Genomic DNA, 59222 nt, shown 5'->3' with positions numbered 1-59222 from the left:
CAATGAGGAGAGGGCATGTCCTGGGTGATGGAGGTCCTTAGAAATGAATGCCACCTTTTTGAAACATTGCATTTTAAAGATGTCCTTGATGCCAGGGAAGCGAGTGCCCATGATAGAGCTGGCTGAGTTTGCCACTTCCTGCAGTTTTTTTCTGATCCTGTTAGTGGCCCCTCCACACCAGACCATGATGCAACTAGTGAGAGTGCTGTCCAGGGCACATCTGCAAAAATTTGCAAGGTCTTTGGTAACAGACCAACTCTCCTCAAATTCCTAGCCACTGCCATGCCTCTTTTGCAATTGCATCAATATGTTGGGCCCAGGACGGATCCTCAGAAATGAATTTGAAATCACTCACCCTTTCCACTTCTATTCCCTCAGTGAGGACTGGTGTGTGTACCCTCTACCTCCCCTTCCTGAAGTCCACAATCAATTCCAGGTACTACTGATGTTGAGAGCAAGATGATTGTTTAGATACCACTCAACTAGCCCATCTGTCCCACTCTTGTATGCCTCCTCATCTCCATCTGAAATTCTGCCACTACAAATTTATAGATGGCGATTAAGCTCTGTCTTGCCACCTAGTTGTGGGTCTAGAGAGAGTTGGCAGTGGGCTAAGCACATATCCTTGAGGTGAGCCAATGTTGATTATCATCGAGGAGGAGATGTTATTTCCAACCGACACTGACTGTGGTCTCCCAATGAGGAAGTCAAGGATCCAGTTGCAGAGGGGAGGTACAGAGACCCAAGTTTTGAAGCTGTGAGTATGATGGTGTTTAACACTGAGCTGTAATCAATAAACAGCAACCCAGCATACTGTTGTCCATGTAATCCAAGGCCAAGTAGTGCCAGTGAGATTGCATCAGCTATAAACATACTGTGTCAATGCAGTATAGGAACAACTATGCAAAGGTATACAATATAACAAAAATTACTGACAAGCCAAGGGATTGGGAAGATTTTAAAAACTAACAGAAGGCAACCAAAAATGCAATAAGGAAAGAACAGATGAAATATGAAGGTAAATTAGCCAATAATAAAAAGGAGGATACCAACGTTTTTACAGACATATAAAAAATAAAATAGGGGTAAGAATGGATATCGGACTTCTGGAGAATGACACTGGAGATGCAGCATGGGGGAACAAAGAAATGGCAGATGAACTAAATAACACACACAAAATGCCGGAGGAACTCAGCAGGCCAGGCAGCATTGGACTAAGGAGCTGGTGGTGGACCTGAGGAGGGCTAAGGTACCGGTGACCCCTGTTTCCATCCAAGGGGTCAGTGTGGACATGGTGGAGGATTACAAATACCTGGGGTTATGAATTGACAATAAACTGGACTGGTCAAAGAACACTGAGGCTATCTACAAGAAGGGTCAGAGCCGGCTCTACTTCCTGAGGAGACTGAGGTCTAACATCTGCCGGACGATGTTGAGGATGTTCTACGAGTCTGTGGTGGCCAGTGCTATCATGTTTGCTGTTGTGTACTGGGGCAGCAGGCTGAGGGTAGCAGACACCAACAGAATCAAACTCATTCGTTAGGCCAGTGATTTTGTGGGGGTGGAACTGGACTCTCTGACGATGGTGTCTGAAAAGAGGATGCTGTCCAAGTTCAGATTCAGATTCAGTTTATTGTCATTTAGAAACCACAAATGCAATGCAGTTAAAAAATGAGACAATGTTCCTCCAGAATGATATCACAAAAGCATATGACAAAACAGACTACACCAGAAAATCCACATAATGTTTGGCAATCCCCAATCCAGAGTCCGGAGAGGCTGCAGTGTATTAATATCACGCTACCATCTTAGCGCGTTCCCCGGAAAGGAGCTCCAAATCCACCAGACAAAACAAAACCAAAAACTAAAGCTACAAGACCTGCACAAAACCACATAGTTATAACATATAGTTACAACAGTGCAAACAATAGCATAATTGATTAAAAAAAAACAGACCATGGGCACAGTAAAAATAGTCCAAAGATGTTAAAAGACTATAAGTTTGAAAGAAACCATCACACAGTTTCCACAAGTCCTCAGGGTCCTGATTGACTCATCATCCCACGCCAGCGGCAGAAGGGAATACCCCTGCTATGGACCTCCACGGCACCGCCCGACTCAGCCTCGCAGACGCAGCACACAGTGAAAGCGACCTGACTGCAGCAGACTCCAAGTCTGTCAAACCTCCGAGCCTCTGACCATCCCCTCCGGCACAGCATCTCTGAGCACCATCCTCTGCTGAGCGTATTAAGATGCTCCCGCCAACAGCCATCGGCAACGCGACCCTGAGGACTGGGGGCCTGTTCTTCCCAGCAGAGACCTGGACCTCACAGCAGCAGCAGCAATGAAGAAGGTCTTCCTGGAGATTTCTAGATGTTCCTCCATGCTCCCGCATCCGTTTTCAATCAATTATGATTGCACACATCTCCCCGCTTCACAAATAACAGATAATCAGCTCCGGAGTGGCCCCTGCAAGCTGCGTCATGCCGCAATCTTGGATCGTATTCAATCTTGGACAATGTCTCCCATCCACTCCATGATGTACTGGTTAGGCACAGGAGTACATTCAGCCAGAGACTCATTCCACCAAGATGCAACACTGAGCGTCACAGGAAGTCATTCCTGCCTGTGGCCATCAAACTTTACAACTCCTCCCTCGGAGTGTCAGACACCCTGAGCCAATAGGCTGGTCCTGGACTTATTTCCACTTGGAATAATTTAATTATTTATGGTTTTTTAATATTGCTATATTTCTACACTATTCTTGGTTGGTGCGACTGTAACAAAACCCAATTTCCCTCGGGATCAATAAAGTATGTCTGTCTGTCTGTCTGTCATTGACGGAAAAATGTACAGTCGATGTTTGGGGCCAAGACTGGAGAAAAACAGATGAGGTGTAGATTTAAAAGGTGGGTAAAGAGAAGCAAAAGGTAATAGGTGAGATCTGAAGGGGAAGGCTGAAGTTGATCGGTGAGACAGATACAGGGCTGGAGATGGGGCAGCCTAATAGGTGGGGATAGAAGGCATGGAAGAAAGAAAAGGGGGAGGAACACAATAGGGAGGTGATGAGCAGGCAAAAAGATAAGGTGAGAGAGGGAAAAGGTGATAGGGACTGGTGGAGGAGAGGGCGGGGAATGGGGGGCGATTACCAGAAGTTTGAGATATCGATGTTCATGCCATCGGGTTGAAGGCTACCCAGAGAGAATGTAAGGTGTTGATCCTCCAATGTGAGTGTGGTCTCATCACGACAGTGGAGGAGGCCATGGATTGACATATCAGAATGGGAATGGGAAGTGGAATTAAAATGGGTGGGGTGGCCACTTGGAGATCCTGCTTCTTTTGACGGATGGAGCGTAGGAGCTCGGCAAAACGATTTCCCAATCTATGTTGGGTCTCACCGATATGCAAGAGGCCACACCAGGAGCACCGGACACACTATATGACCCCAACAGACTCACAGGTGAAGTATCGCCTCAGCTGGATGGACTGTTTGGGGTCATGAATGGTAGTGAGAGAGGAGGTGTAGAAACAGGTGTAGTAATTGTTCTGATTGCAAGGATAAGTGCCAGGAGGGAGATCAGTGGGGAGGGATGAATGGACAAGGGAGTCACGTAGGGAGCGATCCCTGCGGAAGCATGAAGTGGGGAAGAGGGAAAGATATCAGAATCAGAATCAGAATCAGACTTTAATCGCCAAGTACCTATGCACATACAAGGAATTTACTTCCGGCAGATGTTGTCTCTCTGCTCATAACAATAATAATGATAAATATAAATGCTTAGTGGCAGGATCCCACTGGAGGTGGCAGAAGTTCTGGAGAATTATGTGCTGGTTGTGGAGGCTGGTGGGATGTAGGCAAGAACAAGAGGAACCCTATCCCTGGTAGGGTGATAAGAGAATGGGGTTAGAACTGATGTGTATGAATTGGAAGTGATGTGGTTGAGAGCAGTGTTGATGGTGGAGGAAGGGAAGCCCTTTTCTTTGAAAAAGGAAGACATCTCCTTCATTCTGGAATGAAAAGCCTCATCCTAAGAGTAGATGCAATGGAGATGGAGCAATTGAGAAAGGGGGATGGCATTTTTACATGTAACAGGGTGGGAAGAGGTATAGTTCAAGTAGCTGTGAGAGTGTGTGGGTTTGTAATAGACATCAGTGGATAGGCTGTCCCCAGGGATAGAGACAGTGAGATGGAAAAAGGGGAGGGAGGAGTCAGAAATGGACCAAGTAACTTTGAGGGCAGGGTGAAAGATGGAGGGAAAGTTAAAATTGACAAGCTCAGCATGGGTGCAGGAAGCAGCACCAATGCAGTCAATGGTGTAGCATAAGAAAAGTATGGGACAGACACCAGTGTAGGCTTGGAACATGGACTGTTCCACGTAGCCTCCAAAAAGACAGACATAACTGGGACCTATGCAAGTGCCTGTGGCTACACCTTTTATTTGAAGGAAGTAGGAGAAGCCAAAGGAGAGATTAGTAAGTGTGAGGACAAGTTCTGCTGGATGGAGGAGAGTGGAGGTGGAGGGGAACTGGTTGGGTCTGGTGTCCAGAAAGAAACAGAGAGCTTTGAGGCCTTCCTGGTTGGGGACGAAGGTGTATAGGGATGAACTAAATAAACACTTTGCATTAGTCTTCACTGTGGAGAGTGTCAGGGGGCAAAAGTGAGTATAGATACTATTATTAAGAAGAAGGTGCTTGGGAAGCTGAAATGTCTGAAGGTCAGCAAGTCATCTGGACTACGCACCAGGATTCTGAAAGATAGCTGAAGAGAATGTTCAGACACCAGTAGTGATCTTTTAAGAATCATTAGATTCTGGAGTGGTTCTGGGGGACTAGAAAATTGCAAATATCAATCACCCTTCAAGAAGGAAGGGAGGTAAAAGACAAGAAAAGATGGGCTACTTTTGCATATGATACAAAGATAGGTGGAGGGACATACAGGGTTGAGGAAGCAGGGAGTCTGCAAACAGACTTAAGACAAATTAGAATGGACAAAGAAGTGGCAGATGGTATACAGTGTACGGCCATTCATTTTGATAGAAGGAATAAAGGCATAGACTACTAAACATAGAACAAATTCAGAAACTGGAAGTGCAAAGGCCTAGTGCAGTATTTCCTAAAGGTTAACTTGCAGGTTGAGTCAGTAATAAGGAAGGTAAATGGAATATTAACATTCATTTTGAAAGGACTAGAATATAAAAGCAAGGATATAATGCTGATGTTTTAAGGCATTTGTCATACTACATTTGGAGTATTGAGAGCAATCTGGGCCCCATATTAAAGAAAGAATGTGCAAGCATTGATGAGGGTCCGGAGGAGGCTTACAAGAATCATTTGGGAATGAAACCTTTAACATTAGAGGAAAATTTGTCAACTCTGGGCCTGTACTCACCAGACTTTAGAAGAATGAAGGGGAAATATCATGGAAGAAAGCGATCAAAAACTGCAGCAGAATCTGAATCAGCTAGAAGCATGGGCTGATAAATGGCAGATGGAATTTAATGTGGAAATTGTGAAGTGGTGCAATTTGGGAAGACAAACCAGGCACTGAGGAGTGTGGTAGAATGAAGGGTCTGGGAATACAGATCCATAATTCCAGATCAGCTTGGCTTAAATGGGAAAAGGGCTTTTTTTCTGTGCTGTAGAGCTCCATGAATCTAAGACAATATAACATAGGAGCAAAATTAGGTCATTCTGCCCATTGAGTCTACTCTGCTAGTCGATCATGGCTGATTTATTTTCCTCTCAACTCCATTCTCCTGCCGTCTTATGAAAGTTCCATTGCTATTAGATGATATTTGAAAACTATCCTTGGCTGAGATTATGAAAAATAAACATTACTGGCCAGGGAAAACTGCTGGTAGCAAGAAATGCTTACTCAACTTCACTATCCAATTAATATACTGAATGCTCAGAAACACAGGGTTATACATTTCAGATGGGAGAACTATCTTAAAGGCCACAAATGAAAAAATATGAATAATACAATGAGGTCAAATGAAGTGAATGAACTGTAGGGAATACATTTTAAATGACCTACTTCTGTTCCTGTAACAAGGTCACAATAGAGGAAAAAATCTTTCACAACAATACACAAAGGTGTCATCATTTCCCTTATGCAAGTCCAGTTTTTTAGAAAGTGCAGTCCAGTTTAATATGACTCTCAAATCAACTTATCCCTTTTGTTCTTTGTTTTTTAAATTATTGCCATGCTTTCTAATGAACAGTTTATTTCAGCCCACTATATTATTTACCATTTCAACTTATTTCTTAAAATTCTTCACCTTTTTCTGCACTGAAGAAAAATCCCAGCCTCTCCAATCTCTTCCCATAACTCCCTTTTTCCTCCTAGGACTTGATATCTTGTGCAGTGGCCAAAATTGGACATAAAGCTCCAGCTGTGGTCCGATTAACAATTTATTAAGGCTTAGCATAACTTATTTGTTTCACAATGCCATCTCTCAATTTATAGAGCCAAAGATCTACATGGTAAGATCATCTTGCCCTTCAACCTTTAAAGTTTGATATGCAAGAACCTCAATATTCTGTTCCTGGAAGAATTTTGTTTCTATAATTGTTGTTGCTAGACTTTGATGTCATATGAAAAAAAGTAAATGTGTCAGTACAAAGCCAAAAAAAACATTTTCAAACTTAACCTCATAATACAGCAGTCGGAAAAATACATTTTAAATTACAAATGCTGTCAATTTCTGTCCCGCTGATGCATGTAGATGAGTAAGAATATGTCAAAGCTTTCAAAATTAGAACCAAATGATTTTGTTCAGAAGTTTGCTGGAAAATCTCAGACTGTACAATTTTATCATTATGTCAGTGAATTGAACCGTTCTGAAGGACAGACAAATTTAAAGGCCATGTTCTTCAAATGATCATTTCACAAAATGGATGGCACAGCAGCATCAAGATAAGATGAAAGGAAATTTTCCTTTTCTGTCCCAACCGGCTCTTGGGTCAAACTAATGGAAAATACAGAACTTCAATCAACACAAACTTTATCTGGCATATATAAAATACTAACCAATTTTAGTAAATTACAAAGGAATTATTAAAAATGATAGCAAGAAATACATAGACCATGGAACAGAAGGTTTTAAAAAGTACTTATAGAACTAGAGAAATACTTTTTAGAACAGAATCTGAATTTAGGATTGGTACAGTGAAGGCCTGACTACCAATCGCTGAATGACTGAAATGAATGATGAGGCAAAGTAGTTTATCTCGGAATTTAAACTCAGTTAAAGCACCAATCCAAAAAAGAATGATTTTCAGTACTTATTTTCTTTGGTTAGAATTTCATTTCCCCTAATTTTTAAAAGTGTTTAGGCAACAAGGATTTCCATACCAACTCCAATTAAAAGGACATTAAAAACAATAATTCAGCAGAGTCCTAATTTTCAATTCTGATTACCTCTTGTAGTTGCTGAAAGTGGAAATAGCGATTTAATCTTTAATCTGATAAAATCAGTGGATTTTACAAAGCGCGGAAACACTGAATAAGATGCACTTGCTGAAGGTATTTGATAAAGAATAAATTAATAAATAATTGACTGGTATGGTACTTTAGAAGTAATCAGCACCATTGACATACTTTGAGAATGGAATTGATTCCATTGTTATAAAAATTGCCTCGTTCCCAACTACTTAATTTTAGTAGATGATTGGTATTTATATAGTCCTATTATACATTACCTGGTTTGTTTACTACTTATCTTTGTAATACCTTTCATTAGATCAACTATATTTTTAAAAACTGCAAATTGACAATGATCACCTTTAAAAAATATTTTATTTGAACATAATTCAAGGTTCAGAATTGTAAGATGATATACAGATTTCAAGATACTTGGCCTTCTTGGCCTTCAAGATACAATAGTAATTCAAATAAAAACATTTTTCAATACATTATGTAAATTTTAAATATTGTTACATGCAATATTATAAATTGTGGATTTGTTTTAATAAATATGTACATTAAATAAACACCAATATGCACAATTCCTTCACTAGTTACATACTTGAAGCCACATTTACAAGATACCATATGTGGAAAAAGTTATTTTCTACCTCATTGTTTTGTGCAAATAAATTCTCCTGGATTTTAAAAACTAGCTTCAATAATTTTGTTTAAAATGAGTAAAGTTCTTCAAAATCCTCAATTATTCAGAAATTCTACTTAACGCACATCTTATTCAGAAGTATAAAACAATTGCACTGTATCAACAGTGCTTCTGAAATACGCAGGCAAAGAATTGCGAGAACTATTGGTTCAGCAATCATCAGTTCAGCTCTAACTTGAAGAGTTTCACAGTACATCCATGCAACCTCAAAAAAAAACAGATGTGCAAAATACATGATAAAATTTCAGACAATACATTTCAACATGTTTATAATGATAAATAAAATGCTTAATATGACAATGGTTTCAGCAAAGAAAATACCAAGAATTCACAAGTTATTAATTTATGCGGGTAGTGTAAAGCGTTGGGTAGTGATTTGATCACGAAGTAAGTCCCCACCACCCCAAAAGTGAACTATTTAGGTTAATCCATCTTTTCAGCTATAAGCCCTTTGTCATGGATCCTAAAGCATTTCAAGTGCTGATCCAATGACATTTTACAACTGAAGGTGCAGGCACAGAACTAGATGCATTATTTAAAAATATCCAGATTTACTGCAAGGTGATGAATATAATTTACCAGAACAATAAAATTCTGCTAAAAACAAAAACTATGATGGATGACGGAACAATAAATATTAAAGGATATTGATGGACATGCTCAGAGGTTAGGTAGCATCTACAGAGAAACAGTCACTATTTCAAGTCGCTATCCTTCCATCAGTTCTGTTTATAGTATATCTTCATTTAAGACTGTAGCTACCAAACCTTAATGTAACTTAGCAACAATACTATGTTATGGCTTCTCCTTCAAAACTATGATTGATAATACTTTGCAAAATGCATTCAAGTTTAGGAAACTAGTATGTTTAGCTCTGGAACATGATGCAATGATTTTGGAACTTTGCTAATTTTAATGCAGTATTATGTGAATCTGGAACTGCGGTCACCCTTTCCTCTGAAGTTCAATAAGCTTGGTCAGCTTTTCACAATTCTCTGCCTTAATAGATTCAGCCTTCTGCTTCAGACGTTCGTCCCTGTACAATGTTGCCAAATTCAGCAGATCAGTTTCTGTAAACCAAAAAAAATCTTTATTCAAATGAATAGTACTTATTGCATACATAGACAAAGAACAATCCAAACATGACCAAAATTTTTTACGGAGGAATAGAAATATGATTTGCTGGAAAGTATCATCAATACACTCAAATATAGAAATATATTTTGGCATGAATTAGAAGCTGTGCTTGAGCCCAAGGTCACATCAGAACAATCTGATTTTGCTAATAACAGTCGTAGAATCATTGAAACTGAGCAGGTCTGCCACAAGTAATTTCTTATTCCTTCCCCCCCCCCACCCCCCCCAGTAGCCCCATAAATCTCATTACCCTGTCTGGCATCGCTGACATTACGCTTATTCGGTGCACATGCCAGGCCAAAGCACAGCATGGACCCTTTAGTTTGTACTTGCACACTCCAGGACAGTGGCATTCTTTGAAGAGTCCTGCTTGTTGTTGCTTTCAGTTTCAGGGAGGGTACCTTGAGTCCAATTTGAAGGTGCATTATCACTATCAACTGGACTGGAGTGTGGTGTAGAGAATTGGAAATTAAAATCCCTTCTACTTCTTTTTTCAAATGAAAGCTAAATTACCCCAAAAGGCCCTATAGATTGTAAATAATGAAAGACAATACTGTGAATTAAGGTCACTCTCATTTTTTTTTACATGAAAACTATCACCCCCCCCCCCCCCCCCAAGATAGTAATGAAGCCTGGAACACACAAAATGCTGGTGGAACACAGCAGGCCAGGCAGCATCTATAGGGAGAAGCACTGTCGATGTTTCGGGCCAAGACCTTTCGTCAGGAATGAAGCCTGCATTTGATTTCTTTCAACCTTGTATGCTTCACACTGTAATAGTATGCATTCAACCGTTTCATAATGACAACACCTACACAACCCATAATGCTTTCCAAAAAGAAGCAATTAAGCATCATATGCCCAATTCTAAATCTTGTCACTATAATTCATTCCCTTCTCTCATAAGCCCAGCAGTTTTATGTATTCTGTAAAGGTGTCTCCCCTTATGCCCATTATCCAACAAGTCTTGCCAAAACTTTCTAATTTTTGCTAAGTGGAAGGTCTATATCTACTGTTAAATTGTTAACAGCTTTGTTAGCTAAACAATCATCCCACTCATTCCCCTGACCATCTCTACATTCAGGGACCCATAAGAAGCAAATGCATAAACCAGTACTCTGGATATGAAATAATATTTGATGATTCTGACCTACTGCTGGAATGACCTGTTTTCAGCAAAACTGAAAAAGAAGCTTAACAAATTACAACTTGGTAAGGACAAATATCCTCCACCCACTAAAATGATAGCAACCAATTCTGCATATATACTGATAAAGGGTCAAAAAGTTGTTTCTTTATCGTCCCCAAAACAGCCACACCAACATTCCCAGTTAAATTATTTTTTGATCCACCTATAAAAATGGTTAACATATAATAATTTTAATTAATATATTGCTGAACCAACAGATTCTCAGGCATAACAGAATCCTTAGACTATATTAAGCCGTGTAATCTAAAATCAACTAAAGTCATTGGACAAAACCAAGATGGAGTTACGGAGAAAGCTACAGTGGGACATATTGCATAATCCAACAAACCCATGTTCCTAGTGTGATAAGAAACCAGCCACTCAAAACCAAAAACATTCTTCTTATGATGTTCCCAACAGACCTCCAACACACCTTTAATAGGATGAACATTTCAAATTAATCCAGAATGTTACCATCAAATTCAACCTCAGGTGACCCAACTGATGGGTGTGGTGTTTTAAAAAGTGCTTGTTTGTGGTGGCGCTGGCTCAGTGGAAGAATTCAGTCTACAGGATGGGGAAGAGTGTTGGCTCCTGGAAAATGGTTAATTATTGATTGGTTATGCAATGAAATTGTGGTCTTATTGTGATTAATGTATTTATGGACATTTGCGATCGTGAAGAAGGATGTGAAGTCCTGTGTTTTTGCTTTTGTGCAATTGTTCAGGCTCATGGTAACAACTCCCCCACATTCCAAAGAATGGACAACCCCTTTTCTCCTCAAGTAAGGAAATCCTTGATGCCACTTTCATTGAATTATGGATCTGTATTTCCAGATCATGTGCTTCCACACACCTCAGAGTCCTACCAATCGCTATGTAAGTCCTATCCTGGTTTGTCCTCCCAAAGTGTAACACCTCACATTTATCTGCATTAAATTTCATCTGCCATTTTTCAGCCCCTTTCTTCAGCTGGTCTAGAATCCACTGCAAGCTTTAATTGCCTTCATCACTATCCAGTACATCCACAATCTTGGTGTTACTTGTAAATCTGTTGATTCATTATACCACATTATCATCCAAATCATTAATATAGATGACAAATAACAACAGAGCTAGCACACCACTAGTCAATGGCCTCTAGTCAGAGAGGCAATCATCTACTACCTCTCTCTGGCTTCTCCCGCTAAGCCTATATTCAATGCACTTTACTAATTCATCCAGAATGCCAAGTGACTGAACCTGCTGGACCTGCCTCCCACGCAAGACTTCTTTCAAAGGTCTCGCTAAAGTCCATGTAGACAACATCCTCTGCATTTCCTTCATCAACTGTCCTGGCAACCTCCTGAAAAGACTTTAAGGTTCAGTAGACATGAGTTACCATGCACAAAGCCATATTGCATCACGCCTTATCTATCCAAATACTTATATATCATAAGAATATAAGATCATAAGATATTGGAGCAGAAGTCGGCCATTCAGCCCATCGAGTCTGCTCCATCATTCAATCATGGGCTGACCCAATTCTTCTAGTCATCTCCACGCCACTGCCATCTCCCACACCCTTTGATGCCCTGGCTAATCAAAAACCTATCTATCTCTCCCTTAAATACACCCAAAATTCATTTGCTTACACTTTCCAGGCAGAGGGGGAAAAAAATGGAATACCACGTAATGGAAATTAGTTTCCGAGAAGCGCATGTTTTATAGTTCCTTCTAAGAGCTCGATGCAACCAAATTCACGATGCAACCCTGCAACAATCCGTGCACAAACAAACTCAACTGATGCAAATAGATCATATTGCATATTTCTGCATGATAAGTATTTGTCAATGATTGGCAATTAAAAGACAATAGAATCCTACTGCACTGAAGAGCATCACAATTGATGCCATTACTAATTAGTTACAACAAATCATGAAACCAGATATTTGTGGACCTACAGTTCTCCTGATGGTCACTGAGCTCCCCCATATGGTTGGCCCCAATAATACACATGCAGTTCGTCTGAAGGTATGATTGTGGAAAACACTAACTTAAATTGAAAATTACACTGAGGCCTTTATCCACAAAATATTATCCCCCATGTTCTTACAGCTGAGCACATGAATCCAACTGGTTGGCCAAGTGATCCTATTTTCAATGGTATGACAATTTTAGGATTATACAAAATCCTATAATCCTTCACAATATATATTTAAGATTTATTTAATTAGTAAAACAGAGACTTTAAGCACATACTTACTTTGCTGTTTTTCTTTCCAGCAGCTCTTTTGCAGATAATCAATGTAGTCATTCTCGACACTAGTTTCCACATTTTGTAGTGCTTTGCCTCTGTACTCCTTCTCAAAGCCTTTGTTGACAAAATATGTTACTCTTAAGTGTTCTGTTTCTCTCGACAAAATGTGGCCCAATGACCTGTAATTGGAATACAATATTCAGCTAGCTTGCATGTAGAGCTCAGCAGAAAATAAAAACTCAACTGTTACATTCATTAAAGTATTCAAGGTTTTTAACTACAAAAATGAATAGAAAAGTACAGTATTTGCATATTTTCTGATTATCCAGTTTTGTGAAATTTCCTGTTGAGATTTTTTGTAACATTGGCATTTAATGTCTTCATTGTAGCTTTACGAGTCAGGAATAGGTTTGTTTGCACGTTTGTTTGTTTGTTTATTTATTCATTACAAATTTTTGACCAAAAACTACATTTATTTAAAAGTCTGAATGCTGATGAAACTTCTTAATATTCAGTCAGTATGCAACTTCTTAAAAGCAGGTATTTGTAACTTCTATTGCATTATTACTCAATGTAATAAGAGTTACATTATTTAAAATGTAACTCTGCCACCTTGTGGTTGCACAGCTACAAAAAGCATACCTTGAGCTGTATTTTGCCGATTGTTAGCTTCATTCCATTCACATTTCAGCTGAAACTCTCAAATTATGCCTGAGCATGGTCAAAATAACTAAAATGTCCTGAAAGTCAGATGTCAAAACTGCAGTGACTCCATGAGGAAATGGTGCAGAAGCAATTAGCACTCAATCCCTCAGTGTCACTAAGCTTGTGGGGAGAAGGGTCCAAAAAAGAAAGTGCTTTAGTTCTTTTACTTCATTTTAATGGTTTTTAACTAATTAACTTTCATGAAACTCATTTAATCTATTGTTAAAATATTTTTGATGACCAGAAACATTTAAAAACTTTTAAAAAGAATTTAAACAGGCAAACACTATGTAGACTACATCCAGCCCTGGATACCATGATTGTCATTTTCTCTCTGCCACTCAAAAAGTACAATTTACAGAACCTGTTAAGACAGCTCAAACAATCAAGAGCAGTCATTAGACAAAATAAATAAATGAGACATATTGAATTATTTTGCAAAATTTAAACAATGTGCTGTCTCTTTAGTGTTTCTATTTTAGTTAACTTTATTTATTTTCAAGTTTTTTCCAATAAAATACAAAAATATTAAAGATGAATGAAGAACACCTTGCATAAATTAATTTCACAAACAAACTTACGGTTTGTATTGAAGACTATAAGGAGGATTGGTCACCATCAACTGGGCCACAAGCGACACCAGAACTAAAATAAAGATTGGTAATAGCTGCACGAATGCTGAATAAGTGCCCTGCAAAATGTTAAAGCAGAAAATGGTTAAATGGTTAGATAAAATGGCTCTTATCCACTTAAATCATAATGGATACCAATTTATTCCTCAACTTTGCTTTAATGTTTCTTGGCAACCAACTTCTTTACTTATAAAAACATAAGAAACAGAAAGAAGAGGCCATTCAGCCCGATCTTTCTGCTGTTCAATAGGCCATGGCTGATCTTTACCCTTAATCTTTACCACTTTCCTCAATTCCCTTAATTTTAAAAACCTATTGATGTTTGCCTTGAATAAACTCAGAGACTAAGCCTTCACAGTCCCATTCTGTAGTGAATTCCACAGATTTGCCACTTGATACATGGAGGCATTTCTCTTTGCCTTAATTCTGAATGACCAACCCATTATTCTGAGTCTGTGACCCCTAAGTTTAAACAGCACAGCTAGAGGAAAGACGAATTCTGCATCTCTGTCCACAGTATGCATTTCAACCAGTGTAACTCAGTCTTCTTAACTTGAGTGTGAAGGTCTGATCTGTTTATTTTTTCATGTGACAAACCCATCATTCCTGGAATTAATCTTCACTGAATTTCCTCTTTTATTCTCCTCCAAGAAAAGGTGACATCAACCTTCTACCCAGACTCAATACCACTAGTGGAAAACACCTCTACTCATGTAAAGATTAGCTGTATTCGTCACATGCACATCGAAACATCAAAACATACAGTACTCTAAATTACACTGTTTGAACAAACAACTAACACAGTCTGAGATTTCCTGGAAGTACTGCCATGCTTCTGGCACCAACGTACTAACTTTAACTCACGTGCCTTTGCAATGTGGGAGGAAACCCACATGGTCACAGGGAGATCACAAACTCCTTACAGACAGCAGCAGGATTGAACCTCAGTCTTACAGCTGGCACTGCAAAGCATTTTGCTAACCACTATGCCACTGTGCTATAATCATATCCCCAAGCCAGAGGCTTATATGTTGTCTGCCTTCTTAATCACTTGCGATTTCTGCATTATATTTTGTTTCTGATTTTCTGACACATTTTATCTATGCTGATTTAGAGTCACAGAAATAGGCCTTTTGGACCACAAGATCCCTGCTGACAATTGTACTTATGTATACTAGTCCCATTTGCCCACATTTGGTCTGTAGCCTTCTATGAATCAAGTCTCATTTAGATGCCTTCAACATCACCTCAAGCAGTACAGTCCAGATTCCAATTGCTTTTCAAAAATTAGCACTAATCTATTAATTAAATTTGCCAACGACACTACATTGATTGGCCTTATCTCAAACAATAACGAGGAGGCCTACAGGGAAGAAGTTATCTCTCTGACACAGTGGTGTCAAGAAAACAACCTCTCCTTCAATGTTGCAAAAACAAAGGAGCTGGTTGTGAATTACAGGAGGAATGGAGACAGGCTAACCCCTATTGACATCAATGGATCTGGGGTTGAGAGGGTAAACAGCTTTAAGTTTCTCAGTATCCACATCACTGAGGACCTCACGTGGTCTGTACACACCAGCTGTGTAGTGAAAAAGGCACAACAGCACCTCTTTCACCTCAGACGGTTGAGGGAGCTTGGTATGGCCCCCCAAATCCTAAGAACTTTCTACAGGAGCACAATTGAGTGGTATGGGAACTGTACCTCCCTTAATTGCAGGATTCTGCAGAGAGTCATGCAGATTACCCAGTTCATCTGTAGTTGTGAACTTCCCATGATTCAGGACATTTTCAAAGGCAGGTGTGTAAAAAGGGCCCGTAGGATCATTGGGGACCCGAATCACCCCAACCACAATCTATTCCAGCTGATACCATTCTGGAAATGGTACCTCAGCCAGGACCAACAGGCTCCAGGACAGCTTCTTCTACCAGGCCATCAGACTGATTAACTCACACTGATTTGAGTGTATTCTGTCACAATGATAATAATAAATAATAAATTATTATAATTACTATGATTGCACATTTAGACAAAGATGTAAAGATTTTTACTTCTCATGTATGTGAAGGATGTAAGAAATAAAGTCAATTCAACTATTCCCCCTCAATTCACTACTCTTCAGACTCCTCATCCCTGTCTAAGAAACAATGTGCAGACACTGGATTAGGATTCAAAGGAGGTTCATGAAATTGATTGTGGGATTGAAAGGCTTGCCATATGAGGAGCGTTTGATGGCTCTGGGCCTCTACTCACTGGAATTCAGAAGAGTGAGGGAAACCTATCGCATGTTGAAAGGCTTCAATGGAGTGGATATGAAAAGGATGTTTCCTTTGGTGGGGTAGTTTAAGACCAGGGACACTGCCTCAGAATAGAGGGGTGTCCTTTTAGAACAGAGATGAAGAGGAATTTCTTCAGCCAGAGAGTGGTGAATCTATGGAATTCGTTGACACAGGTGGCTGCAGAGGCCAAGCCATTTGGTATATTTAAGGCAGAGGTTGATAAGATTCTAAATTAGTCAGGGTATGAAGGGATGCAGGGGGAAGGCAGGAGATTGGGGCTGAGTGGGAAAATGGATCAGCTACGATGTAATGTTAGAGCAAACTCGATGGGCCTAATGGCTTAACTCTACACTTAAGTCTTATGGTCTTATAGCTGTACCCTCTTATTTAAGACACACAAACCAAGGGATTCTTACTATCTACCTAATTTACTCCCACCTCATAATTTTGTATACCTCTTTCAAGTCACCCCTGTGCTCCAGGGTAAACAAATGCAGCCTAAGCAGTCTATCCTTACAGCTGAAAAGCTCCAATCCAGGCAATCTGATGAATTTCCCCTGCATTCTCTCCAACACAATCATATATTTTCTACAATGTGGTGACCAGAACTGCACACAATAATCAAAGTGTGGCCTTACAAATGTTTTTTAAAAATTGAAGAGGACCTTCTTCATTATGGCCACTGAAGCCATATTCCTCATTTACCTACTTATACTGTCACTCTCAGGGTCTGTGGTCTTATACTCAAAGGTCCCTTTTTTCAATCAATGCTCCCTTGAGCTCTACCATTCACTCTGCATATTCTCCCCATATTTGACCTTCCCAAATGTATCATTTTCTCCTGATACCACTGCCCCCAATTCACCGTCTTTCCCACTCCCCACCTTTCTAACTGCCCATCACCACAGATTCCAACCACCGATTCCCCTCCATTCCATGGAGCACTGTCCTCTCCTATCAGATTCTATCTTCTTCATCCCTTTATCGCTTCCACCAGTTATGTTCCAACTCCTGACATCATTCCCACTCTTGACCCTCCCTCATCTGCCCATTACCCCGTCACCTGCATCCACCCAGGACTCACTGGTCCTTACTCCACCTTCTCCCACCTCAACTTTTTTTACACTGACAATCCCCCTCCTTGCTGCTTCCCATCCTGATGATGGTCATGACCTGAAACACTCACTGCCCATTTCCCTCCATATATACTACCTGACCTGCTGAGTTCCTCCAGTTACTTTGTGCATGCCCCAGATTTCCAGCACCTGTAATATCATGTCCTCACTTCACACCTGTCAAGATTAAATTCAATTGCACCGCCCAAATTGTCAGCTGATACCACACTGTGGCCTAGGAAAATCCCCCTCCCCCTCACTAACTACAACCCAACAAATTTCCCATCAGTCCCATTCCCCCCATTTGCTCTCTCTCACTACACTTGGACTCATTTACAGCAGCTATTTACAACCTGAAAAAAAACAGATGTCAAACATCGTTTTGCCCATTCCCATCATTATTCTGCAACCGCATCTTTCCTATTTCCTCATTAAAGTTCCAGCACATTCTATAATACTGATGTCATTCTAACAAGTCCAAAGTTCCTCATTTCCCTCCTAAAGAGTGGACTTACATCTGCTATTTTCAAATACGTGGATAATTTTCAAATCTACTGAAAATATTGGAAGGCAACAACCAATTCTATACACCATCTTCAGAGACACCTTAAAAACCCAAGGTTCTAACTCCAAAGAACCTGAGCATTTGTTCCATTAATTCATTACCAGCTTTTCAAAAAACTTAGCTTATTTGTGATTATCTATTATTCCAGATCTATAGTGTTCCCTTGATTTAGCTTTGCAGAGGACATTTTATCATTTCTCAGCTACTTCTTTATGCCTCAGGATAATACCCCATTTTTCACTAACAGACAAACATTAATTTTTGATAATATTTTCTGATTTTACTTATCTAAGGAAGCTCTCTTAATGTGCTTTTGTATTTTCACTTGACTACCCTTATGCTTTACATTTCCTTTGCCTAAATCTTTCTTTGTTTTATTATCCTTAACTTCTTTTCATTGTCACAGCTTGACTTTTCCATTTGTTTTTGAATTAATACTATAAACTTCTAGGCTATGTACCATATATTTACATGTTAGCCATTGCTGGTTTTTAGTCAGGATGGTGCTGAGAACATTGAGAATATGTACCAAGTGCCAGGTATGAATGGCAGACTGATCGCAAACTACCCACCCTCTTACCCCAACTGTGAAAGGATCTTGATTTCTGACATTGGCCTCATTAATTACCTTATACCCTACCAAGCTTTCAAGCGCCGGCAGCACAGTAGCGTAGCAGTTAGGGTAATGCTATTACAGTGCCAGCTGTAAGATTGGAGTTCAATTCCCACTGCTGTCTGTCAGCTTGTACATTTATCCATGGCTGTGCAAGTTTCCTCTAGTTGCTTCGATTTCCTCCCACATTCCAAAAACATATGGATTAGGGTTAGGGAGATGTGGGCATACTAGTTGGCACAAGCATGGCAAAACCTGTGGGCTGTCCAGCACAATCCTCACTGAACTGATTTGATGCAAACAATGCATTTTACACTGTATTTCGAAGTACATGTGATAACTAAGACTAATCTTTATCCTGCCAAGGAGTTTCCGCACAAAACGTCAACTGTACTCTTTTTCTAGATGTTGCCTGGCCTGCTGAGTTCCTCCAGCATTTTGTGTGTGTTGCTCAGATTTTCAGCATCTGCAGATGCTCTTGTTTTTATCTTTATAACTGCCTCGTGGGCTGAAGGGTGTGTTTCCACACTGCACGTCTCTACAACTGCTCCTTAGTATCAGATTCTCCCAGGTTCCCCTATACAGATGTCAATCTAGTAGGTTCATAGTTCCCATTTTTCCCCATTAGAGATAAAAAGATTATCTTTATCAAAATACATACTTCAAAACATACAATGAACTGTGTTGCTTTGCGTCAATGACCAAAAGAGTCTGAGGATTGCGCAGGGGCAGCCTGCAGTATTTGCCACACCTCTGGTGCTAACATAGCCTGCTCACAACTAACTAACCCCAACTGTACATACTTGGAATGTGGGAGGAAACCGCAGCAACCAAAGGAAACCCATGCGGACATGGGGAGAACATACAAACTCCTTACTGATAGCAGTGGGATTTGAACCACAATCGGTGATCACTGGTGTAGTAAAGCAGCTGGGCTAACCACTATAGTACTGTACCATTCTTCATATTCCCCCTCATCTAAACTCTCTTGCCACTACCCACCACTTGACTACTTACTTTATTGTTGTACTCATAGAACTATATAGTTGATTTACCATGGCAGTGATCCCGGCCCTATTGCAGTCAAATACATCCCAATGGAAAGCCCCACACCACTCCTTGAACCACACAGACATTCAATTCTCAAATCTTATTATAAAGTGAAATAATCAAGGGGAATTTGAGGGGAAAGTTCATCACTCAGAGGCTGATGCAAATGTGGAATAAGCTGCAGCAGAAATGAGAGATGTGAGTTCAACTGTAACATTTAAGAGAATGTTGGATAGGTACATGATGAGAGAGGTATGGAGAGCTATGGGCCAGTTGCAGGTAGATGGAACTAGGCAGAAGACTAGGCTGGCATGGGCCAAAGGGGCTGGTTTCTGTGCTGCAGTGTTCTATGACTCCATTTGCCCTATGCCAATTTGCACATGGTTCCAAAATCATAACCTGTGAAATCTGCTCTTATTTATATGCAGAACCCACTTTGTCCTTTCAACAACATTGATTCCATAAAGGCAAGAGGATCTCTCCTCTCCCAATCCATGTTCCTCTTCAGACTTGGAGGAGAGGTTATTAACTGTGATTCTGGCCTCTAAACTCTCAACATATTTGCTCTATTGTTAAAGATTTTTTGATTCATACTTTAAAGAAATAAATTAACTGTGGGCCACCTGGAGTAAAGACCTTCATATAACCATGCCAATGATTCTCCTTTGTTTAAAAGGAAGTGTTGACTAGCCAATTTGTCTGCATTCAAAAACCCTAAAGATCTACTACAAAGGACTGTCAATTTTGCTTTTGCAAGTAGCAATAAGCAAGAACAAAATCAAGGCAAATCCTACTATTGTAGTTAATATACTTTACAACAGATTAAATGCATATGATATCAACAGAAGTTTGATCTGCAATTTGTGATAACAGGCACTTAACATATTCTTTAAAATGAATATATTGTTTTCTCTCCCAATCGGAAGATACGGTATTCATCTAAGATGTATTAACCATACAAGACACTTGTATTCTTGATGCCATGCAATCTCACCTATCACATCTTCTTAGAAATACAAAACTGACCTGGATTCTATTTTCCTGTTCCTCCTCTTCTGTCCTTTCATTCATATGTCGGCGCCGACGGTAAAAATGGGTGTACGTTGTCCCTCCATTTGTGTAGGCATGAATGTTACCTGATCAAAGCACACCATAGGATTTTCTATTAACCACTTCAAACAGATAATAAGATCCAATAGTTAAGGCAGATTTGTATGAAGTGTAAATAGCTTTACAATATGTATTTAAAATCTATAGACACTAGCTACAGGTCCCAAATCTATAATCCACAAACTGTGTTTATATTTTTCCTGTATTGTTTGCTGGAGAATATGGATATACTTTCTTCCATAACTTCCTAGATTCTGAAATGGTTCTAATGAACTGCAAGGACAACCATAGCCAAGGAATGAGTAAAGGGAAATATTCTGTTAGCCTGAAATCAGCTGCTAAGTACATCCAGTAAGTGCTAAAAGAACTTTGAAAAATCAAAACATCCTCAGACAGATGCAACATGAAAGCAAAAATCACATTCGACATCAAGGCAAAGACAGAGATGGCGGAAACTAATGGATGCAAAATAGCCGAATTTTCAAATGCCATTCACACAGAAATAAGGGTTTTTTGGTAAAATGCACATAGGGACTGGTTAAAAGGTAGAAAATATTAGCAATAAATGTGTAATTTTAAGGGCGTAACACTTTAATGTGGGGAACTATAAATTCTAGGCCCTTATTCTTTTTACCCCCCCCAGTTTATATTGATGAGTAAGATGGGCCTATACTGAAAGCTTAAAAGATGACAGCCGATTTCACTGAAAATTACAAGGTGAAACAGCTTAGGTACTGAAAGACTGTTTTCCTTGGATACAGGGTCCAGTACAAAAGGACACAATTTCAGAATCAGGTTTATTATCAAGGACATATGTTGTGAAAGGTGTTGTTTTGCTGTAGTGGTATAGTTCAGGACATACAAATTTCAAAATGACTATAAATTACAAATAAATTGTGAAATAAGGAATAACAAAGTAGTGTTCATCAGCAATCAGAGTCTGACAGCGGAATGGAAGAAGCTAATCCTAAGTAATTGAGTGTGTTGCTTCAAGCCTCCTGCACCTTGATTGCAGTAATGAGAAGACGGCATTTCCAGAATGGTTAGGGTCCTTACTGATGGATGCAGCCTTTTTGTGACATCACCACTTGAAGATATTCTTGATGATGGGGAAGTTTGTGCCCATGATGGAGTTAGTAGAATCTACAAACCTTTATAGATGCTTTTGACCTTGAATGCTGGAGTCTCCATACCAGGCTGGAATGCACTTAGTCCACCATACATCTATAGGAATTTGCAAATCTTTGTTGACATACAATATCTTCTCAAACTACAAAAAGTAATAGAGCTGTTGACATGCTTTCTTTGTGATTGAGGCCAGGATAGATCATGTATGATGTTGACCCCAGGAACTTAAAGCTGCTCAGCCTTTTACCATGGACCCCTCCATGAATAATGATCTGTGTTTCCTCAACTTCCCCTGTCAGAAGTCTACAATCAACTCCTTGGTTTTGATAACATTGAGAAACAGTAGACCATTTATAAAGTAAAAAGTTTCTTCGCCCTAGACATTATGATTTTCTGGGAATCTCTACCCCAATCACCATCTTCGACACACAAATCAATTGGTTAAAAAAAAAATTGAGATCTATTCATTAACATTGAATGAAGCAGCAGGCTGGAGAGATCATATTGCAACACCTGTTTTTACTTTTGTTGACATCCCACCCATTAAAATATTTCTCAATAGAACTAATTTAAAAAGCAACTTCACTTATTTCAGGGATCTGAAAGGAACAACTTTGTGGTACTTGCAATAAATTGGTTCCATGCTATCTGGTAGATTTATGATGAGAAATGATACTTGTTAACTGGTTGTAACAAGTGAGAAATGTTCTTTCTTTCATATATTTAAATATAGAAAGAAATCAAAGCACGTTTCTCTGATTCTGCATTCTTGTGCTAGATGAACATAGTCCTTCATGCTTTAATCCAAGCTCCAGCATTTTATAAGACTGAACTCCATGTAGACATAATTGATCAAAAAAAATTAGAAAAAAATACAACCTAACCTTCACTAAATAGATTAATTCTTACTTTGAATATTATACAATTACCATTCACCTTGGATGATATCACATTAAAGCTCAAATCAAAGTTTCAATGTGGTATGAAATGGTACAATTTAAGAATACAAGACTTCAATTATTTAAAACAAAAATGCTATGGCACAAGAAAGGTGCATACGGTGCCTGTAAAAAGTATTCATCCCCCTTGAAAAGTTCTCATGTTTTATTATTTTACAACATTTAATCACAGTGGATTAAATTTGGCTTTTTTGACAATGATCAGCAAAAAAACTCATTCCTGTCAAAGTGAAAATAGATCTCTACAAAGTGATCTAAATTAATTACAAATATAAAACACATTAGTCACCCCCTTTAATATGACACACCAAACCATTACTGGTGCAACCAATTGGTTAAATCATGATCTACTTCTGGAGATCTACTTCTACCTGTGTGCAGTCAAGGAGTTTTAATTGATTGTAGTAAAATACACCTGTATCTGGAAAGTCCAACTGCTGGTGAGTCAGTATCCTGGAAAAAAAGTTACACAATAAAAACAAAAGAACACTCCAAGCAACTTGCAAAAAGGTTACTGAAAAGCACAAGTCAGGACACTAGAACATTTCCAAATCGCTGGAGTACAGTTGAGTCAATCTTCAAGAAATGGAAAGAATAAGGCACAGATGTATATTCACTTAGAACAGGCTGTCCTCAAAACCTGAGTGACCGTGCAAGAAGGGGTCTAGTGAGGGATGCCACCAAGAGATCTATGATAACTTTGGAGGAATTATAAGCTTCACTGACTGACATGGGAGAGACTGCACATACTACTACTGTTGCCCGGGTGCTGGGAGAGCGGCAAAACAGAAAACCACTGTTAAACAAACTCACATGAAATTTTGGTTGGAGTTTTCCAGAAGCACATAGGAGACTCTGAAGTCAGCTGGAAGAAGGTTCTATGGTCTGATGAAACCAAAATTGAGCTGTTTGGTTATGAGCCTAAATCACATGTTTGGCGTAAGCCAAACACTGCACATCATTAAAAACACACCATCCCTACTGTGAAACATGGTGGTGGCTGCATCATGCTGTGGGGATGCTTCACTGCAGCAGGTCCCAGAAGGCTTATGAAGGTAGAGGGTAAAATGAATGCAGCAAAATACAGAGAAATCCTGATACAGTCTGTAAGAGAACTGCAACTTGGGAAAAGATTTGTTTTCCAGCAAGACAATGAGCCCCAAACATAAAGCCAAAGCTACACAGGAATGGCTTAAAAACAACAAAGTTAATGTACTGGAGTGGACAAGTCAGAGCCCAGACCTCAATCCAATTGAGAATTTGTGGCTGGACTTGAAAGAGCTGTTCATAATCCCCAAGCAATCTGACAGAGCGTGAGCAGTTTTGTAAAGAAGAATGGTGGAAAATTGCTGCGTCCAGATGTGCAAAGCTGACAGAGACCGATCCACAGAGAATTAAGGCTGTAATTGCTGCCAAAGGTACATCTACTAATTACTGACTTGAAGAGGGTAAATGCTTATGCTTTCAATTATTTTGTTTTATATTTGTAATTAATTTAGATAACTTTGTAGAGATCTGTTTTCACTTTGACACAAAAGATTCTTTTTCTATTGAGCAGTGTCAAAAAAGCCAAATTACATCCACTGTGATAATGTTGTAAAACAATAAAACATGAAAACTTTTTATAGGCACTGTATATAAAATCTGCTGAAAACAGTCAAGGGAACTGAATAGAACAGTGACCTGTTCCCTCTGGTATCTGTGTTCACAGGCAACCATGACACAACAGCTGTAACAGCCTTTTAGTAGCAAGTTAGAAGTATTTCAAACCAATGAACCAGAACTTTGCTTTGTAATTGCTATTTTCTACTGGCATTGATTAGTCTGCAATAGAGTAGGCCACAAAACAAGAAATTTTTAAAAAATCAATCTTAACAGGTCAAATGCCAAGTAGACATTCAAGTTTAAGATGGTGAAACCCTACAACTAATCAGTGGCAAACAAAACAAAGAACACAACTAAATAATAATAACACTTTTTCCAGTAAAATTTCTGGTAAATGAACACCGCAAACAGACAGATGACAAGAAGCGAGGTAGAGTTGAGGGTCAAAGCGAGTCGGTTCGTGGCAAAGTCAAGCCGAAATCGAGACAGAGTCAGGGCAAGCAGAGATGAGGTAGTATAAAGGCCAATCCACCAAACAAAGAGTGAGGAAAGATGCAAGATCAAAGTGGTAGGCCAATTTGGAAAGGTCAAGTAAGGGCTGAAATGTGGGGGTGGAGTCCAGACCCAGAGCGTTTCGAAGCAACACAGCCTGGATCCTGGAGTGAGGAATGACCCGATGCTTTGGACAATTTAAACAGCCAGATTGATAGGCAGGGTGTTGGAACAAGAGGAGAGGGTTGAGACAGGTTTACTCAGCTCTGTGCTGAACTGAGGCTGTGGTCTCCTCCGGGCTTTGTGTCTGTGTACTCACTTTTGTTCTGAATGCTATATGTTTATTTTTATTGTTTACACGATTTGTTTGTTTTTATTCCTCTCTGCATTTTGGGAGTGTGACAGTTTTCTGCTTTTTTTAAAAATGGGTTCTTTTGGGTTTCTTCGTTTCATAGCCGCCTGTAAGGAGACGAATCTCAAGGTTGTATAACGTACACATACTTTGATAATAAACGTACTTTGTACTTGAGGTATTCAATCATGGCAGAACGCAGGCAGAGGAATCCACAGCACTTAATAAAATCTCCCTCTTGAACTCTGAATCAGAACTTCCTGATAGGCATTTAATCATCATACTTTTTAAAAAGTGTTGTCATTAAGATGTCACACAGGGAACCCTAGAGAAACCACTTATGAATTTTGGTAAATGTAACACCTCACAAAACATTAAAAAATATTTCCTGCTGTCTACCTTGCTAACTGTAATGTAATTTCTCACTTTTGCTTCTTTATGCTGTGCAGACATTACAAATCTGGACGAGTAAATCCCATTTGGCCAAACACTGTCTTTGGATTTGAATCACTTAAAACCAAAGATTGCCTGAACAAAGCAGGAATCACCCTCTCCCTCACTTCTTCCACTGAAGACTACCTGGGTTAGTTTTCTTTCCAAACTTGCTGGTTTAAACAAATTAATGACTTCAATTTACAAAGCAACTTCCAAGAATTCAAGATAACCTAAAGTACTTCCCAGTCACTTCTATAATGTAGGAGCAACATCAATAATTTGTACACAGAAAAACCCTAAAAACAACAAAATGATATTGTTCAGAATGCTTTACAGCTATTAAATGAGTCATAAATTCTCATCAGTATACCTGAGAGAATTCACAGCCACTTCAAGCAAAACTAGTAGTTGTTTATACCTCATCTGAAAAGAGGTACCCCAGACTGAGCAGCCACGTCACGAGAATGACTTACTACATTTCAAATTCATAGACTGGGACGCGAACTCTCAATCCCGCTGGTGCTCTCCTGGATTGTGTGCTTAGCCACTGTTCTGTTCACTGTACCTGCTCCCCATATCACCAGCAGCTGGTGCAGTAATTACAAAAATGCATCAGTGTATTTACTTTTGTTGGCATCTTGAGAAGATTCGGCACATCTACAAGGATTCTGTGGAGACTTCTACTGATGGTCTATAGAAAGCATCCTGATGGGTTGCATTTCAATCTGGTATGGCAACTGTCCTCCTCCTGAGCACTGGAACCTGCAGAAAGCTGTAAACACTTCCTAATCAATCATAGGATTGCCACTTCCTTCTAGCCAGTCCATCTTCAGGGTGCATTGCTTCACAGAGGCTAGTAGTAATGTCAAAATGCCCGTCACCCTGGCCTTTCTCTTTTCTCTCTTCTACTTTCAGGGAGTAGATATAGAAACTTGAAAACCCAGACTTAAAAACAGCTTCTTCCCCACTTATGAGACTGCTAAATCAACCACCTATTTCATACCATTTTCCTGACATTGCTGCTGTGTTCTTGTCTATCAGTTCTATGTCTTTCAGTTATTCCATTAATGCCACATTAACATTTCTATTTGCATATCTTCAGATTGCACCATTCACCAAACACAACTCTGCCATTTTGCACTTGTGATTGTAGTTATTATTACTGTGTATACTGTTTACACCATGAGAGTCATACCAACAAAGAATTTCAATGCACCCTGTTGTGTATGACAATAAACTAATGTCATGGCACAACCGACTGAGGCGTGTTATTTTGAAAGGATCTGAAAAAAAGTTGCTACGTTTTAACCTGGCTTACAGTTTTATCAAGGGATAAAACAATTTGCATTTATATTAGTCAATACTATTATGAACACGCTGATCTTTCTGCAAGATTGTATTATAATACCAACCTGTTGGAAATCTTCCACCAAAAAACATGTTGAATACATCTTCAGGTGTTATATCAGCTTCAAATTCTTGATAATGGCTTGAATTGTTAGTATAAGGACTGCGGATGGTTGTTGATTCCTCTCTACGATGATCATACTGATATCGCTTTTCTGGATTGCTCAATATGGCATACGCATTTCCTATGGCTAAAACAAACATAGCTTTGGTTAACTAACATTAGTCTCAGACTTACAACTGATAACCAAATTAACCATGAACTTAAAACTTTCCCTTTACAATTCAGTTCTTAAGATTAAAAAGCCTTTCACCTTCAATTATTTCTTCACCTGTTACTGATCTATGTCCATGGATCCTCAAGTCACTATTTCTATCTTTACACTTTTATAAATGTGCTCTATTCTGTTCTTTAGGTCCAAAGTTATTGGCCTCACATTGTTGACGGTGAAATTCATTTAGCCACAATTTTGCCCATTTCCTGTTGTATGGTTTCACCTACCTTATTTATGAGACCTTTGTATCATCAGCAAACAAACATGCATGACTTTCAATCCCATCATTCATGTGACTAGTAAATAGTTGAGGTCCCACAACCTTTATGGACCATTTGTCACAACTGGTGTTATTGCCTAATATTCACACTCTGACTCCTGCCAGTCACCTAGTATCTTTATCAGTTCATCAACTTACCCTCAATTCGGAAGAACTTTAGCAAAAGTTAAAAGATTTCAACAAATTTATTCCCATGCACTGCTTCAGTCGCTTCTTCAAAAACTTCAATCAAATTCATCAGGTATGATTGCTTTTCATTCTTTTTTCTGGCCTCTGACTACCCATTGCTCCCAAACACGCAATTTCTCCTAATTGTGCAATTTATTGATGTTCATATATCTGGCACATTAATAGTAGCTTCACATTTCCCTCTTTCAAACACAACACTGACCATGATCATTTTATGATGGCTATTAGATAAATGCTCACACACCAAGCCTGCTGACTAAATCAGGCTTGAAATTAAAAAGTGCATCCTTCCAGTAACCTTCAGAGAAATGTTGCCAGTGTGAAGAATTAATATAGAATAAATAAGGAGAAACCCCTTCGCTTGCTGTTCACCACCATCATCCAATTTTCAAGTGATTGAAGGGACCAAGATAATCAAAAACATACCCAGTGGAAATGAAAATGTACGTGATCAGGATTATACTTCCTGCCTATTCAAAGGAAATTTTATTTAAACAGTTAATACATTCACAGGTGTAGAAACTAAGCAAAAACAAATGAGAATAAATGGGTAACTCTGCCTAAAAGCTAGCTGAGGAACAAGATTAAACTGACAAAACTTTCAAGAACCTTCCAAACTTTTGGTGGCAAATGATGAGGAGATTGTTCAAGAGGTCAAATAAACTTCAGAATGTAAAAGATGCAATCAAAATGATCTTAATCCAGTCATCAATTTTGCAATATTTAGAAAGGTTGAACCTATATATTTTTGAGGTTGTGAAATTTGTTTCTTGGGTCACTGGGCAGAGCTTTATTGACATATAAGAGTAAGCTGGATGCTTGGTCAAAGAAAAATAGTACAAAAGTAATGTGTTCAAAACTATTTATTCAAAAGAATATAAACATTTGTTGGATATATGACTTGCAATATTATGCATATCTACTTAAGCTCTGTTCATCTAAAAAGAATTAAAGTCCACTGATGTTGAACAGACAGAATCTTAAGAGTCCTCAGTTTTCTGAGAACATTTTATAATGGTCAGCCTTTCATTTTCAATATTAAGTGGGCAATGATTCAAGTCTCCTTGATCTTACACTTCAAGAGTTCAGAAATCAGACAAACATTATAATCCAATGCAGCAGAATTGCAAAATTATTAATGCAATATAATGAGGATTTTAGGGTAACTAAACTGGCAGGCTTTTCAGACTACAGGATGTTATTCAAAATTAATGCTCCAACACACCTTTAATTTGATGTTATGCTTCATGATAATAAATTTTCAAGTGAATCGGCTAAGTTAAAATGGTATCATAAATTTTCAGGTGAACCCAGAAAGTTGAGACGAGCACAGAGGACCCTGGACCCAGAGCACTAAGGGGAGTGTGGGCATCAGCTCCCAGTTTGCCAGATGCCAAACCAGTGGGATTTCTGAACAACGGATTACCAAAGTTGTCCTGTGCTTGGCTGTCATTGTTTATTGCTACTTTTCTCTGATTTTTCTGCCTAACAGTGCGGCTCCATCAAAAGGAATGCATCTGGTTTCGTACTTCTTGATAGATTTAAATCAGTCTAAGATCTTAAATCTGTTGTAGTGTTCAAACTGAACATTTATGTTCAAGAAACACACACAAAATGCTGGAGGAGCTCAGCAGCAGGCCAGGCAGCCTTCATGGAAAAAAGTACGGAGAATCAATGTTCATGGCATCAGGTTGGAGGCTACCCAGATGGAATACAAGATGTTTCCCCACACTTCCTACCTAAGATACACAAACCCCGCTTGTCCAAGTAAACCCATTGTTTCAGCCTGTTCCTGCCCCACTGAACTCACGTTGGCTTACCTCGACTCTGTTTTATCCCCTCAGTTCAGTCCCTTCCTACCAACATCCATGACACCTCACACACTCTTACTCTTTTCAAGGATTTCAAGTTCCCTGGCACCTATCATCTTATGTTCACAATGAATGTCCAGTCCCCTATATACCTCCATCCCCCACAGGGAAGGCCTCAAAGCTCTCTGTTGTTTCTGGACACCAGAACTGACCAGTTCCCCTCCACCACTCTCTTCTCTGCCTAGCAGAACTCTGTCCTCACTCTCAACAACTTCTCCATTGGTTTTCCCCATTCGTTCAAACAAAAGGCGTAACCATGTGCACTTGCATGGGTCCCAACTACATCTGCCTGTTTGTGTGCTATGTGGAACAGTCTATGTTCCAAGCCTACACTGGTGACTGGCCGCACTTTTCCTACACTACACTGATGACTGCATTAGCGTTGCTTCCTGCACCTGTGTTGTACTCACCAGCTTCATCCACTTTGCCTCCAGCTTCTGCCCCACCCTCAAATTCACCTGGTCCATTTCTGACACCTCCCTCCCCTTTCTTGATCTCACTGTCTCTATCTCTGGAGACAGCTTATCCACTGATGTCTGTCACAAACCTACGGATTTTCACAGCTTCCTGGACTTTACCTTTCCCACCCTGCTACTTGTAAAAATACCATTCCCTTCTCTCAATTCCTCTGTCTCCGCTGCATCTTCTCTCAGGATGAAGCCTTTCATCCTAGAATGAAGATGTCTTCCTTTTTAAAAGAAAAGGGTTTCCCTCCCTCCACTATCAACGCTGCCCTAAGCCGCACCTCTTTCGTTTCACGCACATCTGCCCCTACCCCATCCTCCCACCACCCTGCCAGGGATAGGGTACCTCTTGTCCTCACCTACCATCACACCAGCCTCCGCTTCCAGCATATAATTCTCCGAAACTTCTGCCACCTCCAACACCTACCCCTGCACCTCCTCCCTCACTACCATCCAGGGCCCTATGCAGTCCTTCCAGGTGAGGTGACACTTCACCTGTGAGGCTGTTGGGGTCAATTACTGCACTCGGTGCTCCTGGTGTGGCTTCCTGTTTATCAGTGAGTCCCAACATAGACTGGGAGACTGCCATACCCTGTCTGCCAGAAAAAGTGGGATCTCCCAGCGGCCTCCCTCTTTAATTCCATTTTCCAATCCCATTCCAATATGTCCATCCATGGCCTCCTTTGCTGTCATGATGAGGCCACACTAAGACTGGAGGAGCAACATCTTATATTCCATTTGAGTAGTCTCCAACCTGATGACATGAATATCAATTTCTCAAACTTCTGGTGATGCCCCTCACCCCCTGCCCTTCACCATTTCCTTGTCTATCCATCACCTCGCTCTGGTGCTCCTCCCCCCTTTTTCTTCTTTCTTTCTTTCTCTTTCACCAATCAACTTCCCAGCTCTACTTCATCCCTTCCCCTCCGGGTTTCACCTGTCAACTAGTGTTTCTCTCTCCCCTCCCCCACCTTTTAAACCTACTCCACAGCTTTTTTTCTCCAGTCCTGCTGAAGGGTTTTGGCATGAAACGTCGACTGCACTTGTTTCCATAGATGCTGCCTGGCCTGCTCAGGCCCTCCAGCATTTTGTGTGTGTTGCTTGGATTTCCAGCATCTGCAGGTCTTCTCTTGCTGGTCTACAATGTACTGTGTATGTTAATCAAAATGGCTTCTTTGGTTTGCTAGAGTAGGAATGCTTTTATGTTTGATAAGTGTTTTCTCTCGCAGTTGTTTAGCTTTGGACTTGCTGATATGGGGATTGTATTCATTTTTTAACCAATAGGGAATGTTATTTTGTCTTGTGAGGCTGGGAGCTTGGGGGTTTCACGGTATTTTCAGGGGAGGCGGGAAAGAGACGCCGAGGAAGGTGGACGTGCGCTGCACTGCTCGGTCGACCACCGGGGTGGTCCCAGGTGCGAGGACGTGGAGGTTGGAGGAAAGTGATGAGGAGTTGAATGGTTCGATGGTTGAGCTCCAACGATGTGCACTAAACTGACTGAACTTTGATAAGTTGGCGCCTTTTACTTTATTTTCTTTTCCTTCATATATATTGTATTGCATAGTACTCTTTTAGTTTTAGTAACATCTTTAAAGTGTATTCCATAACGGTATCTGGTGTGTGTACGCGCGGCATAAACTTGATTCTCACAGCACCTGCGTGTACGGGAGGTGGGGTTGGTGTGTGGCTGGATCTCCTTTTCCCCTAGACATATACCAGCCTGTTGGGTAAGTGTTACATTTGTGGGGTGCTCGTCCCGGATTGGATTGTCAGGGGCTGTGGAATCGCGCAGGCAGCAGTGCGGAGATGGACAGAGATAAGATTGTTAACTGGTGCGAGTTGGAAGATGTACTGGTGCAGTATGCCTGTGTAGTGAGCGGAGTGGATGCGCATGTGTGTTGACTACAGGACTTTGAATCGGCAAACTATCCCTGATCAATATACTGGCCCGAGGGTCGAGGACGTGTTGGCCTGCCTGAGCGAAGCAAAGTGATTCAGTGTGCTGGACTTAAGAAGTGGGTATTACCAGATCCCAATGAGTGAGGGGCGAAAAAGAGAAGACAGCCTTTATCTGCCCGCTGGGGTTCTTCCAGTTCGAACGAATGCCCCAAGGCATATAGGGGGCCCCAGCCACCTTCCAGAGGCTCATGGAGAGGACTGTGGGGGATATGAATCTGTTGGAGGTGCTGGTGTACTTGGACGATTTGATAGTGTTTGGATCGACTTTGGAGGAACATGAAGAGCGGCTGTTAAAGGTACTAAGCCGGCTTAAGGAGGAAGGGCTGAAGCTTTCCCTGGACAAATGCCAGTTCTGCAAGTCGTCGGTCAGCTATGTTGGCCATATCATTTCGCAAGAGGGAGTGGCTACTGATCAAACCAAGATAGAGGCCGTGACCACCTGGCCGAGACCCCAGAAAGTGGGCGCTCTGCGCTCATTTTTGGGGTTCTGTGGGTATTACCGCCGGTTCGTGAAAGGATACGCCAGAATATGTCACCCATTGACTCAGCTGTTGTGTGGCTATTCCCCGCTGGGAAAGTAAAGGAAGGGGGACCGGAGGCAAGACGCTGGAGGATACTGGAACAGGCGGAACCTTTTGGCTCGAGATGGGATGATCAATGTGAAGAGGCATTCCGATCTTTGAAAAGGGCACTGACCCAGGCCCCGGTGTTGGCTTTTGCTGATCCCCAAAAGCCATATGTGCTGCACACGGATGCCAGCCGAGAGGGTCTCGGGGCTGTTCTGTACCAGGAGCATGGCAAAGCATTGAGACCGGTAGCCTTTGTCAGCCGAAGCTTGTCGCCATCTGAGAGAAACTATCCCACTCACAAGTTGGAGTTCCTGGCACTGAAGTGGGCGGTGGTGGACAAGTTCAGCGATTACCTGTACGAAGCCAAGTTTGAGGTGAGAACGGATAACAATCCTCTCACTTATATTTTGACTTCGGCTAAGCTGGATGCCACAGGACATCGGTGGCTGGCGGCCTTGTCGGTATATGATTTCAGCCTGAGGTACCGCCCAGGAAGCAAGAATGTCGATGCGGATGCTTTGTCATGTCGGAAGCCGGGGGAACAGGAAAAGGACGAGGGGTGGGAGAGTGTCCCTGCCCCTGGAGTGAAGGCTATGTGTCAGTTTGCTATCACGGTGAAGGCCGAGGGAAGAGGAAGGCTGGAGCGAGCAAGGACCATTTGGGGGTTTTTGACAACGCCATACCCCTAGCTTACTGTGACCTGACCGCACTGCGGACTAAACAGTTGCTGGAACTGAGTCCGGGGGAAGTGGCAGCTGCTCAGCAAAATGACCCAGGTCTTGGCACTGTGTGGAGAGCGGTAGAGAAGGGGGATGTGGCATTGGCTGAGAAGGCGAAACACCTGTCCGTGCCTCTGTTATTGAAGGAGTGGCCTCGGTTAAAGTTATAGAACCAAATCTTGTACCGGGTCACAGCACCTCAGGACCAACCCCGCCATTGGCAACTGGTCCTGCCGGAGGAGTATCGGCAGGCTGTACTCCAGGCCTTACATGATGATTCTGGACACTTGGGGGTGGAAAAGACCTATGGATTACTCAAAGACCGGTTCTACTGGCCCCGGATGAGGGGGGAGGTTGAAGAATACTGTAGGGGATGCAGTCGTTGCATCCAAAGGAAGACCCTGCCAGCGTCGATGGCTCCACTGTCGCACTTGCAGAGTGCGGGACCTCTGGACCTGGTATGTATGGATTTTCTGTCGATTGAGCCTGACACCAGCAACACCGCGAATGTCTTAGTCATCACCTATCACTACACTCGCTATGCTCAGGCATTTCCCACTAAGGATCAGAAGGCGACGACAGTGGCAAATGTGTTATGGGAGAAGTATTTTGTTCATTATGGCCTTCCCAGGCAGATCCATAGTGATCAGGGGCGGGACTTTGAGAGCCGCCTTATCCATGAATTACTGACTATGCTTGGGGTTGAGAAATCCAGGACTACCCCTTATCACCCACAGGGAGATCTGCAGCCAGAGAGGTTCAACAGGACCCTGTTGGATATGCTCAGGACGCTGGAGATTGGGCAGAAAAATAAGTGGAGTCGTCATATTGGACAATTAGTTCACTGTTACAATTGTACTCGCAATGATGCTACAGGGTACTCGCCCTATTATCTGATGTTCAGGCAGGAAGCTAGGTTGCCCATTGACTTGTGTTTTGGGGCTGAGGTGGGTGAATTACCCGGGAAGCCCTATCTAAAGTATGTGTCCGATATGAAGAGGGAGTTACAGAGGGCGTACGAGTTGACTGAGGTGGCGGCTACCAAACAAAATCAGAGGAATAAAATGAGGTATGATCAAAAGGTGAAGTTTGCCCAATTATTGCTGGGCGACCGGGTCCTTTTACGGAATTTGGGACTCCCTGGTAAGCACAAGTTGGCAGATCGATGGGCAGCCAGCCCCTATGTAATAGAGAGCCAGATGCCGAATCTACCAGTTTACCGGGTGAAACCTGAGGATGGGAATGGGCCTATCAAAGTACTCCATCGGAATCACCTGCTGCCACTGGGCCAAGCGGTGCGGGTGGACAAGGAGCCAGAGTGGGAGATTGTGCCTAGTACAAGGACTCTGCGAGGATGTGGAGTGAGGGAGGAGGCCACTGCTGAAGAGCCGAGACGGGTCCTTAACCCGGGAATGGATACCGATTCGGAAGATGACGACTCAGATGAGCGGCCCCTGCTCCCATTCGCTGGCACTCCAGTACCAGAAGAGGAGGCTCCTGCCCCTTCCCCTACTGAGTTGGGCGAGAGGAGGGAAGGTGTTGATGGTCAGATGGAGAGGCAGCCAGTGTAAGGGGGAGAGAGGGTGGAACCCGAACATGAGCCAGAGGGTTCTCAGGTGAGGGGGGAACCCCGTGGGGGGGGGGGGGGGGATGGTCTGACAGGTAGACCTGGAGTGTCCGAGGCAGAGGGTTCGCAGGTGAAGAGGAAGCCCAGTGAGGGGGAAGGGTCGGCAGAAGAGGTACGGAGATCTCAGAGGAGTAGGCGCCCCCCAGAGCAGTTGACATATGTGGTGCCAGGAGAACCGAGTGTGATTTCTACTGCTCTGGGAAGTTATGTCGCTGCTTTCTGCACCTGGGTTGGGTTTTGTGTTTTGCAAGAAACCTTGGGGAACTCTAGTAATGTCATGAGGGCATGACATTTGCTGGTGGGGGGAGAATGTACAATGTACTGTGTATGTTAATCAAAATGGCTTCTTTGGTTTGCTAGAGTAGGAATGCTTTTATATTTGATAAGTGTTTTCTCTCGCAGTTGTTTAGCTTTGGACTTGCTGATATGGGGATTGTATTCATTTTTTAACCAATGGGGAATGTTATTTTGTCTTGTGAGGCTGGGAGCTTGGGGGTTTCACGGTATTTTCAGGGGAGGCGGGAAAGAGACGCCGAGGAAGGTGGACGTGCACTGCACTGCTCGGTCGACCACCGGGGGTAGTCCCAGGTGCGAGGACGTGGAGGTTGGAGGAAAGTGACGAGGAATGGTTCGATGGTTGAGCTCCAACGATGTGCACTAAACTGACTGAACTTTGATAAGTTGGCACCTTTTACTTTATTTTCTTTTCCTTCATATATATTGTATTGCATAGTACTCTTTTAGTTTTAGTAAAATCTTTAAAGTGTATTCCATAACGGTATCTGGTGTGAGTTTGATACTGTGTGTGCGCGCGGTATAAACTTGATTCTCACAGCACATGTGTGTACGGGAGGTGGGGTTGGTGAGTGGCTGGATCTCCTTTTCCTCTAGACATATACCAGCCTGTTGGGTAAGTGTTACACTGGTATTATGTTCAAGGCGTCAACTTGAACATGAAGTACATCAAAAAGTAAATCTTCACTAAAAGGGCAAGAAAGATCCCTGGTTACTTTGCAGAGGTCACCTCAAATATGTGTACTTAAAAGATCCAAAAGTTTTTATACATTTGAATTGCAACATGGGGAGAAAACAAAAATCCCCAGGAACTATGTTTCTCCCCTTGTGGTTCAACAGTTGTGATCAATCTGTAGTAGAAGATGAAGTTAAGTAGAAAAAGATGGAATGGTGTGTTTGTGTATTGTTTCAACGAGAAACTTTGGCTGGGATAGATGCTGTTATGATCCTGGCAAGATAGCACTGATCTCACTAACTTCCAAAACAAAAGGTCTTAACCTCAAACCCAGGAAGTTTTGCAGATGCTGGAAATAATGAGCAACACATACAAAATGCTGGAGAAATTCAGCAAGTCAAGCAGCATTTATGAATGTGAATAAACAGTTGGACTTTTGGCTAAAATCCTTCATCAGGACTGGAAAGGAACGGGGCAACATCCAGAATAAAAAGGTTGGGGGCAATATCCCCTCCAATTTGTCATGACCAGTGTGTGCAAAAATCTTCTACTGTGCAATTTTTTGCTCAGTGATGGCAATGACATGTGCACACTGAATTAAATTAAAAACAGTATAAATAAGCCATTTATAAAATCTGCAAACAAATCATCGCCAACACCATGCTGTCAACACTATCTGCATTAGAAGCCGGGAAAGGAAATACGATTGTGTACAATCATGAAATACACTAACATGCCAACCAGGTAGGGGTGACGATTTTTTTGTGCGCAGTTTAAATTCCTTTGTGCACTAGTAGCAAAAGATGTGAGTGCGTGCTCACAAACACCTGAGAGGGAACATTGGCTGTACATTGGAATGAACATTGGAAGTACAAGCTGGCAAGTGATAGGTGAGGGGGAAGGTAAACGGGTAGAGGAGGGAGGGAATGAAGAAGCTGGGAGTGTACAGGTGGAAGAGGTAAAGCACTGAAGGAAGAATCTAATAGAAGAGGACAGTGAACACGGAAGAGAGGAGGAGGGAACCAAAGGGAGATGACGGGCAGGTGAAAAGAGCACGAGTACAGGGCAACCAGAATGGAGAATGTTAAAAAAAGAGTAGGAGGAAGGTGGGGGAAGAAAATACACTAAAAGTTGGAGAAATTGATGCCCATGCCAGGTTGGAGTTTGTACTCCTTCCCCTCCCTCCATCTTTTTATTCTGGCTTCTGCTTCCTTCCTATCAAGTCCTGAAGGGTCTCTGCACAAAAAGTTGACTGTTTATTCTGTTCCATCGACTGTTTATTCATGTTCATAGATGCTGCCTGACTTGCTGAGTTCCTCCAGCATTTTGTGTGTGGTCTTACTGCAAGGCAAGTAGCAGATTATTAATGGGAATGCATTTGTCTTTAGCTAGCACTCACTGCCAATTTATCTTCATAAAGTTAGTGCACAAGATAAAGTACAAGTATATGCTATTGACATACAGCACCCTAGGCAAGAGAGGCAATGAAACAAATCTGAGTAAAGGCTTTAAGGCTTTGCTGAATATAAAATACAAGGGAAGCTAAGTACTCAGTGTATGATGTCACAATAAAATCAGTCTTAACCAGACTGCAGTGGAAAGGATAAGCTGCATAGATAACTGCTTAAAAGGCCAAAGAGCTTCCCAATGCCGTGAGTATGTAAGAAAGAAGTATTGGTACATTTATCTTTCAAGGCCTGGTGAGGACCATCAACTATTATCAGCACAATGCTTGGAGGTCTGTCGTCATTACAACAAGTTGGACAAACTGGGTTTACTCAATCATCACTAAAGTCTTCAAGGCTAATTGGTGACTTGTAGAGGCTTATAAAATTATGAAAAATCACAGAAAGGTTAGAAAGCAAGAATCTTTTTTTTGGGGGGGGGATCTGGAACTAGAGAGCACAGGTTTAAGGAGAGACAGGAGAAACTTGCAAAGAGATCTGAGGGTTAAGTGTTAAGAGAGGGTTAAGGATTAAGTGCTTCCACACGGAAGGTGGTTAATATCTGGAATGAGCTGCCTGCCAAGAGATACAATTACATGTTTAAGTGGCATTTGGACGGGTATTTTCTGTGCTATGATTCTAAGAGTCTGAGTAGATTTGCTTTACAAATGAATTTTCCCTTCAAATGAACTAATAAAGCAAGCGGCAACCATCCATGCTTCTATAAAAGCAATCTGAAGCTGAGCACTATCAGCTGCCCTCTTTTAGCACACAGTAATCAGTGCTAGAAGGCTCAAGAAAAGGCAGCTGTCAATCCCAGGAGATCATGGGTTTTCGCCTCTGGTGGACTGGGTTAAGCAGTGCACGCTGTTGACTGTGGAGTCCAATGCGGGAGTAAGTCCTTGCCATACTGCATACAGCAGAACTCTGAGGCAGCTGACGTCTTGCGCAGCTTGGACACGGAGCGGTCGGCAGGCTCACTCTTCCACTGCTTGCTGCATCAAGAGACCATTTTTCACCTCCTGCTTCCAGGCACAGCTGTCTGAGGCGAGTGACTACCACACGTTGGTGCTAATACCAAGGGCCTTGAGGTCGCACTTTCAGGTGTCCTTGGAGCGCAGCTTGGGTCTTCCTGTTGGTCACTTTCCAGAATTCAGCTCCTCAAAGAGAAGGTCCTTGGGTATACGCCCATCTGCCACGTGCAAGACGTGGCCTGGCCAGCACATACGGCTCTGCTTGAAGAAGGTGAACATGGAGGTGGTGCTTGCTCTCTCAAGCACTGTGTTGCTGGTAACCTTGTCTTCCCAGTTAATACCAAGTATGTGTCAGAGACAGCGCATATGCAAAATGTTGAGCCGCTGCTCGTTTTGTGCGCAGGGTCCAAGTTTTGATGGAACAGAGCAAAGTGCTCAGCACACAGGCTATGTACACCTGGACTTTGGTGCTCAGGAAGAGTCTGTTGTTGACCCAGACTCTCTTAGTCAACTTTGAGATCTTGTAGCTCCTGCTGTGAGTGAGTTGCGACATCAGCAAACAGGAAGTCTCTGAGTAGCCTTATCTACGCTTTGGTCCTCGCTCTAAATCTTGACAGTCTGAAGAGGTTTCCGTCTGATTTTGAATGGAGATAAATGGCCTCAGTGGCCAAAGGCGGACGTGAGCAGGACTGCAAAGATGCCGAACAGCGTCGGAGCAAGGACACACCCCTGTTTTACCATGCTAAGGATGTTAAAGGGCTCTGATGAGGAGCCGTCGAACACAATGGTCCCCTTCATGTTGTCCTGAAATGATCTGATGATACCGATTAGGATTGGGGAGCAGCCAATCATGGCAGGGATCTCAAAGAGGCCCTTTCTACTCATAAGGTCGAATGCTTTAGTAAGATCGATGAAGGCGATGTAGAGGGGTTTCTGCTGTTCTCTGCACTTTTCCTGCAGTTGCCTGAGAGAGAAGATCGTGTCGATGGTGAACCGCTCTGCTCTGAATCCACACTGCAACTTGAGACAGACCCTGCCCGTAAGCAGTTGGAACATCTTCAGGGTGACTCGAGCAAAAAGCTTCCCACAAGTGAGATGCTGCAATAGTTGTTCCAGTTTCTCCTGTCTCCCTTGTTCTTGCAGAGAGTGATGATGTTTGCATCCCTCATGTCTTGGGGTACGCTGCCTTCTCTCCTACACTGGTAGACGATTTGGTGCAGCTCTGGGAAGAGGGCGCCCTTGGCACAATTAAGAGCCTCAGAGGGATGCCATCTTTTCCTGGTGCTTTCCCAGAAGAAAGTGCTTCCATTGCCTCACTGAGTTCCTCCAGTGTGGGGTCTACATGAAGCTCAATCGTGGCGGGCAGAGGTTCAATGGTGTTCAGAGCTTTTTCTGTAACGACAATCTCTCCGGCACACAGCTCCGAGTAATGTTCTTCCCAGCGTTCCATCTGTTTTGCTCTGACCTCTCCCATTGATGACTTCAGTGGAGCAGTCTTGCTCTGTAATGGACCAATGGCTTGCTTGATTCTGTCATGCATTCCTCTGGTGTTGCCAATGTCAGCAGCCTCCTGGATCTTGAAGCAGAGCCGGGGCCAATAGTCATTAGCACACTGCCTGGCAGCCTGTTGAACTTTGTTCCGGGTAGACCAGAGCATTTGCAGATTATTCTCGCTAGGAGAGGACTTGTACGCTGCCAGTGCTTTTCTCTTCTCTTCAATCAAAGGCAACAACACTTCAGAGTGGGCCTCAAACCAGTCAGCAGACTGTCTTTTTTCCGAAGGTGGATACTGCAGTGTTGTAGATGGTGTCCTGCAAGTTTCCCCATCTCTTGCTGACATCGGTGTTAGAAGAGCCAAGCAGAGCTTCCTCCAGGGCTTTCACAAACTTGGCCATCTTTACAAGTATTGCTGGTGTCAATGCATCGCCTCCCCTCCCTTCCGGTATGATGAAATCTTCTGGGCTGAAGTCTACCTTGCTGCACACGAGGGAGTGGTCAGTGTCGCAATCTGCACTCTAGTAACTGCGCATCACCTTGACAGTCTGAAGACTGCTGGGTCTTGCCAGGATGAGATCAAGTTGATGCCAATGTTTGGACCTCAGATGTCTCCATGACACTTTGTGCTAAGGCTTGGTGGTGAAGAAGGTGTTAGTGATGCAGAGATCATGTTGGCAGCAAAGTTCAAGGAGGCACTGGCCACTTTCATTCATCTTTCCAGGTCCGAACTGTCCCTAACAGGAGGGCCATCTGTGGCGATCGCTCCCAACTCTTGTGTAAAAGTCACCAAGAATTAATAGGGACTCTTGAGAAGGGACTTCTTTTATGGCAGCGCTGAGTTCCTTATAGAACTTATCCTTAAATTCCTAGGTAGAGGTTATTGTAGGCACGTAAGCACTGATAATGCTAACCAGACCCACAGACATTTGAAACTGAATCCTGAGCAGTCTTCCAGTTCCTTCAGATGGTGGTATGATGGCACCAACTAGGCTGTTTCTTATGGCGAAGCCAACCTGAATCCTTACTTCGTTCACCGTGATCGAAACACTTTGTCTAGTTTTACGCTAAGTGTATGACACTGAGCAGTTCCTAGTAGATGTCTGGTTTAGTGCAGGGACTAGCAGTGAGTACAGGTGTCCCCTGTTTTTCGAACGTTCGCTTTACGTCAACTTGCTGTTATGAAAGACCGACATTAGTTACCTGTTTTCGCTAACAGAAGGTGTTTTCACTGTTACGAAAAAAGACAGCATATGAAAAAGACAGTGTGTGAAAAAAGGCAACACACGCTGAGCAGACCAGCTCCTCCCCTGGAACTGCGTTCTAGCCGGCACTGCTTAAACACGTGCCTGTGAGCATCTGTGTTTTATGTCGATTTATTTTGTGCATCCATTAGCAAGGTGAGTTCTAAGGTATCCGAAAAGCCTAAAAGAGTGTCTAAGGGTATTACACAGCGTAAAACTAGACAAAGCGTTTTGATCATGGTGAACGAAGTAAGGATACACTGCGTTGGGCTAAGGGTTTGTGGAAGTTGATGAAGATGATGTTGAAGAGGTTTTGGCATCCCATGACCAAGAACTGACAGATGAAGAGCTGATGAAAAGGAAAGGATAACAATTGAAGCCGAATGCAGTAGTGAATGGCCCGAAAGTGAAGACGTCCAGGAACTGAATGTGAAGCAATTGCATGAGATTTTCACTGCGATTGACAACGCTGCAATGATTGCAGAAAAGTATGACTTTAATTTTGAAAAGGTACGTAGGTTTAGGGCAGGTTTGCAGGATGGTTTGAGTGCTTACAAAAAACTGTATGATCGAAAAATGCGCGCGGCTAAGCAGTCAAGCATACTGTTGTTTCTCAGGTCTTCCACATCAGCCACAGCAGACAACGAAACTCGACCTTCCACATTGAGGCAGGCAGACATAGAAGGTGACCTGCCTGCCCTGATGGAAACAGACGACGATGAGATGACACCCCAGTGTCCCACCACCCCAACCTCCGACGACTCAGCCTAACACACCATCAGTGTCCTCACTGTCTTCCCAAGTCCGGTAAGTGAAATTACACTGGGCGTACATTATTTCTACTTTATACAGGATGTGTATTTTTATGTGTTATTCGGTAGCTTCATGGCTTAAAGGTTACTGGAAAAAGTGCTTTTGCCGGGAGAACTTGTGCTGTGTGTTTTTGCCGGGGGCGCTTGCGCCGTGTGTTTTTGCCGCGAGTGCTGCTGAGAGCGCTTGCGTGAAATTTTCGCTGCGGTGGACAGTGCTGCAATAATTGTAGAAAAGTATTCCTACATTATATAGGCTGTGTATTTATCAGATCATTCCTGCTTTTACTATATGTTACTATTATTTTAGGTTTTATGTGTTATTTGGCATGATTTGGTAGGTTATTTTTTGGGTCTGCAAATGCTCACAAATTTTTCCCATATAAATAAATGGTAATTGCTTCTTCACTTTATGACATTCCGGCTTACGAACCGTTTCATAGGAACGCTCTACCTTCAAATAGTGGGAGAAACTTGTATCTAAACTAGAGGACCAAGTGTGCTCTAATTAGGCAGCAAGATTCAGGGTACCAGTGCAAAGAGCTTATTAAAAATAAATGACTGTTTTAGGGAAAGGACCCAATAATTAAACCAATAATAAAACAACCATTAAGTTTCATAAATTGCTTATGGCTTTAATTAAAATTTTAAGACTTCTATTAACTTCTGGCAGTTAATGTAATGAATATCCTTATTATTTTAGAGGTCTGATTTATCAATAAAATACTATTTTGACATAAAATTAGATAATGTTTCTACCTTTAAATGCATCTGTTGCTCCAGGGGCACAGTTTTTATCTGGGTGGAATTTCAATGCCAGCTTCCTATAGGACTTCTTCAAATCTTCATCATCAGCATTTATATCAACTCCCAAAATTTCATAGTAATTCTTACATCGTTTTATCCTGCAAAACATTGATGTTAAAATTCACAAACTGATAACCTGTGATCTGGAAGTTCCACTTAGGGTTTTGGCGTAAAAGAGAAGGTCAGAATATCGCAAATACTTGGTGTTTGCCTAGCTTCAAGATCCACAGCCACCTGAGGGACCAGAATCAAAATGAAGCATTTCACTTATAGCAGCTCACCAAAGGCAAATTAATTTATTCAACTTGCATGACTGTCTTAAAATATGAAACAGCATTCAGTTTAATATTTCTTACAAATGTGACAGTCAGAGATTCTTCTGTGACAAATAAGTTCTATCCACATTTACTGGGAAGATACACGCGTGTCAAAAGAATTTCGCATATCTGTTTATCTTGAATTTTTATGTCTTTTTTTCTTCCCCTCCCCCCACCCCCAATTGCCAGGCCGCATCTTTCACACTAGCACACATGAACTGGAGCACTCAAGGGAGTAGGGTCAAGCATGCCTGTTACCCTTCTATGAAAGTGGTTATTGGCACGTCCAACACAATTTGGAATTCCAAACCATGAAATATAACCTTTTTCTGACCACAGAATAAAACAAGTCTAGCAATCCCAAGCAAATTTTAATATAATCACATAAGATCCTAGCCACAAAGATTCTTTCTGACTTTACAGACACTGAACTCATCAGGATACCTTTTCTCAAAAGCATTCATTTAAGCATTTTTAAAAAAATTTTTAAAAGAAAAAGCATCATTTTTGCACATTTTCAGTTGAAATCTTTTCACTCAAAATTAAGCAATAATATACATAAGCTTTTGCCCAGCAGCTTGCCAATACTCACACTATTTTGTTAATTTTCCCAGTACTAAATTAAAATTGCACAGCTATGCTTTGTGCTTTGACAGTCCTGCTAGGATATTCTCACCTCTGTACTCCTTCAAGCTGCTCTTGCGTGTAACCCTTCGCAGCATCACTAATATCATCGGGAGCATTTCCATTCACACAGTTTTTCAATTTGCTGGACTTAGTAATAGATTCATCAGCATCCTTGGCATTTGTCCAACCAGCAGTACATTGATTCCTAATTATTGAATTAATTAGTGCTAAAATCCAAAACAGAAACATGAGAAATAAACTCAAATAGCATTTATTTATATAACAAAAGCAAGAAATCAATCAGAGCCTTTAGATTAATATTGGTTAACTTGAGCACACTTTTCCTTAATGCTCATTAAATTTTCACTGATTTTAACAAAAACTTTCTAATAATACAAAATATTAAAATATTTGGTCAGAAAATGACTGCACTTCAAAAACGTTAGAGAATAAATCTCAGTTGGATGTTACCATTTACTGCTATGACCCAGGACCAAGGAATTTGCTAATCCAGTGTAATATTTCCTCTTAATTTATAATCATGGACCTGGAAATAGACAGCATAGAAACATGCCTTTCTCAGAACTTTCTATCTGGCCATAAAGTGTTATACGACAATCCAAAGTCAAGCAAATGTGAGGAAATGAGATTTTTTCTTAAAATTGCCTTACCAAATGAGCGTAATACTTAAATCCTGTGAATAACATTGTTCTACAACCAAAGATGCCTACCAAGCCACACCCCTTTCCACACTTCAACAGATCAGACTGATGCCCCATATATACAAATGAAAGCTGAAATGTGAGGATCCAGTATGGAAAGTCATACATTGCTGGTCTGAGAAAACAGATGAACTTCTACACACTGATAAACTCAATGACTCAGCTAATGAGTATGTCACCACCTTCACAGACTTTATCTGCAAGACTGCATACTAAAAAGAATAATCCAGCTGTTCCCAAACTGGAAACCATGGATATGTTGGGAGAACTATTCACTACTAAAGTCAGGCAATCAAAAAGCCCAGATTGGAGGCGACAGCCGATTTCTCTCACTCTCTGCAATGTTCACACCTTGCTTCAGGGCACTGGGGTCTTTCACTGTTCTATTGTTTAGTCAATTTAAACCCCGGCTCAGATAGACCGACAAGACAAACTGTCAGGATCCGAGGCGAGAGCCAATTTTGCTCATTCTCCACGATGGTCACTCCTCTCTCCATGGCGCTAAGACTATGAAAACTGCCTCAGCTGCTGTGCTCTGTGCCCACTAATATGATGAACTGATACCAGGGCTTTGGACCTACTCCAGGGTTCAAATCTGAGGACTCAGTTTTGGTTCGGAATGTTGTTATTCACTTCAATTGTTTGCATGATGTGGCATGATTTGTGTTTTTTTTTCTCTCTTACGCATCCAGTGTCAGTCTTTTATTTTAATTTGTTTTTCTTTAATTGGGTCCTTTTGGGTTTCTTGCTTTGCGGATTCCTGTGAGCGAACAAATCTCAAGGTTATTTTTTGACAATAAATGTACTTGAATCTTGAAGTCAGGTGACCCTGATCTTTACAAGAAATCAAAAAGTGACTTCTATAAATTTATCAGAGATGCTAAAAGTCAGTACCAGTCCAAAAGTAAGTCCCTGACCAGATGTCACTAGTTGCTGGGCTTACATGCTATAATAGGGTACAAATTAAAGTTGGACAGCATCACCAACAACAGAAAGGAATTAGTATGCCGGTTGGTATATTGGTACTGCTGGGGCAGTGTGGTAGTGTAGCGGTTAGCATAATGTCATTACTGCGTCAATGACCCAGGTTCAATTCCACCACTGACTGTAGGGAGCTTGCACATTCTGCCCTTGACCCTGTGGCTTTCCTCTGGGTGCTCCAGTTTCCTCCCACTTTCTAAAAATGTATGGGTTGGTAGATTAACTAGTCACATGGGTGTAATTTGGCAGCACAACTTGTTGAACCAGAAGATCCTGTTAATGTAGCGTACCTCTAGATAAATAAACGTCACCACCCATCCCAATACCCTCGGGCCAACCTGAATGCTCAGTCACCATCGTGAACATGAGATCAGTCTTGCAGAGGGTGAAGCAGCGGAAAGCATTTGGCCCAGACTGCGTCCCTGGCCACGTCCTTACATCCTGGCTGGGGTAGTTACAGACATTTTTAAACCTTTCACAGCTTCCATCTGAGGTTATCACCTGCTTGAAGAAGACCACTATCATCTCAGTACCTGAAATGCTTTAAAGAAGTTGGTCATGGTACACATTAACTCTGGCCTTCCAGATCTATGGTAAAACACCATCTCCCTGGCCCTACATTCACCATGACAATAAAGAAACCTACCTGGGACTGTTGTTTATTGACAGCTCTGCACAAAACTCCAGACCAGGGAAGTCAGCACCTCCTTTGCATCTGGATTCTTAGCATCCTGATCAACAAACTACAATCAGTAAGGATAAACAGTAACAAGACTATTCTAAACAATGGTGCTCCATGATTGCATCCTACCCTATTCCCTGAACACAACTGCATGGCCAGATTTTGCTCTAATTCCATCTACAAGTTTGCAAATTATACCACTGAAGTGAGCCACATCTCAAATAGGGATGAGTCTGAGTACAGGAAGGAGACAGAGAGCTTAGCAACATGGTGTCATGATAACAACCTTTCCCTCAATGTCAGCAAAACAAAAGAGCTGGTCATTAACTTCAGGAAGGGTGGGGGGGGGGGGGGGGTGACGCATATGCTCCTGTCTATAACAATGGTTCTGAGATTGAGAGGTTCAAGTTCCCAGGTGTGAATATCACCAAGACTGTCCTGGTCCAACCATTAGATGCCAGGGCCAAGAAAGCTCACCAATGCTTCTACTTCCTCTGGAAGTAGATAATGTGATTTGGCACGTCCCCGCCAACCCGTAACAATTTTTATCATGCACTATAGAAAGCATCCTATTTGGATGCTTAACAGCTTAGCATGGCAACTGCTCTGCAGGTTTTAACAAGAAACTGCACAGAGCTGTGGACACGGTTCAGCACCTAATAGAAACCAGGCTCCCCTCCATTGACTCTGTCTATACTTCTCATTGCCTCTGTAAGCAGCGATCATAATCAAAGACACCACCCACCCTGGCCTGGACATTCTCTCTTCTCCCTTCCAACAGAGAGAAAATACAAACTCCTGAAAGCATGTACCACCAGCCTCAAGTACAGCTTCCACCCCATTGCTGAAATTACCGAATGGCACCCTAGTATAACATTAAGACATGATCTCACAATCTCATTATCTTGTATCTTATTGTTTACCTACACTGCACTTTCCCTGTAACCATTACACTGTATTCCGCAATATGTTATTGTTTTACCTCATTCTACCTCAATGAACTGTGTAATGGTTTGATCCATGCACAGTATGCAAGACAAGCTTTTCACTGGACCTTGGTACCTGTGATAATAAAAAAGCAATTCCAACTTGTTTTCTTTGCTCAGAATGCATCAATATGCATTAATGTACATGAATGCAGCAAAATGTACCAAATACAACTAAGCAAATTTTAACCAAGCCAGATTATGACATAGAAAACCAGTGACCAACATTTTAAGGACAACTACATTAAGAGTATAAGGGAGACAGTAGGTCACCTGAGAGATCAGCACCCTGACATTTCTTGAGCCGCAGGAAATGGATGGGACTTTTTTCAATATTTCAGTGGTTACTGAGGAGAAAATCATGGTTGTTCAAAAGATAAGGGAAACAAGTGGAAATATTTTGGAAGACACGCACACGAAATGCTGGAGAAACTCAGCAGGCCAGGCAGCATCTATGGAAAAGTGTACAGTCGACGTTTCGGGCTAGACACAAAGATGCAGATGACATAAAGCTGGGTGGCAGTGTGAAATATGAGGAGGATGTTAGGAGAATGCAGGGTGACTTGGACAGGTTGGGTGAGTGGGCAGATGTATGACAGATGCAGTTTAATGTGGGTAAATGTGAGGTAATCCACTTTGGTGGCAAGAACAGGAAGGCAGATTACTGTAGGCCTCCGTTAGTCTCGATAGACCATGGATTTGCACCTTGGAAAGTTTCCAGGGCGCAAGCCTGGGCAAGGTGTTACTTTTTTGGAAGACCGGCAGTTGCCCAAGCTGCAAGTCTTCCCTCTCCACACCACCGATGTTGTCCAAGGGAAGGGCATTAGTACAGATTACTATCTGAATGGTGTCAAGTTAGGGAAAGGGGAAATACAACGAGATCTAGGTGTCCTTGTTCATCAGTCACTGAAAGCAAGCATGCAGGTACAGCAGGCAGTGAAGAAAGTTAATGGCATGTTGGCCTTCATAACAAGGGGAGTTGAGTATCGGAGTAAAGAGGTCCTTGTGCAGTTGTACAGGGCCCTGGTGAGACCACACCTGGAGTATTGTGTTCAGTTTTGGTCTCCAAATTTGAGGAAGGACATTCTTGCTATTGAGGGAGTGCAGCGTAGGTTCACGAGGTTAATTCCCGGGATGGCAGGACTGTCATATGTTGAAAGGTTGGAGCGACTGGGCATGTATACACTGGAATTTAGAAGGATGAAAGGGGATCTGATTGAAACATATAAGATTATTAAGGGATTGGACACGCTAGAGGCAGGAACCATGTTCTCGATGTTGGGGGAGTCCAGAACCAGAGGCCACAGTTTAAGAATAAGGGGTAGGCCATTTAGAACGGAGTTGAGGAAAAACTTTTTCACCCAGACAGTTGTGGATCTATGGAATGCTCTGCATCAGAAGGCAGTGGAGGCCAATTCTCTGGATGCTTTCAAGAAAGAGTTAGAGCTCTTTAAAGATAGCGGAGTCAAGGGATATGGGAAATGGCAGGAACGGGGTACTGATTGTGGATGATCAGTCATGATCAGTGAATGGCGGTGCTGGCTCAAAGGGCCGAATGACCTACTCCTGCACCTATTGTCTATAGACCCTTCAGCAAGACTGGAGAAAAAAAGATGAGGAGTCTATAGTTAGGTGGATTCAAAATTATCTTGTGGCGGTTGAAGGTTGTTTCTAGGAATGGAGGCCGGTGATGAGCTGTGTGATGCAGGGGTTGGTACTGGGGCCTTTATTCACTAGTTATATGAATGCTTTGGATGTGAATGCACAAGGCTTGATCAGCAATTTGTGCATTTCATGAGGTGTTGTTGATAGTGAAGGAGTTTATCATAGATACAGGAGGATCGCGATCGGTTACAGAAGTGGACTGAGGAGTGGCAAATGAATGTCAATACAGATTAGTGTGAGGCGATATATTTTGGAAAGTTAAACTAGACTTACACTATGAATGGTAGGGAATGTAATGGAGCAAAATGACTTAGAAGCACAAGTACATAGTTCATTGAAAGCAGCATTACAGGTAGACAGGGTGGTGAAAAAGGTGTTTAACACACTGGCAGTCATCATTCAGGGCAGTGTGCATTGGCACATTATGTTGCAGTCATATATCTCATTGGTGAGTCCTTACGTGATGCAGTTTTAGTCAACCTGTTATGGAAGATGTGGTTGAACAGAAAAGAATGTAGAAAAGATTTGATGATGTTACGAGGATGAGAGCCTGAATTACGAGAAGAGGTTGGCCAGGCCAGTACCTTATTCCTTGAAACATAAGAGAATGAGGAGTGGCCTTATAGAAATGCTTAAAATTATGACAGGCACGGATAATGTGGACAGTAACAGGGTAGCGGAGCACAGATTGAGTGTAAGAAAGATTTAAAAGGAAGAGTGGCATTTTTCCCCACACAGAGGGCGGTGAGTAAGGACAATAGTTACTATTCCAAAGCCTAGTTTATAGTTGTTTTTATACAGGGCTGCCTTGACACTACACAAAATCAAATCATTCCACGAGGTGACATTCGACTGCTGGAAATATTCTTCAACTTGAAGAGTTTTCTTGTTTTTGCTTTTGCAGAATAGTCTGCTCTGCTGAAAACTTGCAGCACCGTGTTTTCCCGTTGCTATGAAGTTCTACGTAGGGAATGGTTGATCACCCACTGATAAACTGTGGGTGACTTTAGAAAAAAATGTGGCCAGTTCTTTTAAACCTTTCCTGTATCCTCTCCCAACCCGTCGCCCTCATAGGGGATTCCCCGCTATCAATCATTTACCTCTTACTCATTTAACACACAAGGTGGCTCCGAAGACTGAAGGATGCACCAAGTAAGAAACCTATCATTAAAGGAGGCAAACTTCAAACGTTCACCCTGTCCCTCCTGGAGGCTGACCCACATACTAAATTAAACATGTTCTGCTTGTATTTGAGCGTTAACAAGACTGTCATTTGCCTTCTCTTTATTTTGAATGGATGTGCCACGTACAGCTTGAACTGAGCCCGTCCTCGGGTTCCTTACCTTCACCACCCCCATGGATTGGTGCCCCATCCCCCGCCACACTGGCGCTGCCAACGATCCCGTTACCTTTAGTTCGCTGAGTCGGGTATCTCTGTTGCGCCCAGTACAAGAACTGCAGAGCCTTCTCGGTGTCGCCGGACTTCAAACACTTGTGTGCCGCCTCGATACAACGCTCCGCTTCCTCCTGCCTTTTCCTCATCGCCCAGCTTCTTTCCATTTGCAGCCCCTTTCTCTCTCCATGAGTGGCTGCAATCCGACCCGGAAAGAAATAGAAACCGGCGGCCTGGGCAGATGTCAGGTGTGGGATTTCGCTAGACCACGGAGCGCATGCGCACCGTCGCCCACCGCCATCATTGTTGGGGGCATTCGGTCGGGGGCGCTTGTGGTGGAGGCTAAGGAGCTTGGGCAGAGAGTGTAAGAGAGATGCAAGGAGAGAAGTGGGGGTGGGGCGGGTTTAGAAAGTTTGCTTAGATTTCAGTGACCAGGGGAATCAAAGATTTATTTTAGTGTAGAGAATTTGGCCAAAGAGGGCCAATCAAAAAAGAGAAAATCTGCAGAAGCTGGAAATCCAAGCGACACACGGAAAATGCTGAAGGAACTCAGCAGGCCAGGCAGCATCACACCGACCGGATTCTTTTCATTAGATGCTGCCTCACCTACTGAGTTCCTCCAGTATTTTGTGAGTATTAAAAGGGATCGGGTTACTAAACACAAGGGGAATTGATTATTTACAATCATTGCTCACACTGGTGCTCAGAGGCAAAATTGGCAGTCAGTAGATAAGGTTTAACAATGTCAGAAGCAGATCTCTTAGCTGGGATGAGGTAACCTAAAACAGGAGGTGAGAGAAACTGGAGGTGGATCGAGTGGGGACGGGGGATTGTTATTGTGGGAGGCTTGGTTTGTATGGAATAGGGAAGGAAGAAAGACATAGAGGCAGCTAAGTAAATGATTCAAACTTTGTGACAAGAAATTACACAGTTTTTGAACAAATTTAAGGAAGTGGTTGGCTGAGGAGTAGGTTTATTTCGGGTTTTCCTAATGGTATGGAATATTGGGTGGTTTTAGCTGAGGATGCGCATTAGTGTTCCATTCAAAAACCAGCTAAGTGAGAACTTTGACAGTAGAACAGAGGAATCTGGGAAACAGATCCATAATTTTTTGAAAGTGGCATCGCAGATAGATACTGTCCTAAAAAAAAGCTTTTGACACATTGGCCCTAATAAATCAAAAGATGATGGGATGTTACGTTGAAGTTGTATAAGACTTTGGTGAGGCCAAATTTGGAGTACTGTGTGCCATTCTGGTCACCCACTGCAGGAAATATCAGTAAGATTGAAATAATGCAAAAGAAATTTACATGGATTTTGCCAGGACTTGAGGATCTGTGTTAAGAAGAAAGAACAAATGGGTTAGGACTTTATTCCTTAGACCATAGAAGAACGAGAGGAAATTTGATAGAGGTTTGCAAAATTATGTGGGGTATAAATAGTGTAAATGCAAGCAGGCTCTATCCACTAATGTTGGGGAGACTTGAGCGAGAGGTTAGGGGTTAAGACTGACAGGTGAAGTGTTTAAAGGGAACATGAGGGGAAGTTTCTTTACTCAGAGGGTAGTGAGCTGCTAGTGGAATGGTGATAAGGATTCGGTGTCAACAGTTAAGAGAAATTTGGACAGATACTTGGATGGGATGGGTATGGAGGTGTATAATCTGGTGCTGGTCAATGGGACTAGGCAGATTAATAGTTAGGCAAGGACTAGATAGGCCAAAGGACCTGTTTATGTGCTCTCATGTTCTATGACTCTATGACTAACACAATAAACTTATATGGCAAAACTGTGTATCACAATTTTAAATACAAGGGTGTGTTGGCATATAGCTGTTTTGACAAAATAATTGTAATGTCCCAGATGATAGTTAACTGAGCTAATTTGATATTTTACTTAGGCTATGGTTTGTCAAACTATCCAGCAAACCCAGCAATAAGGTAGATTCACTGCCAATAAATGGCTCTGTATTAAATCTGTTCAGTAATTTCAATTTCTCTCCATGTCAGCGGTATTAGGCCAGGTTCTGCAGATGAGGTATCTGGCTGAGTACTAAAAATGCTGATCAACAGACTGGGTGTGTTCACTGATATCTTTAACCTCTCACTTCGGCAGTCTGAGGTCTCCATCTGCTGCAATTAGGCTTCAATTATACTAGTGGGTGAGGAGAATGTGGTAACCTGCCTCAACGACTATCATCCAGTAGCTGTTACATCCATTATGATGAAGTGCTTTGAGAGATTGGTGATGAAACATTTCAACTCCTGCCTATGAAACAACTTGGATCTGCTCCAGTTTGCCTACCGTCACAACAGGTCAGCAGCAGATGCTATTTGGTTGGCTCTTCACTTAACCATGGAGCATCTGGACAGCAAAGATGCATACATCAGGATGCTCTTCATTGACTACAGTTCAGCATTCAATACCATCATCCCTCAAAACTAATCAATAAGCTTCAAGACCTTGGCCCCAATACCTCCTTGTGCAATTGGATCCTTAATTTCCTCACTTGCAAACCACAGCGAGTTCAGATTGGCAACAACATCTCTTCCACAATCTCCATTAGCACAGATGCATCACAAGGCTATATGCCTAGCCCCCTGCTCCACTCACTTTATACTTAGGATTATAGGGCTAAGCACAGCTCCAATGCCATATTTCAGTTTGCAGATGACGGCACCGTTGTTGGCTAGATCAAAGGTAGTGACAAATCGGCATATAGGAGGAAGATTAAAAATCTGGCTGAGTGGTGCCACGACATAATGTCTCGCTCGATGTCAGCAAGACCAAAGAGCTTAAGGAGGAAGAAACCAGAGGTCCATGAGCCCGTCTTCATTGAGGGAATCGTCATTGGCGGAAAGGGTCAGCATCTTTAAATTCCTCATTGTTATCATTACAGAGGAACTGTCCTGGTCCAGCACTTAAGTGCCATTACAAAAAATGCATTGCAGTACCTCTATTAGAAGTTTACAAAAAATTTTCATGTCATCTAAAACTTTGACAATCTTCTGTAGATTGTGCTGGAGAGTATATTGACTCTGACAGTCTGACATGGAAACACCAATGCCCTTGAACGGAAATCCCTACAAAAAGTGGTGGATAGGGCCCAGTCCATCACAGGTAAAGCCCTCCCTAACGCTGAGCACATCTATGCAGAGAGCTGTCACAGGAAAGCAGCACTCATCATAGAGAGCCACCACCATCCAGGCCATACTCTTTTCTTGCTGTTGCCATAAGGAAGAAGGCACAGGAGCCTCAGAACTCACACCACCAGGTTCAGGAACAGTTATTACCTCTCTACCATCAGGCTTTTGAACCAGAAGGGATAACTTCACTAGCCCCATCATTGAAATGTTCCCACAACCAAAGAAGTCACTTTCAATTACTCTTCATCTCATGTTCTTGATATTTATTGCTTTTTTCCCCCTTTCTTTTGGAATTTGCATAGTTTGTTGTCTTTTGCACATTAGTTGTTTATCCGCCCCATTGGGTATGGTCTTTCAATTATACTATTGAGTTTCTTGTATTTACTGCATATGGTGACATATACAGTAGGTACTTTGATAATAAATTTACTTTGAAGGTTGAGAGTACACACAACTTCTGTATAGAAAGCCCTTTGACTGCAGCCCCTGCTATTATACTAATTTACTGTCCTTCAATTGGAAGAATTGTGTGGTTTCTTTCATATGTTCAGGATATCAGACTTACATACAATTGCTTATTGGTTCAATTTCAACAAAAGACTGTACTTTGAAAGTTTATTGCATTTAGCTTATTAAAAATTTAGTCACCAACTTTTGAATAGTTACTTTTTACAGCCTGCTTTTAAAAATTTTATATTACACCATCATGAGCATTTATTGTATTTTATTCATCTTTGTTGCCCATATGTCAGTCAATATCACGTGATTACAGCACGAGTCAGAAAAACAGCAGGAATTTTCCAAGCTGCATTCACACAGACACAAAGCCTCTTTGTTAAAGGAAATGAAGCCAATGTTTTTCTGTACAAATTCCTGCAAACGTATGAAATAGAATCAGCTGAAAACTGCATAATATTATGAACACCACAAACTAAGTTATGCAAAATACAATAAAAACTGGAATATTACTCATCAATATTTCTGCAGCTGTTAACATTGGCTGCATGTTAGTATTTGTCTCAGAGCTTATTCCATGCTCATTCATTTTGTTGCTCCTGTCTGTAATGCAGCAAAACTGTAGTTTTCTTAGCACAAGCAATTCTGTGATTGAGTCAGGTGCCTCCACACTACACTCCAAGTGTTGACCTGCAAACAATATTTAGCTATTGCAAATTGTAATCAATAAAATGAAGTTACTTATGTCAGTCGCCTTTGCACAGATTCTGAAGTCCAGAAGCAAGCACACAATATAGGGAGCGAGTATGCATAACTAATCAAGAATAACATAATTAATTTGTTGACTAATTGCTTTTGTGCATTCCTTTCTTGCACTTTAATCTGCTCTCCCAGTACTTAGCATCTTCACCCATAGCAGGAGTGAGGAGGGGTCATGGGGGGGTGGGTGGTGGTAGTGGAGGTTGCTTTTATGGAGCATAATGCCACATTGCAGCAGCAGTTTGGGGTAACAAATAGGTAGCTTCCAAGAAGAATGTTGTAGTAAACTGGATCAACAAATTTAGGGTGTAGTGGACAGTGAGGAAGGCTATCAGAGCTTGCAGCGTGATCTTCTTCAGTTGGAAAAATGGCAGGTGGAACTTAAAGCAAACAAGTGTGAGGTGTTGCAATTTGGAAGGACAAACCAGGGTAGGACTTACACAATGAATGATGGAGCACGGAGGTGCACAGTAGAATAAAGGGATCTGGGAATTGAAAGTGGTACCGCAGGTAGATAGGGTTGTTAAGAGAGCTTCTGGCACATTGGCCTTCATAAATCAGAGCATTGAGTACAGGAGTTGGAATGTTACATTGTCATGGTAGAAGACATTGTTCAGGCTGAATTTTGACTATTGTGTACAGTTCTGATCACCTATCTACAGGAAAGATAACAATAAACCGGAAAGAATGCAAAGAAAATTTACAAGGATTTTGCCACGAGTTGAGGACCCGAGTTTTAAGGAAAATTGAATAGGTTAGGAATTTATTCCCTGGAGTATAGGAGATTGAGGGGAGATCATATAGAGGTATGCTGTGTGCATATATCTACTGATGCCTCTGGACACATCATCAGTGACGTTCCTGGAATCATCGGGTGTTTTGGGTCTTTCAACATCATTTTCTCTCCTCCAGGTGACCCAGGCGGGGCTGATCAGACCCCAGCTTGTGTCCAGATGGCTAGCTACATATGACTCCATGGCTCCCCTCTCTTGAGCCACAGCCATCTTGAGGCCCTCTCTGCCACATCAGTGATACTGCGGATGGCTCTCCTCTTCCTCGCTCCTTCGATGCCCAATTTGCTGAAGGCTCTGGCTAAGGAACAGGCTGTGAATCCCCTACAACCAACTTCCACTATAGAGTAATTGCATGCAAGCTTTTTTCCCATGAGCTTGGGTGGGACTTGAACTGAAGGTCTTTGGTTTAGCGTGAAATGTGAAATATTTAAGCAGAACCTGAGGGGGAGCTTCTGCACTCAGGGTGGTAACAAGCTGCCAGTAGAAGTGGGAGATACAGTTTCAATTGCAACATTTAAGAGAAGTTTGGATAGTTGCACGGATGAGAGGAATGTGAAGGGCTGTAATTCAGATGTGGGTTAACAGGACTAGGCAGAAAAACAGGAGGTGGCATGGAATACATGGGCCAATGGGCCTATTTCTGCGCTGCAGTGCTCCATGGCTCCATAACTGTGCTGAAAAATACAACAGCTGCAATGCTTAGAGAGCTGAGACACCAACACACCCTGAGGTGGGCCTCACATTCTGCAGGAGGATAGATTGCTGGAGCGTTCTCATAGATTACTCAAAGTCCAAATTACAGCTATTTTAACTATACTTTATATAAGCTCTATTTTATAAAGTGTAAGTTATATAATGTATCTTACAAAAATATAAGCTACATTTTATAGCTATGATAGCATACTGGTATAATCCAGGGGTATAAATGCCAACTGTCAGAGTTTGGCTAACAGTAGACTGAGTTTTAACAGACAACAGAGATTCCACTGCATCACTCATCAGTTTGGCTCCTTGTACATGGACTGTAGTGGAGGCAATGATCTGTTGCTCCACCCTGGATCGACATATATTAATGTGTAGTTGGATCCCATTTCCATGCTGGACAGAAAGGACTGCAGGTATTGCACAAAGCCATGGCTGTGTTTATACCACTGAAACCTGTATACTCCTGCACATCTCACAGAGTGGCTAAAGGCACCGATGCTTCATCCTAGTGTTCAATCTGAAATTATTAACCTGCTCAGTTGAGGGAAAACACCAGAGACACGAAATTACCTCTGAAACGGTTTTTATTCAGAGAGGAGTTCGCAGCCCCACGCACTTTGGGCATAAGTAGCCAACTCCCAATTTGTCGGCTTACAAAGGTCATACTTATACCCAAAAACGAGGCACTACATTCGCAATATGGTTACCGATTCAAGTTCATCGATTGATTGGCTATCGCATAGCTAAGCACGCAAAATACTCGGAATGAGCATAGACGCAAGCAAAGTACTTGTAATAGTATAGACGCAAGCAAAACACTCGAAATAGGTATATAGCTCAAAATACTTTGCCGAACACATTGTCTTGTGGTCGCAAGGTTCCTCTTCTTTGTGGTTGCCACATGCTGTCTGGCATCTTATTTTAGCTACCTCTTCCCTGTCCTCCTACACTTCCCCAATGACGTATCCTCTCCCTGGTCCTGTCTACATATTTTGCTACACTTACCCCTCGCCCACCCCTTCTACACGTACCCCTTACCCTCTTCACATTCTCACTAGCACCAAACCTGTGTGGTTGTAAAATGAGAGTCACTTCAGGACATATAAGAAAAGGTTCAAAGGTTTGTTTGATTATCAAAGTATATATGCAGAACACAACTCTGAGATTTGTCTTCTCTAGATAATCATAAAATACAAAATCACAAGACAAAGCAGCAGAAGTAGGCCATTCGGCCCATCGAGTCTGCTCCGCCACTCCACCATGAGCTAAACTATTCTCCCATCTAGTTCCAATTTCTGGCTTTTTCCCCACATCCCTTGATACCCTGACTAATTAGATACCTATCAATCTCCTCCTTAAATGCACTCAATGATCAGGCCTGCACTGCTGTATGTGGCAACGAATTCCATAAATCCACAACCCTCTGGCTAAAAAAAATTCTCCTCATCTCTGTTTTAAATGGGTACCCTCTAATTCTAAGACTGTGGCCTCTTGACCTGGACTCACCCACCAAGGGAAACAGCCTTTCCACATCTATTCTGTCGAACCCTTTCAACATTCAAAATGTTTCTATGAGATCCCCTCTCATTCTTCTATACTCTAATGAATACAGTCCAAGAGCCAACAAACGCTCCTCATATGTTAGCCCCTGCATTTCAGGAATCATCCTCGTGAATCTTCTCTGAACTGTCTCCAACATTGCCTCATCAACACCTCCTTACTATTCCACTTGAAATGAATGCCAACATAACATTTGCTTTCCTTACTGCTGATCCAACCTGATGGCTAACTTTTACGGCATCCTGCACGAGGACCCCCAAGTCCCTTTGCACTTCCGATTTTTGAATTTTCTCCCCATCTAAATAATAATCTGCACAATTATTTCTTCTTCCAAAGAACATTTCTCAACATTGTATCTCATCTGCCATTTCTTTGCTCACTCTCCTAAACTGACCAAGTCTCTCTGCAACCTTTCCTTTTCTTCAACACTTCCTGCTCCTGCACCTATCTTGGTGTCATCCACAAACTTAGCCACAAAACCATTTAATCCATAATCTAAATCATCAATATACAGTGTAAAAACAAGCAGCCCCAACACTGACCCCTGCGAAACACCACTAGTAACCGGCAACCAACCAGAATAGGATCCCTTTATTCCCACCCTTTGCTTTCTGCCTATCAGCCAATGCTCCACCATTCCAATATCTTTCCTGTAATTCCGTGGGCTCTCATCTTATTAAGCAGCGTCTTATGTGGCAGCTTATCGAAGGCCTTTTGAAAATTCAAATACACAACATCCACAGCCTCTGCCTTGTCAATCTTACTTGAGATTACCTCAAAAAAATTCCAATAGGTTGGTGAGGCAGGATCTTCCCTTCATGAAACCATTCTGGCTTGGGTCTATCTTGTCATGCACCTTGAGGTATTTCACAACCTCGTCCTTGAGGATCGACTCCAATAACTTTCCAATTACCAATGTCAAACTAATAGGTCTGTAATTTTTGCTGCCTCCCTCCTTTCTTAAACAGCGGAACTACATTTATGACCTTCCAGTCCTCCAGAACCATGCCAGAGTCTATTGATTCCTGGAAGATCATTTCCAATGCCTCCAAAATCTCCAAAGCCACCACCTTCAGAACCGGTCCGGGAGACTTATCTATCTTTAGTCCATTTAGCTTCCCAAGCACTTACTCTCTAGTAATCTTGACTGTACCTAATTCTATTCCCTGAGACCTCTGGATATCAGGTATGTTGCTAATGTCTTCCACTGTGAAGACATTAGTTCCTCTGCCATCTCTTTGTTACCCATTATAACCATTATAATTTCTCCGGCACCATTTTCACTCGGTCCTATATCTACCCGTGTCACTCTTTTACATATATTTTTTTAAACTCTCAGTATCCTTTTTCTATATTAATTGCCAACTTCCTTTCATAATTCATCCTTTCTTTCCTAATGACTTTCTAAGTTTCCTTCTGTAAGTTTTTAAAAGTTGTCCAGTCCTCAGTTTTCCCACTAATTTTTGCTTCCTTGTACGCCACCTCTTTTGCTTTTATTTTAGCCTTAACCTCTTTTGTTAGCCACATTTGTGCCATTTTTCCATTCATGATTTTCCTCTTTCTTGGAATATATTTTTCCTGCACTTTCATCCAA

At 41.8% G+C, this 59222-nt stretch overlaps 1 protein-coding gene across 2 annotated transcripts; it reads right to left on the bottom strand.

Annotated features, from left to right (window-relative positions):
• Positions 1-7782: 7782 nt before the first annotated feature.
• On the bottom strand, positions 7783-50472 carry dnajc18 (DnaJ (Hsp40) homolog, subfamily C, member 18). 2 transcript variants are annotated; one of them, XM_073067576.1, is made up of 8 exons: positions 50227-50470; positions 43831-44008; positions 42790-42935; positions 27147-27332; positions 20680-20789; positions 13983-14092; positions 12703-12875; positions 7783-9202 (listed from the first exon to the last, which is right to left on the bottom strand). In XM_073067576.1, the coding sequence occupies exons 1-8, from the start codon at positions 50375-50377 to the stop codon at positions 9078-9080; spliced, it is 1179 nt and encodes a 392-aa protein (XP_072923677.1). In that variant the 5' UTR covers positions 50378-50470; the 3' UTR covers positions 7783-9077. The 2 variants fall into 2 exon arrangements, with proteins under 2 accessions (XP_072923677.1, XP_072923678.1); XM_073067577.1 differs by having other exon boundaries at positions 9074-9202; positions 12699-12875; positions 50227-50472.
• Between the last annotated feature and the right edge of the window lie 8750 nt (positions 50473-59222).

Source organism: Hemitrygon akajei, chromosome 15 (assembly GCF_048418815.1).
Source record: "Hemitrygon akajei chromosome 15, sHemAka1.3, whole genome shotgun sequence".
NCBI classification, from domain to species: domain Eukaryota; kingdom Metazoa; phylum Chordata; class Chondrichthyes; order Myliobatiformes; family Dasyatidae; genus Hemitrygon; species Hemitrygon akajei.
Note: the sequence above shows the minus strand (reverse complement) of the source record. Positions and strands in the feature narration are given on the sequence as shown.

Excerpts from the sequence above, each read along its gene's own strand:
- dnajc18 (XM_073067576.1), bottom strand. The coding sequence starts at position 50,377 with ATGGAAAGAAGCTGGGCGATGAGGAAAAGGCAGGAGGAAGCGGAGCGT. Across the intron at positions 42,936-43,830 it reads CAGCTTGAAGGAGTACAGAG|GATAAAACGATGTAAGAATT; the intron begins GTGAGAATATCC and ends AATGTTTTGCAG. Across the intron at positions 9,203-12,702 it reads CTGGAAAGAAAAACAGCAAA|AAACTGATCTGCTGAATTTG; the intron begins GTAAGTATGTGC and ends TTTGGTTTACAG.